General features: G+C 36.8%; 2 protein-coding genes, 1 long non-coding RNA gene and 1 other non-coding gene across 5 annotated transcripts; 3 read left to right on the top strand and 1 right to left on the bottom strand.

Annotated features, from left to right (window-relative positions):
• Nucleotides 1-24,771: 24,771 nt before the first annotated feature.
• On the bottom strand, nucleotides 24,772-27,528 carry LOC136224677 (uncharacterized). Its single transcript, XR_010686556.1, has 4 exons — nucleotides 27,073-27,528; nucleotides 26,239-26,575; nucleotides 25,161-25,260; nucleotides 24,772-24,985 (listed from the first exon to the last, which is right to left on the bottom strand). It is a non-coding gene; the product is annotated as an uncharacterized lncRNA (long non-coding RNA).
• A 2,577-nt stretch (nucleotides 27,529-30,105) lies between these two features.
• Nucleotides 30,106-30,212, top strand: LOC136225160 (small nucleolar RNA R71). Its single transcript, XR_010686891.1, has one exon. It is a non-coding gene; the product is annotated as a small nucleolar RNA R71 (small nucleolar RNA).
• Nucleotides 30,213-37,182: 6,970 nt separating this feature from the next.
• On the top strand, nucleotides 37,183-43,701 carry LOC136223421 (signal recognition particle subunit SRP54 2-like). Its single transcript, XM_066011387.1, has 13 exons — nucleotides 37,183-37,608; nucleotides 37,691-37,790; nucleotides 38,972-39,125; nucleotides 39,236-39,407; nucleotides 39,482-39,630; nucleotides 39,728-39,828; nucleotides 39,958-40,070; nucleotides 41,144-41,252; nucleotides 41,361-41,565; nucleotides 42,116-42,152; nucleotides 42,230-42,283; nucleotides 42,353-42,424; nucleotides 43,348-43,701. The coding sequence occupies exons 1-13, from the start codon at nucleotides 37,357-37,359 to the stop codon at nucleotides 43,390-43,392; spliced, it is 1,563 nt and encodes a 520-aa protein (XP_065867459.1). The 5' UTR covers nucleotides 37,183-37,356; the 3' UTR covers nucleotides 43,393-43,701.
• A 5,385-nt stretch (nucleotides 43,702-49,086) lies between these two features.
• Nucleotides 49,087-55,892, top strand: LOC136224175 (ubiquitin carboxyl-terminal hydrolase 24). 2 transcript variants are annotated; one of them, XM_066012439.1, is made up of 7 exons: nucleotides 49,087-49,468; nucleotides 49,733-50,563; nucleotides 50,733-50,917; nucleotides 52,738-52,985; nucleotides 54,355-54,500; nucleotides 54,606-54,782; nucleotides 55,463-55,892. In XM_066012439.1, the coding sequence occupies exons 1-7, from the start codon at nucleotides 49,457-49,459 to the stop codon at nucleotides 55,649-55,651; spliced, it is 1,788 nt and encodes a 595-aa protein (XP_065868511.1). In that variant the 5' UTR covers nucleotides 49,087-49,456; the 3' UTR covers nucleotides 55,652-55,892. The 2 variants fall into 2 exon arrangements, with proteins under 2 accessions (XP_065868511.1, XP_065868510.1); XM_066012438.1 differs by having other exon boundaries at nucleotides 49,088-49,468; nucleotides 54,606-54,797.
• Nucleotides 55,893-72,089: the final 16,197 nt, after the last annotated feature.

Below are 72,089 nucleotides of genomic sequence, written 5' to 3'. Positions count from 1 at the left end.
TAGTTTGTCTATGAACTAATTCCCATCCAATCTGGGATGGGGGTGAGATTGATTGTATGAATATGTATGCTTAGGGACCTAGGGTTTATATAATTGCTATTGATTGATCAAGTTATGTATGTTTAATGCCTTGAGACCGACAGGAGATAGGATTTTAGATAGATATGAGACTGACAGGAGATTATCTAGTCTGAACCTGCATAAATTGACCTCGATAGGACACTAGGAATGCGGCTTTGTGTCTGGGCTATGGCTTTAGGCTTAATCACCAAAGAACCTAATGCTTTGCATGACCTAGGTTATATTGCATAACTAAGCTATTAGTCGAATGCATGTAAATAGGTTATATGGATCTTGATCACATTCATATTTCTTATTAGGGTGATTATCGTTAATAGATAGCATGAATATAAGCCTGAACTCCCTAAATCATACATAAGAATTAATCAAGGGATCCCACATCCTAGATTGTGTCTACCATTATTTCACGTTCTACCTTGTTAATTGTTCATTTTGCAATTTCAATTCAATTAGTTAATTACTCAAAACCCAATTTTATTTAACCCTCTAAATAATTAGTTCAACTTAATTAGATTTATCAATTTGTAAGGAATAGTCCTTGTGTTCGATCTCGTGCTTAGCACATTATTACTTGTTGCGATAGGATACAGTTGTCCTGTTAAATGCTATATATTTTACGAGCATCAATTACATACTAAGTTAATTATAATTTCCAACTTATTCTCTCGACATAAATCAGAGTCCTTGATAATTCATATGAAGAATTAATTCCTAGTTTTCACTTAGAGAATTAATTTCATTGTCATATAAAATTACAAGTATACAAGTTAACATACGACAATCATTTAATAACCTCGATCTCTCTAGCAAATGTCGAATGATCAATTCCTTATAATCTTAGTTAGGATCAATCTCTCAACCTGTTTCCTAACTTAAGAATATCAATACATGAAAAATTGAAAACATTCATATAAGGAAACTCTGTAATGGAATTTACTTAGTAAATGAAGAACATGTTGATTTGATTGAAAAGTTGTAATTCATAAACATCAACATAACATTAAACATAAATGTATGTAGAGATTCAAGTAAGAAAGAATGAAGTGAAAGGGAAGGATGATTTTTTTACCCTTTACATGTAGTCTTCTTCTTCTTCATTGATCTCTGTTTTCCAAAATTCACTTGTAAGATGATGAGTTGCTCTCTAATTCTTCTGCATTAATTCTAAGATGTTTTTCTGTGTTTCTAATTTTGTATTTGGCTTCTTTAATTAAAGAAATAAAAGCACCCCTCCATTGGGACATGTCATTTCAAGACACCTTTCTAAAAGGACATGACTTTTGGGATGATAAGATGCAATTTTTAGGAGAAGACAAGTCTTCTGGAATGTTATGACCTTTAGGACCCGGGAAGGAAAAACATCTGTGACTTATGCAAAATCTGGAAATTGCACGCTCGCGCAATTTAGAATTTCAAGTTTCTTCATAAGGTTGGTTCTTTTGCACTTGTAGTTGCAAGTTCATCCTAAATCTTCTTAATTACTCAAAGTAAAATAAAACACATATTGAAGATATGATATTTGAATTTATTAATGAATATTTGGATTATTTAATAAAACAAGTATGGTACTAAAAGTATGAACTTTTTAGGTTCATATCAAATCTTATGAATCATCTTGAAAAATTATCGTCTGATTAATTGACAATGAGATGAAATTTCTTTACTTTGAACATGAACAATATAAAGTATTAAAGATAAAAAAAAATTAAAAATGAATCAGTCCCATAACAATACAGAAATCTTGACTTTGATACCAACCTTTAAGCGAAATAAGAAGTTTATCCAAGCATGACCATGAACAAAAATAATAAAAAAAAAAAACTATAAAAACTAAACTACAGTAATAAAGGATGATCAATAATTGTTGGATGCTCTCCTATTTAGGAGATAAATCCTAGGTATTTTGGAAAAATAAATATTCTATCTTTCTAATACTAATTGATTTATTGCTTCTTGATTTGTAGGTTCAAAACTCCTTAATAGATAACTGGAAACGTGATAGAATGAAATAGATTCACACTTTTTTTTGAACCAAAGCAGAAACTCATATTACTCATTAGAAATATTATCCTTCATTATTACATCGCTAAGCCAAATTGGCAAAAAATCAGAACCTAGTTCGTTAGCATTGGAAAGAGCCCGCCTTGCAATACAATGGGCGGCCTCATTCGCTAAACGAGGAATGAATACGACTGAAAAGCCGGAATTTTCTAACAAAATTTGCTGACAATCTTGAATGACTGACCCGAATTCAGACAAGTCTACCTTTCTTGAGTTGACACCATCCGCCACTATTTTGGCATCAGTTTCAAATTCCACCCTGCTGAAGTTGCAATTTTGCATATACAATAGGCTATCACGTAAACCCAACGCCTCAACCATTTTTGGCTCCCTTATGATTGGGTCAAATTTGCTGCTCCGGAACTTAATTTCACCCAATTCGTTCCTCACAATCAGCCCGTATCCAGATGCCCTTTCGATTGCAAAAATCGCCCCATCCACATTACACTTCAGATAACTAGACTTGGGCTTTTTCCACCCGCACGTTGCTGCTCTTCCGTTTCCGACCGGTCTTCGGGCGTTCAGCCTCGCTTTTTGCCATGCCAAAAATACTTCCCGTCCGCTCTTCCAACAGAACTCCGCCGGCCGAACCACATTATTCCAAAGGTAATGGTTTCTCTGTTGCCAAATTGCAAACAATACACATGCAATTTTTCCAAATTCAATATCAGAAACCACTTTACCTTTTGATGACAGCCATTCGTCAATCCCCCCATCCGACTCGTCAGGACCAGCAACGCCCGCCGCCCTCCAGCAGTTCTTCGCGAAACAACACTGACCAAAAAGGTGCTCCCGATTTTCAGTCACCAAATTACAGATTACACACCGCTCCGGAACCTGCAAATGACGTCTAATTAATTCAGCCCTTGTGGGTAAACAGTTAGAACATAGCCTCCATATGAATATTTTCAGTTTTGGTGGCCAATTCATTTTCCAAATTAAATCCCAATCTACAATACTCCCCCCTCCATTCATTGCTTCGTCAATGGCCCGGTAACCGGATTTCGTTGAATATATCCCATCTCTCGTGTGCTCCCAAATTAGCTCATCATTCGCTTGGCGCCTAGGAATCACCATTTTACAAACCTGATCAGCCTCCTCCTCATTTAGGCAACCGTATACTTTATCCCTCTCCCAATTATACCCATCCTGGTTAATAAGATCAGCAACAACCATATCCTCTAAACCCGGAACAATAAAAGACCGAATATTGAACCCCTCAATTCCCGCCACCCACGGGTCTTTCCAAACACGAATGCTAGCGCCATCCCCTATCCTCCATCTGACACCCAGTTTAAGAAGATCCAATGATCCCCACACACTCCTCCAGACAAAACTAGGATTACTACCTAATCTGGAGGACAAAAAACTTCCGTTAGAAAAATATTTAGCTTTAAGTAACCGACTAACCAAAGTATGCGGAGAGTGAATCAGCTTCCATCCCTGTTTTCCCAATAGAGAGAGATTATATAGTCGCAGATCACGGAACCCCAAACCCCCTTGTTCCTTAACTTTGCATAATTTTTGCCACCCGAACCAATGAATACGCCTTTTGCCACCCTCCTTCGAACCCCACCAAAATGAGTTCATCATTTTCTGGAGTTCCACACAAATTGACTTAGGTAAAAGAAAGGTGCTCATACAGTATGTTGGGAGAGCCTGAGCCACCGACTTCAACAACACCATTTTCCCAGCACTAGAAAGAAATCGAAACCCCCAACTTCCAAATCTTTTCCGAAGTCTGTCAAGGAGGAATGTGAATAAACTCCGCTTTGAACGGCCAATCAGCGAGGGAAGCCCCAAATACCGCCCTGTATCTAATGGTTGACTGACACGAAGAATTCCCCCCAACTCCGCTCTCCTCTCCACCCCCACGTTCTTGCTGTAAAAAATGCCTGATTTGTTAAGGTTAATAGCTTGTCCAGAAGCCCGTTCATACTCTGACAAAATATTGACAATAGTATCAGCTTCAGCCTATGTCGCCCCAAAAAATAAGAAACTATCATCAGCGAAAAATAAGTGTGAAATAGATGGGGCTCCAGAACATATTTTACAACCCGTTATCCTGTTTTCACACTCCGCCTTTTGGATCATCTTTGATAAAACTTCTGCACACAAAATAAACAGGTAAGGTGATAAAGGATCTCCCTGTCTCAGCCCTCTCCCCGGCTTAATTGGGCCAATTAACTCACCATTAACTGCAACCAAATATTGCACTGAGGATACACATAGCAAAATCCAATTGACCCATTGTGGGTGAAACCCCATTCTGACCATAACACCTCTCAAAAAACCCCAGTCCACTCTGTCATACGCCTTACTTATATCAATCTTGAGAGCCACCTCTCCCTGAATACCCCTGTTATTCCTATTCATATTGTGAATTACCTCAAAAGCAATCTGGACACTATCGATGATCGATCTACCTGGAACAAATGCCGACTGACTCTCACTAATAATGTCCGGTAGGAAAGCTTTCAGTCTATTAGCCAACACTTTGGCAATGATTTTGTACAAGACGTTACAAAGAGAAATAGGTCGCAGATCTTTCATAGATTGAGGATGTTCACACTTGGGAATTAAAACTATTATAGTATCGTTCAAATGATTAGGCATCTCGCCTCTCTCTAACCACCCGACACAAGCATTGAACACATCATAGCCAATTCTATCCCAGAATTTTTGATAAAACCCCGGGTTTAATCCGTCAGGACCCGGGGATTTGTCGGGATGCATTGACATAATAGCATTGGTAAACTCATCAAAACTGAAAGGCGCCATAAGGCCTTCATTCATATAAGGAGAGACAATAGGGTTAAGTACCTCAATAGTTTCAGAGTCAGCAAAAGTGGAAGGTGCAAAAAGCTCACTGAAGTAATTACGAACATGATTTCCCATATCAACCGGATCCTCAATCACAACGCCACTATCATCAGTCAGGCTTGATAATCTGTTTTGGAATCTCCTGGCCTTCACACTATAGTGGAAAAATTTCGTGTTTAAATCCCCTTCCTTCAGCCAAAAGACTTTTGATCTTTGCTTCCAAAAAACCTCCTCCTGATCCAAAACCAATTCAAGCTGTTTTTGTGCCACTAGGAATCTAGCAATTGAACCACTATCCTCCTTATCCCTTAGCAAACTAAGTCATTTTTTCAGATTATCAATTTTGCTACGGAAGCGCCACTGGAATTCCTTCCCCCATTGTTCCATAACATTCGCACAAACTCGTAATTTTTCCATCAGGCTTAGCTCAGAACAAGCATTCCACTTGGATAGAATCAAATCAGAAAACCTGGTTCACGCAGCCATGCTAGCTCAAATTAGAACCGTTGCTTACCTGTCCGATTAGCATTAAGGTTGAGATCTAAGATTAACGGGACGTGATCAGAATAGCACGAATTCCCCGACCTCAATTTGTGATTGCCAAACATCTGTAGCCAACTATCACTAGCGAATGCTCTATCAAGCTTTTCCCTGATCCAGCCCGGGGTACCGCGGCCCCTCTCCCACGTAAAAGGGCTTCCAACCAGAATTAACTCAATCAGTTCACAATCCAAAATCGCTTGCTGAAAATCCCTTATCAAGTGTTCAGGATAGACAGCTCCTCCCCTTTTCTCTCTTTGCGATAACAAACAATTAAAATCCCCAGCTATAACCCAAGGCAAATCAGAATTTCTGAATATTTTCCTGATCAATTCCCAAGACTCTCTGTGTTTACTCCTATCAGCAAAGCCATAAAATCCGACGAATCTCCATTTCCCCTTCTGAGCATTTTCCACAACAACTTCAATATGGTGCACTGAAAAACTCAATACAGACACATCAGTACCCTGTTTCCACATAACAGCGAGCCCACCACTGTGCCCAGAGCTGCTGACCCCAAAACAACCACCAAACTTCAATTTTCTTCTCACAAACTCAATCTTCGAATCATCCACTAGTGTCTCAATTAGGAAAATAATATCGGATTTACTAGCCCGGGCTAGTTCACCCAACGCCTGAACTGCACGAGTATTTCCCAGCCCTCGGCAGTTCCAAATAAGGCAACTCATTTGGTTCGGCGGGTCTGATTCTCAGACCTCGCCGCTTCATTAATTAAACAGGAATCCTCATCCAATTTGGAAAAAGAATCACCTATGTTGACCATCACAACTGTTTCATTGCCCTCTTTTAATTTGTTATGTAAGTTCAGCTCACTCTGTTCTCCTACCTCCCCATCCTTTTCGCCTCTCCTGCGTTTCCTTAGGTCAGGAAACTCCATTCCTTCCTCCTCCCCACTTACCATCTGTGTATCCTCTTCGTACCTTTCTTGCTCAGGTTGGGTATTTTCTTTATTCCTAACATCTGTTCCCCTATCTACATTATGAAAAATTGAGACACCCTGAGGAACACCATCCTTGTAGACCACTCTACTTCCCTGCCCTATCCTTTCCCCTAATCCAGTTGTGATACCTGGCGTAACTAGCTGAGCTCCCACCATAGAGTAACGATTTTCATTCGGGGAATATCCTCCCTTTTCGCCTCCTGACCCTGTCCTTATTTCACGAAGCCAACGAGATCCTCCCTGATCTCCTCCTCTTCTCAATGGGGCTTTTAACCACTCCCCCCATTCCTTCGACAGGTCAGCTTCTCCCTCATCAAATAATCTCCCACAGTAGCGATCATCATGTCCTATCCTACCACAGAGATAACAAAAAACTCCTAGCCTCTCGTATTTGAAGTGAACATATGACCATTCATCCCTTGCCCTCTGTATCTTCTTGAACCTCTTAATGGGTTTCCTAACATCCAGAGCCACCCTAATACGCATATATTGGCGATAAGACCCTGTGTTATTGTTAGGGTCATATTCTTTAAACACTCCTAAAAAACTGTCCAATTGCCTTCCCACTTTCTCAGACATGGCTCCAAAAGGCAAATCAAAGATTTGCACCCATATTTCCATAAAGTTCAGATCAATCAGTTCAGGATTAGTACCTTCCTTCCAAAAATTGAGAACCAAATTGTGATTATCGAAGGACCAAGGTCCTCCCGAAAGAACTCTATCACAATCAACCCGATGAAAGAATTCATATGAGTACAAGTTTGGTGCGATTTCCTGTATCAAGACTCCCCTTCCCGGCCGCCAGATATTAGCTAGTCGAATCTTCATTGCGGGGAAATTCACCAACTTATCCATAAGGAATCGCCCGACCAATCGCATGCCTTCCCCTATTCCCGTCAAAACCTGCGCTTCGACACCCAGATCAACCCCTGCTTGCTCGTCATCAGCGATACTAAGATCTTCCAGACCAGCCTCCATTGGAGAACCAATCCACCAGAACCAACCAGAGAAGACAATAGAACCAACGTCGATCCACCCCCGAAGGTCCTCACAGATCAAGAACAAACGAAATCAGAAAACCCAGAAAACCCTAACACGAGGCGTAGGGACGAAAGACTCTCACAGTACGGAGAGAGAAAAAACTTACAAATATAAAACTTGATATCTTTGAAAACTAAATAGATTCACACTTGATATATTGAGGAAGATTTTTGTACATTTACTTCTTAGCCCTAACAAATACTAACTCCCAATTTTGACTTCAGATTCTTAAATCAACTATAGATTTTCTATTTAATCCAAATAGTTCCAAATTGCACCAAAATTCTTTATTTTCTCAATTTAGCTCATATAAAGACAAAATTTGACAAAACAAGTAAAATTCTCCTAAAATAGTTGAGTTAACCATGTTTTTTAGCAAGAAATAAGCATTTTTTAATGGCATTTTAAGCACCTATCAAAGGCCTTAGCAGAAAACTAGACATGTAAGAAGATTAAGCGTCTCCGCATTGATAATGGTTTAGATTTCTGCAATCATGAATTCAACACACTTTGTAAAGAAATGCGTATCTCCAGAAATCTCACAGTTCCATGAAACACCACAATAAAATGGTGTAACTGAGTGGATAAACATGACTCTGCTAGAAAAGGTTCATTGTATGATATCAGTTATGGCTTATCTTAAGACTTTTGGGTTGAAGCAACTTTAATAGCTCGTCATTTGATGAATCATTCTCAATTTGCTCCAGTTAATTGTACAAATCCCAAAGAGTTATGGACTAGAAAACTTGTTGATTATTCTGATCTCGGGATTTGAGATGTCATGTTTATGTCTATCTCAATAATGGGATTAGAGCTTAGATCTAAAAAAGGAATTTTCTTGGCTATCCTCCCTGGCACACCCGACCCTAGATGACCTCAATCGGCATCGGGCGTGAAATAGAATGATCATAATCAAAACTAGGAGTCTTCAATTTATCCAAATATCATAATATCATATTTATTTTAGCCTTCCTCTCCAATATATATTCTAAAATGATTCATATTCCTACTACATTAGTCATTCGAGGGCCTCAACATATATTTACCAACTCCATTATATTCCAATTGAAATACCAAAGTTCTAACCATAATTCTAACAACAAGCAGCCAACTTCCAAACCTTGCCTAATCGGTTGGTAACCTTCTCTCTATCATGTACTTTCTCACCTAAAAACATTAAAACATTTAAAAAGGTGAGACAAAAATCTCAGTAAGAAACTATCAGCTATAAAAACCAACTTTATTTAACATAACTGCATATATACATTTATTAAGGGATTTAATCAAAACCTTATAAAATATACTCAAAACTTAAGTTCATAATATAGTCAAAGTACTAAACCAAAAACCAAAAATATATAATCTTGTATCCATTCTTGAGTTCAAAACCTTATATCAAAATCATTCATAACCGAAAATATAATCCAAATGAACTTAAAACATTGTATCCATCCTCGAGTTTCTCCCCTTAAGTATCAATCCATAACCACATATATAGTCGAGACGTCTCTTAACATTGCCTATCCCATATGGTCTTACCCAACACTTCGCTGCCATACCCAATAGGTCTTCAGACTGTGTACACATGCCATGTCCCTCACTGAACATGGTCTTCAAATATAAAACCACCGATCCGGATAACGCTCGATGGATATAAAATCATAAAATCATAACGTGCTCAAATTTCCTTTCACAATCAAATTCCAAACTATTTCATAATCATAAATCATTTGGCTTCAATTAGCCCTTTTGTATCATAAAAATCATATTTGAATTTCAATCCAAAATAATAACAACAATAACCGCAACAGATTTCTCAATCCAAAAACAATTCGGAAGAAATCATCAAATTCATTTTGTTCAATATAGATATATATTGAAATCAAAAACATATATGTATATATGTAAATCAACCAAATTAAGCCTTAAATCAACATAATCAAGTAAAATCTGAAATTCACATAGAAGCATAGTCAATAGCTTCATTTGAACCATAATTTCACAATAAAAAGCAAAATCGTGGAAAACCTCAATTTTACAAAATTCATGCATAACCTTAAAATATCAATGTTTAAAAATTCTTTGATTATATATATATCTGCATACATAAAACTCAAAATATAGTTGATAGTTACTTACCTTGGCTATTAATTGAAGAAAATACATCCGATCGATTCTCCTCTAAATTCTGTCTAAGACATTTCCCTCCAAACACTCCCGAAACTCAAAAACTCTTCGGTTAGGACTTAGATCTATATATAAGGATGCTATGTTTCCAATTTCGAGTGATTTGGACGGTCGAATCTCCGTAAATCAAAGAAACGGTGGAGAAACGGTTCAGGAATGATGAATGAGATGAAGAGGCAGAGAAAGAAAAGAAAAAGGGAAAATGAAAACAAAGGTGATGATGATCATCACGAATTCTCTGGAAATATATATCCAAATCTGGACAAAATCCAGTTTGATCCTCCATCTTTATATAATCTTTTTAAAATTACCCTAAACTTTTAATTTACACATAAAACCCTCAAATTAACTCCAAACTTTTTCTATAGCACCAAATAAAAATCACACACCTAATAATTATCATATATACTAATATCAAAATATAAATTCTAGAAATTTAGTCACGGACGTGACACTCCCGGTGTAAAGGGATATAAAGTTTGGCTTATTGATTTTAAGTCAGCAAAATCTATTATCACTAGAAATGTTGTATTATGCCTCATCCAATGGAATCTTCAGTTGCATCTATAACCAAGATACATAATTCTGATAAGCAAGTGGAGGTTCAAGTTGAGGTGGAGAATTCATTCTCTACATTGCGTAACGAATTATCTGAGTCTACTGAAGTAGAAGAATATATAGCTCATGAATAAGAGCATTTAGTTGCTAGAAGCATGTCAAAAAGAGAAAGAAAACATCCTCTAAGGTTAACATATGTCATTTGTACATGTGTTGCTACACAAAAGAGTGAAGGAGTTGGTGATCCTTAGACATATTCAGAAGCCATTTTCGGTGTTGATTCATGAACATGGTTGATAACCATGCAAGAGGAGGTGGAATTTCTTAAAAAAAACCAAAACATGGAACTGGTGAATCTGCCAAGACAATAAGATTATTGGATGTAAATGGGCCTTCAAATAGAAATATAGCATTCCAAGCGTTAAGGATGTTAGATACAAAGAACAATTGGTAGTTAAGGGCTATATTTATGTACAAAATTCGATTTAAATGATGTTTTTTCTTTTGTTGTTAAACATAGCTCTATTCATGTTTTTCTTGTATTAGTTGCCATGAATGACTTGGAGTTAGAGCAAATCGATATCAAGACCGCCTTCTTACATGGTGAACTGGAGGATAACCTCTATATGCAACAACCTTAGGGTTTTGATATCGAATGCAAAGAAGACCATGTTTTCTTGTTGCAAAAGTCATTGAATGGGTCAAAATATTCTCCTCGATAGTGGTATAAGCGGTTTGATTCCTTTATGGTTGGGCATGGTTATTTTAGGAGCCAATATGATAGTTTTGTTTATTCCATAAAACTTGTAAATGACTCATTTGTTTATTTGTTACTCTATATTGATGATATGCTTATAGAAGGATATGTCTGATGTTAACAAATTGAAAGTAGAGCTAAGTAGTGAATTCGATATGAAAGATTTGGGAGCTCTTGGTATGGATATCCATAGAGATAGAGCCGTATGAAGACTTTATTTAATTCAGAACAAGTTTTTTTAAATAATTGTTGAAGCGATTTGGCATGAAAAATGCTAAACTTGTAAGTACTCCACTGGATGCTCATTTCAGAATTTTTGTTGATCTGTGTCCCTAGTGTTAAAATGATATTGAATATATATCATATGTACCTTACTTTAGTGTTGTTGGTAGTATCATGTACGCAATGGTTTTTACTCATCCTAACATTTCACATGCAGTCAGTGTAGTCATTAGATATATGTTAAATTCTAGTAAAGATCATTGGAATGATGTGAAATGGATTATAAGGTATTTAGGGGATACTACTAATGATTGTTTAAAATTTGGAAGGAGTAAAAATGGTGGCCGGTGATGTTGATTCAAACTCTACAAGTTGTTGAAACACCTTTCCACATGATTTTGATTTGACAAAATTATTTAAGTAATTGATAAAAAAATATTCTAACACATTAAATTTAAATGCTTTGATTTATTCACACTAATGTGTTTGTTCAATGTTGAGTTTATTTATAAAGTCTAAAAGCCCATGAGTGGAAGTCAAGCCCAAGTCAACATAATCAAGACCTCACGACCCAAGAAGACGAAACGAAGTCATATCAAGCAAAACGACGACTCAGCATGAAGAAGGATCGAGAAGCCTTCTAGCAAAAGCTTCAAGAGGAAGCTGCTGAGTTAAGCGACAAGCATTCAGGACAGCGGCAGACAAGAACCAACTTTTAGACAAAGTATTTCTACTTTGGGTAAAGTTCAGAAGGCGCAGGAAGCTGTCTGGAAGACTTTGCCAAAAATGTCGAAACATTCTGTTTACCGGATGAAAAGCTGCCGAGCACTGCCATGGACAGAAGATGCAAGAATCTCATTGGCCAACGACACTGAGCACGTACTAAGTGACAACGACAGGAAGACGTTTCCCTCCAATGGTTATTTCGAAATTCGAAATGACCGGTGCCTCAAGTGTCACTATATAAAGGCCTCTCATTTGCTTCATTCGATGCAGATCTTCAACCAGTCAAAACGCTGACCAAATTTCTACACGAAGTTCTGTGAAAAAAGCAAAGCAAAAACCTTACACCAATTTCCATATTATTGTGTAAAAGTCTAGAGTGATTTCAATCATCTAAAGTGTCTTAGCAATTGTTGTTTAGGACAAACACTTTATCATTTCTAGAAGAATAGAAAGGAGAGGCTGAGTACTCGGTTATAGTACTCAGCGGTAGTTATAGGAGTGAGTAGAGGTATAGAGGAAGGTACTCTTGTATACTCAGCTTCTATTGTAAAAGGTTTCGTGCTCTACCTTTAAAGAGCTCAGTAGAGGATTCGAAAAGCTCGGAACGAGTTCCGGGGACTGGACGTAGGCGGAGAGGCCGAACCAGGATAAGTCTGCTGAGTAACTTATTTCTAACCTTAAACTCCTTTACATATATTGCTTGCTATAAAACTGACTAAATAACGAACTCATGCTGAGTTGAGTGCACTAAGGAGCTGAGTTCAAGAATAGACTCTAAGTGCTATCTCCTGACTCAAGTAAAGAAATAGACTTAGTCACAAGTTGACTAAGCTTGCGTCTTAGAATTACTTAGCGCCGCTGTGTAAACCTTTTCTTAAGAAAAGAAGTCAGCCTTAATGGACAAAATTTTAAATAGTTCCTATCCCCCCCCCCCCCTTGGAACTAACCTTGTCACGTTATAAGGGACCAACACAAGTGATCTTGATAGAAGAAGATATGTTACAAGTTGTTTACCCTTTGTAGTAGTATTATCAGTTGGAAAAACTACCTTACAGATAATACAACCAACATGATGACGAACCCTCGACCGTTTGGTCCTAGAGGCTCTGATACCATATCATGGAACCAATTGAACTAAAGACTCAAGCTGATAGTTAAGGCCCAATCATAGATCTTATATTAATCTCTGACACTTCTAGAGGTTCCTTATATTTCAATGGCTAGTCTCATTCGACAGGAGCTCAAACCTGGCATCGTTCTATATAAACATGTTTTGATTCCTTTCTATTTAATTGTTCTAATTTCTTTTATGTTGTCGTAGATTACGAATCGATGGATTACGAACCAAATTGAACTTGCCATCAATATTTTTTAATTTCAATTTGATGTCGCTACTTTCGAATTTAGAGATGAAAAGGTTCGATTTATTAGAGAGAAAGGAAATGGGAGAGAGAAAAACATTGAATTTTCATTTTTTTAGAGAAAAAAGGAAGAGAGAGAAACAAAGGAAAGTAAGAAAAAGGAAGAAGAACTATTCCTCAAGTTATGTGAGAATTGAAGAGAGAGTGAAAATGGAAGAGAGAGAAAGAAACTAAGAGAGAGCAAAATTAGTTAAAATTTTAATTAAAAATGGTCAAAACTCAAGTTGACCGATTAGTGACTGTCTAAACGTACTTAATTATTCGGTTACTATTACTTGAGATATATTTTTAGAATAAAATATAATTTAAGTACTAAAATATGAACTAGAGTATAGTTCAGATATCATTGGTGTAATTTACTCGTTATTGATTAACTATATTGGTTAGGTAGTAGATGGTTTACAAGTGCATATATGTCTGGTTTCCGAGATTTATTTTTGAAATTTAAGTTTAATTACAAGCGTAGAGTATGCATCATTTTGCTACTGATTATTAGGGATAATTCCAAAAATAATCTTTGCAGTTTCATTGATTTACCAATGAGTGCTTATGTTTTTTTTGTTGCCAAAAGCGGATTGAGATTCTCGCGACAATAACAAATTGTGACTGATCCATGAACCTCAAAATGTTACAATTAACTCCCTCAACTTGCTTGTTTGGAACAAATAACTCCTCAAGTTATTTATTTGGAACAAATAACCCCAAAACTAAAAAAGACATTCAACATAATAGTACATGAGAAACCAAAAGTGTCCAACATATCGATTGCTACATCTAACTAATCTATTGACACATTAACAAAATGGCAAAAAAAAACTCCACAAATCACAAATATTAACCTATTTGAGAGGTTATTTGTTCTAAATAAACATATTAATATTAAGGGAGTTAGTTGTAAACCTTTTGAAATTCAAGAGTCAATTGCAGTTTTTAAACAACTTGAGGGGCTGGCGTAGTTTTTGAACATCATGTGCATTTGTACTCATGTTTGGAGCGTAAAATGTTGCTAAGAACTCGACATTTAAATCATTAATTAAATTCACTACTAAATAAATGTGACAATTATGTGCTTAATTGTTTGTTATTGCTTTAATAATACAATCTGCGTACCCGAGTAATTTGGAAATATTCACATAAATCTTGAATTTGATAACCACACGCACAAAGGTTATAACATAACCGTTCCCATTAGGTTACAAATTAGACATATAATGATGATTTGAAATTTATCGGAAACATAATTTCATTTCCTCTCGTATCCAAATTTATAATTGTGCATACATTATAACATATAACCGTAAGTGGAGAGTTCAATTCAGAATTTTTAGGAAATAATTATTACATTCAAAGATATATATTATTAATGTTGAGCGATTTCCGCAAGTGCACGGTATACGCTTGTAGTAATAAAAGATATCGAACCCACAGGGAACGCTTTTTAACTAAAACCTTATTTGATTCAGTTTTATTCACGTCTTTAGGTTTAACAAAAGAAATTCGTTTAATTGATTGAATTGGTTCGGGTAAATTAGGATTAGATAAGAATATTATATTGAGTTTAGAGAATAATTCCGTCTTGAGATTTTGATTACAAGACAGATACTTCCGTAATTGGAATAAATAGAAGGTATAAAACTTATTTTCATAAAGCAAAGAAAACAACTTTAACTTTGGTAAGATTATGGACATGTAATAATATAGGAATTTATTTAATTAAATGGCTTTGAACCGTAGAAATCTCTCTGGTTCGGAGTAGATTTCTACCTTAATCAAATTAGTATTTTATATCTGATAAGCTGCGATCAGCGATCATATCATCCATAAAAACTAAATCTGTCAAGTGTTCAACAAAGTTCTTATATGAATAAGATGGAATAGAACGTTTTAATAAAAACACCAATTTATCATTTTGAAAATCATTTTGTCAGAACAATATCAAAATAACAACAGAAAGAATGTATTGAATAAAATAAATATATCATTAATGAAATGTGAATCTTCACAAGTTAATAGAGAAGTAGAAACATGGAGAGCATTGCGACGAAAACTTTGAGATCCGGGTTGTCAATCTTTCCCTCAAACTCCGTAGGTTTGTCAGACCCTATACGCTTCAGCCGTTAATTCTTCTCGCTGAATCTTCGGAATAGAGACTGGTCAGTCCATTACCAGAATGAAAACTTGTCTCTGATCTACCTTAGAAACTAAACTAATACTGTGTTTATAACTAATCTAATAACAACTTGTGTACATCAAGTTTGTTTACAGAAATGAAATCTAACTTTCTGATTCTTTTCTGAATAAGAAACTCAACATAATAACTCTCTTCTCTAACTTTTCTAACTTAACCAACTACTTAAATTTCTGAAATGGATCACTTATTTATAGTTGTTGAAGGGTTGTAAATGATGGGTCGTTTCCGTTGGTGAAGGGTCGCTTTTATCCAAACGAACAGGCGCGTTTCTCCGATTAAAACATGTGAAATATGTGCAGAATGCTTCGCTGTCGCGACTGAGATTCTGAAAATCTCAGTCGCGACAAGGGGTGCAGGGGCGAGTTGAAATTGCATTTTTCCCGTGACGCCTTTCGTAAGTCGCGACTGAGATTATGAAAATCTCAGTCGCGACAGGGACTTGTCTCCCCGTCTCTCGAGTGCTTCTTGTCCTCCTTGAGCGTTCTTCTGACTGATACGTATTCTTGGTACGTTTTTTAGGTTTTTCCTCCATTTTAGCTCCGTTTTAGCTCCTATTTGGATTTAACCAAATAATTAAGTACCTTGCATCAAAGAAGTAAATAAAGACGTAAAAGTATTCCAAATGAATATAATTAGCACGATTTCAATGTAAATTTAACGTATTTATATATGATATTTTAGGTATATTTTGGGCTTAACAAACTCCCACACTTAAGCTTTTGCTAGTCCCGAGCAAAATTTCACTGAATTTATTCTTTAATCAATCTCTTTATAAATAGAACATATATCCATATTTTCCTCTTTAAATTAGTTAAACCGAAAGATAAACTCTTCATGGTAAATTTATACGCAAAGTATCAAACTAGCTAGTGTAAAAGAGATATATCATTCGTCTTGTATCTCAATTTTTATATTGAAGTATTCGGGACGGTGTAAGCACGCATGTTTTTTCGAATCTTTCGTCTCAAGGCATTTCTAAGCACAAAATTTCCTTTCCCAAACCTAAACTATTACAAATATAGATTTATTAAGGACTTAGGTTTAATATATTTGCTCAGTCACGCCCGTGATAAGGGTGGTCTCGTCCGTGACTTTATATGAATTAATTTGCTTTCGTGTTCGTTTAAGAGGTACCGACCATGCCATGGGTGGACGCAATCGTTACTTAAAACTTTAAACACGTTTAATTTTGCTTTAATTTCGAACGTTCCTTTCATACCTCGATTGTGGTAAGGGTGGTCGCAATCGTGGCCAAAAGTAAACGGTACTTAATGTTCTTCCCTTTCATACCTCGATTGTGATAAGGTTGGTCTCAATCGTGGCCAAAAGTTAAGAATACGACTACTTGATTTAATTAACACGAGTTATAAAAATATAAATTGGGAAAAGAAAAATAGCACATTCATCCTATATTGACTTGAAATTCAACATGTATTATGGCTAAAGTTTCCTTAAAAACTTCAATTGGTTTTTAATGTAAGACGAAAAATAATATCGAGCTAAAAAGCTAAAGTTGTTAGTTCGATTTATGCCTATAAACCTAATTGAAAATTGAAAATAAGATTTATATTTATCATGAATTCATGATATAAAGTTGAGATTTGAAACTAAAGAAATTTTACTTATATACATTTACTCGAGACGTTTTTGATAAAATCGTATCGGAGATTTGTAAAAATATTTGTAAAAATATTGCCCGTATAGAAATATTATTTCTATCAATAATGATAACCTTAAAATATGCTTAACATTATTTTGAAAGTTGACTTGTTTGAAACATATGAAATATATATACTTTAACAAAAATATATGTTTATGAAAAATAGCTATTATTTTTGAAAAGTGTTGAAAAGTGTTGCATTTTATACTTTACTTAAACATGCATTTATATGTAAATACATAACATTCATTCTCATTCGTTGCATTCATTCGTACTTAAAATTAAAACGAATATGAAATATCTCCTCCCACACTTAATTTGGACCATGTCCTCATTGGTGCAAAAAGCGATAAAACACGAAAAATAGTACGAAATAAACCATACGAATTAGAATTGAAAAATATAGTACCATAACATTCAAACATAATAATAAAGATAATTGTACCAAACATAATTAAAAATATTGTACCAAACCGAATAAAACATAATAACGAAAATGAGGTAAAAGATAGAAAGGATAAAACCTATCAAGGTGAAGGTGGCGGGGAAGGCGTAGTCTCAACATTGTTCATCAACATCGTTCATTTGTTGCAAAACACGTTGCCATCCAACTTGTTCATCAACATTCGGTTCTACAGGGGCTTGCTCGTTGGTATGAACATCAACATGCTCCTCCTCCTCCTCTTCTTCATCAAATTCCTCTTCATCTTCCTCATCATCATCTTGGGCACCCAAACCTTGAGAACTCGAAGCTTCACTACCCATGGTAGCAAAAACACGTCTTGTATGAGCTTCATAAGAGATAAAGGCGGGCGGTCCCATTTTCTTCAATAAATTGGCCCTTTGAAGTGTCGTGAGATCCAATGAAGGTAAACCAACATGAGGCATATTTTGATAATCTACTAATTCACCCCGAGCACCCAAAACAATGCCGGTAATTAAATTACCCATAGGTACTTGCTTATTGCGGGACTTGGAGGCTCGAACTAAATTAGTAAATATCATCTCAATACTATCAATGGTTAAACCCTTAAAAATACTATCCAACACAAACAAATCACGAACTTGCACTTTTGAACTTTCAACCCGACCAAATAAGGAAAATGATAAAAACTTGTGAAAGAAGAAGATACAATCATCCTTAAGTAGTTTACTAGATGTATTCTTTGGGTTAAAAACATCTAAACCGGTTAAAGATTGCCAAACCGTGTGTGAATTAAAAGTCTTTGGTTTGGAATAAAAATTCCGAGTAGGAAGTCCAAACCAACAGTTCATGGCCGCATACCCAACGTCAAAACGAACTCCATTATTCCGAAAAGAGATAACTCTTTTCTTCTTGTCATAGGTTAAAGTAACCAAAAACTCAATAATATGCGATTTAATACTAGGAAAACGCATACTAGAAAATCTTTTCCAACCAAGCACGGATAGATATTCATCAATACGTTCGGTAAAAGAAAGTGTGTTTACCGTATCGGTGTCAAGGAAAAGCGTGTCGACGAGCTCTATTTGGCTATTAGAAAATCGGCGATATTTGCGTCCTTCGGCTTCCGTCGCAATATCGAACAGTGCTCCATATTGAACCTGTAATCGATTGACTTCGGTGGCCTTAGTTTTGTTAGCAACGGTCTTTTGTCTAGGCATTTTGTTTGTGAAATTTGGTGAAAGAGGTGAAGAAAATATGAAAGGATGAAAGGAAGAGTAAAAGATAATGGTGGTGATTTAGGGAAAAAGAAGTTGAATAGGGTAAAGATTTATGGGGAAGATGAGTGAATCTTGGTATTGGGAAGAGAAAAGATGATTGATTGGTGTAAAAATAGGTGATTGAAATAGGTGTAAGTAATAGGTATTGATTAGGATAGATGAATAGGTAAGTAATTAGAGTAGGAATAGGAAAAGATGCAAAATTCGTCCCTAATCCCGTGACTGGAAGTCGCATGTCGCGACTGAGATTTTCAAAATCTCAGTTGCGACAGCAAGTATGTAAGGGGGTCGAAATTTTACTGAAAGTTGTCCTCTTTCTGTCTCAACTGAGAATTCAGAATCTCAACTGAGATTCTGGAATTTCTGGGTAAAATTGGGACTGTTGTTGACAATTTTAACATGTCTAAACCAATTCCTCTTATAATTAAGTGACATTAATGTGAATATTAATCCCTGAAACTGAGATAAACAAAACTGAAACATTAAATTGAAGGAAAACCAAGGGTTGTTCCTTAAATAAAAGAAATAAACTAAGGAATTAATGCACTTTTATTTATTATAATCAAAATATAAACAATACCTTAATATATATTACATAAAAACATCTTACTCATAAAAACACAAAATATAAACACTCATATATATAATAAAACAAAACAGAAACTCAAATTATATCCCTAAGTAGTTGACAAACGACGTGCATTGGCCCTGTTAATCTTCGTTTGAATGAAGATTTGCCTCTCTGGAGCAGAAAGGAATGTTGGACCAGAATGAAAAACTCGTTTGACAAGCCCCTCATTCTCCAAGAACTCGTAGTCTAGAATAGGGAATGGTTCCGTATCAGTCCAAGGGACAGAAATGGTTCCCTTGGCTCCTAAAATGATTCCACAAATGATGTTGGCGAACCCAATCTTCTGGTTCTTCGAACGGGAAGCGGCAACTAACCCCTCCATTAGAATCTTCGAGGAGTTCACTGAGTTGCCTTGGAAAATGTCGCCCAACACATAGAGATCAGTATCTTTCACAACATTGCTACTGACTCGACCAAAAAGACTATGACAGAGGAATTTGTGCAAATACAGCATGGAATTAGAATTGATGGATTTGTTGAAGGCAAGACGTGGATTGAATCGCCAAAATCCTGTTAACATCCTCCATATATCTGTAGAAGTCATATCCCGTCCAGGATGGTGCTGAGTTGTGTCTCGGGGTGGAAATCCAAACCAATTATGAAGTTCTGGATATCCAAAAGTGAATATCTGCCCCTCACAACGAAAACTGAGACGAACATGTCTCTTATTGATGAATCGAACAGTGGATAAAAACTCTAAAACCCAATTCCATATTATAGGAAATTTCATAGCAGCAAATTTGGTCCATCCCAAATTAGTCAGATAGCGATCTATGTCTTCGCTTATTCCGAGTTCCTCGTTCAGAAACTCATCCATATACATCATGCCAAAGAATTGAGCATATCTGAACTGCAGAAAACGTTTCCCTTCGTCATGATTATAGATTGGAAACCATGGACCATAACGATCAGAGATATCAATTTTTCCGCTTTGAGCAGAAGTGTGTTTTCGAACATTTTTCAAAGACTTAGTCATGTCTGTGAGAGAGAAGAAAATGAAGTCTGTAGGATTGAGAATTTGAGAAAGAAATTCAGAAAGATAAAATGAAATGGAAGAAGTCTGATCCTACAGGAATTTATAAGACCTATAAGTGAAAGGTTGTGTATGTTAAAAAGAAAAAGGTGCCAAAGTGATACCTCTTTGATTCAACTGACAGAAATTTTAAAGAAAGAAGATTGTAATCCCTTACAGTTATTTCAATTGCAAAAGACAGAAAATCTCAACTAAGATTTTCGGAATCTCAACTGAGATTTCCAAATCCTGAAACATGGAAAATCTCAACTGAGAGTTTTGCATTTTTGTTTTTAATTTCTCAATAACACTTAACACTTAATGAAATCATTTTCAAAACATGACTAGATTAAAATTTTAATGTTGACAAAACTTATTTGTACACAACATAAAAAAAATAAAAATTAAAGTAAATAAAATTAAAAATAAAAATAAAATAAAAATAAATTAATTAAAAAAAAAGAGTAAAAAAAATTATGAACATAAAATAATAAAAAAAAACTATAAATTAAAAATATGAAAACTAAATAAATTAATTTTCATAGAATTTATCCACGGATTCAATTGCTTGAATTGGAGCTCCGTCGAAATAAATCTTGCAACGATTACCATTAACCTTAAATCGATCGCCATTGGACTTTTCTAGCTCCAAAGTTCCGTAATCAAATGTTTTAACAACCAAAAATGGTCCAGTCCATCTAGATTTTAGCTTACCTGAAAATAATTTTAATCTCGAATTAAAAAGTAAGACTTTATCCCCAACATTAAAGTTTTTAATTTTGATTTTGGCATCATGGCACTTTTTAACTTTTTCCTTATAAATTCTTGCATTTTCGTAGGACAAATGGTGTAATTCATCCAACTCGTTTAAGTCGAACAAACGCTTTTTCCCTGCGCTTTGTAAATCATAATTAAGGGTTTTTATAGCCCAATATGCTTTATGTTCTAACTCAATTGGCAAATGACAAGCTTTACCATAGACTAATCTATAAGGTGTCATTCCGATAGGTGTTTTAAATTCAGTACGGTATGCCCATAATGCATCGTTAAGTTTATGTGCCCAGTCTCTTCTAGAAGACGAAACTGTTTTCTCAAGTATCCATTTGAGTTCTCTATTTGAAATTTCCGCTTGACCATTCGTTTGAGGATGGTACGGCGTAGAGATACGGTGGTGTACTCCGTATTTTTTCATAAGTGACTCAAAACTTCTATTTACGAAATGAGTACCACCGTCGCTTACCATAACTCTAGGAACTCCAAATCGACAGAATATTGCATTTATAAACTTAACAACTACTTTAGAATCATTTGTCGGGGTTGCAATTGCTTCAACCCACTTTGAAACATAATCTACGGCTACTAATATATAATTTTTGCCAAAAGAAGTAGGAAAAGGACCCATGAAATCGATCCCCCATACGTCGAAGATTTCAACTTCCAATATGTTCGTAAGAGGCATCTCATCTCTTCTTCCTAAATTCCCGGTTCTCTGACATTTATCACAGCGGACAATAAATGAACGGACATCTTTAAACAAAGTAGGCCAAAAGAATCCGCATTCAAGTATTCTAGCTACTGTTTTGCTTACGCTATTATGACCTCCGTAAGCGCTAGCATGACATTCCGACATTATAGAGTCATATTCAAACTCACTAACACATCTCCTAAGTATTCCATCGCCGCATGTTTTGAACAGAAATGGATCTTCCCAAAAATATCTCTTAACCTCTGAAAAGAATTTCTTCTTTTGCTGAGAATTCAGTCCATCTGGCACAACATGTGCAACTAAGTAATTTGCTATATCCGCATACCATGGAGCTATGACACTTTGTACTTGCATGAGATGTTCATCGGGAAAATCATCTTGAATGCCTAATGTTTCACCGATGGGACCGTTTTCATCCTCAAGTCTTGATAGATGATCGACGATAAGGTTTTCAACTCCCTTTTTATCTTTAATCTCTATGTCAAATTCTTGCAATAATAAAACCCATCTAATAAGACGCGGTTTTGCATCTTTTTTAGCAAATAAATATCGTAAAGCTGCATGATCTGTATAAATGATGACTTTAGATCCTAACAAGTAAGATTGAAACTTATCACATGCAAAAACTCCTGCTAACATTTCTTTTTCAGTTGTGGTGTAATTTAACTGTGCACCGGACAATATGTGACTCGCATAATATATAACATGAAGTTTCTTATCCTTCCTTTGACCTAATACACATCCTACAGCTAAGTCACTCGCATCACACATAATTTTGAAAGGTAGATTCCAATTGGGTTTCGATATTATAGGTGTACTGACTAAAGTCGTTTTCAAAGTATTGAAAGCTTGTAAACAATCCTCATTAAAATCAAAAGTTGAATCTTTCATAAGCAAATTAGTAAGTGGTTTGGAGATTACAGAAAAGTTCTTTATAAACCTTCTGTAAAAACCTGCATGACCTAAAAATGATCTTACTCCCTTAACAGTGGTTGGTGGGGGTAATTTTTCTATAACTGAAGTCTTTGCTCTGTCCACTTCTAAACCTTTTTCAGATATCTTATGACCTAAAACAATTCATTCGTCTACCATGAAATGACATTTTTCCCAATTTAATACTAAATTCGTTTCCTCACATCTAGACAACACTTTATCTAAGTTCTGTAAACATGCATTGAAAGAATCTCCATAAACTGAAAAATCATCCATGAAAACTTCCATTATATCTTCAATGAAGTCATTAAATATTGCTGTCATACATCGTTGAAATGTTGCTGGTGCATTACATAGACCAAAAGGCATTCTCCTATATGCAAATGTTCCGTAAGGACACGTGAATGTTGTTTTGTCTTGGTCATCCGGATAAATGTAAATTTGAAAGCATCCGGAATAACCGTCTAGGAAACAATAAAATGCATGACCGGTTATCCTTTCGATCATTTGATCAATGAAAGGTAGAGGAAAATGATCTTTCCTAGTTGCTTTGTTTAGGTTCCTATAGTCTATACAAACCCTCCAGTCGGTGGTGGTTCGTGTAGGTATCAATTCACCTTCATCATTTTCTTACAACAGTTATGCCTCCTTTTTTAGGTACACAATGGATTGGACTAACTCATTCACTATCCGAGATCGAATAAATGATTCCATTGTCGAGAAGTTTAGTAATCTCATTTTTTACTACTTCTTTCATGTTTGGATTTAAGCGTCTTTGCCTATCCGCTTTAGGTGGCTTATCCTCTTCTAAGTAAATTCTATGCATTACGATACTAGGATTAATTCCTTTTAAGTCCGAAATTTGCCATCCCATACTTCCTATCCTATTTTTAACAATTTCTTTCAACTTTTCTTCTTGATCATTTGTTAATTTGTTAGAAATAATTATAGGTAGAGAATCGCCTTCGCCTAAGAAAGCGTACCTCAAATGACTGGGTAACTCTTTAAGTTCTAATTTAGGGGGTGTTACAATCGAAGGCGGAACAGGTCCATCTTCTCGAATCAAAGGCTCTGGGTCCTTATCATCTAATTCTTCACCTATTATAGGTTCAATTATTTCTTCACTTTGAATAACGTCATTGCCACATTCCTCGACTAAATCAAGTTTCATACAAGTGAATTCCTCCATAGGGTATTTCATCGCTTTGTTCATATTAAACTCGATCTTATCTTCTCCTATCCTTAAAACTACCTTCCCTTCCGACACATCTACTAGAGCGCGTCCCGTGTTCATAAACGGTCTACCACTATAAGAAAAACGGTAATTAGCAACCAAAAATCTGGTTGCTAAATCGGTCTCTAATACTGTTTAGCAACCAGAATTGCAAATTTAGCAACCAAACTGAATCGGTTGGTAATTGCAAGGTTGCTAAAACTTTGATACCATATAAGGCTTCTTGGTTGCAACGTTTGCAACCACCATTTTGGTAGCTAATATGGTGGCAAAGTTAGAAACCGATTATTTGCAACCATATGTCGGTTGTAAATCAATGAACAATTTTGTAGATCTATGATGGTTACAAATTAACAATTGGTCACAAATAATCCAGTTGCTAAATTTTGTGACGGATCAATTGCCTAGCAAAAAATATACCATGATCAGACTTTTTATCGCCAGCAAAAATTTATGGGCAACTTTGTATATTCATATTTCTACAATTTTACTAAACTAACATTATATAACCATTTAAGAAATTCAATAATAAAACAGAAATATAAATTAAATAAAACTTATTAATAAGTAATAATTGAAGTTATACATTGGTTCAAAAAAAACAGTTATACATAAACTAAACTAAATATAAATAATTGTTGCTTGTATCCATACAAGGTATTGAGAAATCAGTCTCCTGGGTAAGGCACATGATCTGCCTGAGGATGCATATTCATCATGCATGATTTGGGAAGCATAACGGTTGAATTTTCTCACCTGAACGAAAACCAAATGAACAAAAAAAAGACAAAATTAGAGGGTCCAGAGTTATAGGATTTGTAATTAGATACAATTTTCCGAACTACAAAATTTTTAAAACTCCTCATAAGTGCACTCTGGTTTTTATGCAGTGAATTTAAGTGTTATATGAATTTTTTCTCTTAATACGTACATCATAAAGTGTATCAACAATCTTCATTGGACCGGTAAAATTAGAGGATCGGAGTAGCTGTATTCAACATCAAGAGGGTCACAAGAGCAGTGCCATCTACCTGAACTCAACCCAAGGAAGAATGCAAAACAGTAGAATAAGTAACATTAGGAACATTTTTTTGGGTTAGCAATCGAAATATCAGTCACTAAGTAGGTGATTGGTAAAGATTGACAAGTGGTTTTTAATGCACGAATCATAAAGTTCAGCAAACATCTAATTGTTTTGACCAAAAAAATTAACATGGTCAATATTATAGTAAAAACATCTAGGCCTGTAGATGCATTTTTCTAAAATGGATGTGAATTCCTGTGACATCATATATCCTGGACATACATCAAGTTCAAAGTATGAAATTTAATAACATATTTGTTCACACATTGAGTAACAAGTCATTAAATCTAATGATTGATCAACATCAAATATTCTCAAATTCGGGAAAACATTTCAAGCAATATAAATGATGAAATTATGATCATCGATCAATAGCAAATATTCTCAGATGAGACATCATTATAGTTCAAAAGGCCAGTCAGTTTTAACTTGCCTTAATGATAACTAAATAAGCTTCCAGTGGTTGTGTTCCATTAATCCTAACAATATTGCTATAATGCTAGGCTAGAAATATCAATAAATAATAATACATAAATGGAAATCTCTGCTAAATAGCTAGTCAAAATCCTTTTTGGTCATTAAGTAAAATAGAAACATAGCCCTGTTTGTGAATTTAAAAACTATAAAATGCCCCCTGCAACTTGTTTAGTGTTCAATTAACTCATGTTTAGTCATTCATATGAATTTAAATATCATCACTTGCTCCACTTTTAAATAGGAGAAGGTGTTGTTAAGAATATCATTCCAAACATAACTAATTTGCAACTGTCTGCTAGATTGAAAAACGAGAAAAAGAAACTCTATAAACAAGGCAAGGCAAAAGCAGCTGTCTGCCAGATTGAAAAACAAGAAAAAGAAACTCTCGCTATCAACCAAATAGTAAATAGCTAAAGCGAATATAGTAGTGTATCAACTGAAAATGTACCTTTCCCGAACCAGTAATGGCACTTCCACAAATATCACAACCAGTGAGTGCCAATGGTATACAAGCCGCCTTCAGAAATAAATCCTTATCAGCCAGTAAGCAAAGAAGAAATGCAGCATGTTTCATAAGAAAATAGAATTGGAGGCAATATTGAAACTTGTATAGGAGTAGGCTTAGCATAACCTAAAGCCTCACAGGCCCGAAGCAAAGGGCGAGACAAATTGAGCTCCATAAAGGAATTCGCATGGAAAGAAGTCCCTTCTGACGGTGCGAAAAACGGTTTGCTTTCATTAACATTACTCGCCTCATAATCATCCTCTTCTGGTTTGTAATCTTCCTGCAAAATTAAGAAAAAAAATAATAATAACAAAAACTCTGATTATGAAATCTTCGCAACCTAGGAACGCAGATTATGAACCCAAAATCAGAAACAATTATCTATTAACCCCACAATCAAAAACAATTATCTATTAACCCAAAAAACATAACTAATTTGCAGGTAACAGCAAAAGCACAATGAAAACAACTTACCATAGACGAAACTAAAAACACTTCAAACAAAATGAATGCTTCAATGCCAACATCAAACACTTCAAGTGCTAATACAGCTTATTTAAAATACCAAAAACCCTATAAATAAGCAATTAAGAGTCAATGAAAGGGACAAAATAAGAGCTAGACTGATACTGACATCCCTCATAGCTTCCATTAAAGAGAATGAGAAGCTCTAGAACTCGGAAAAACGATTGACTATCCAAATCAGCTAATTTACGGTAAGAAACAGAATCAAGCCGAGAGACTCACCAATTTCAATAAAAAAAAATAAAAACTTACCAATTTTCAGCTGTTGTGTCCAACCACGATCGACTAATAGGTTCTTCTAGTTAAGGAGCACTGGTTGCACATATCCTTCTAATTTCCATAGACATTGCAATTAAATGAAGCTAGGTTCCCATGAGGAGCACAACCCTTATAACAGGTTGGGGTTTGAGATACCCAAAAAGGGCTCGTCGGAGGATGACCAGATGGTCGGTTAAAAAGTTACCCGTGTTTCAAAAGGGGATAAATGGGAGAGATCTGGATAGTTCGAAACTCATCAAAGGGAGAAAAGCTTCAGAAGCGGAAGCCATCGTCGACGATTTGAAGAATCACCATTGTTGAAGGGATCAAATCGCAACTGCAAGTGGGAAGAATAAGAGGCAGCAACTCAAAGTTAGGTTTTTAGATTTGAGAGGGGGAAGAAGTCGATCTCGAGGAAAAAGAGAGAGCGGCGGAAACAAGTGGGAGAGAGAAGTTAGGTTTCTATATTAGATGATTTAGGTTTCAATCTCAAACCGTCCGATCAGACCAATGGTCAAGATTTAATCATGTTAGTGAAAATATCATTTTGCCCCTTTTTCTATTATATAAATTACAATTTTTTACACTTGAACTTTGATATGTTTACACTTTGATATCTCAAATTTAGGGATAAGGTGTAAAAATACATGTAACGTCTAAAATGGTTCGAGACCCCTAACCTTGGCAACCGAGAGAAATTTTACCCCTAATATTTGTAAGTTATGTCAATTTTAGGACATTATTATAAATTACATACATTTTCTTCATTATTCTACAACAATTGTATATCAATTGGTTCTAAAAAAAGATTTCATATTTTTTGTGATTTAATAATAGAATTGGAGTTTAATATTTATAAATTCGACGAAATATTTTTTTGTCCATCTCTTAGAAAAGACAGTATATTTTTTTAATTTTTTTTATGTCTAATCATATGTTTATGAATTGTTACTAATAAATGATAAAATGACGTACACTTGAAGTGTAAATAATAAGATTCATCACCGACAAGACAATTTGATGAATTATTTATCAAATTGACCCAACTTGTCAACTTTATAGGTAAATTTGATCTTCATTACCAATGTTAGGGGTAAAATTGAACCATTTTGGACGATATGGTAAAATTGCTCATGGATGTCAGCGTTAAGCGTATTTTTGCATCTTATCCCCTCAAATTTAATTTTTCACTTAAAAACTATTACTTTAAATATTAAAATACCATTTTATATTTTTCTTTTGCTTAAAAATATATCGCCGACATCTCTTTCTCTCTCCTTTCTTTCTTATTTAATTTTAGTCAAAATGTAATTCAAATATCCAACTATATATTATATATAAAAGTCCCTAAAAATTTGCAACCACAAAATATATTTTGAGACCATTCGGTTGCAAAGTTTGCAACCACAAGAGCTTTGAAATCGTGTTCAAGTCTCAAAGGTATTTCACAAATGAGATTCTCAACTTTGCAACCGCAGCATGTGCTTTGCAACCACCTCGGTTGCAACATTGCAACCGATTTCCCTTTGGTTGCAAATATCGGTCTCTAATTACAGTTTTTCTTGTAGTGTACCGAAAATTAAAGGGCAATTTACATCATATGCAAAGTCTAATATAACAAAATCGGTAGGAAAAATAAATTTATCGACTTTGACTAAAACATCTTCAATTATACCATATGGTCTCTTAGTGGTTTGATTCGCTAATTGCAAAACCATATTGGTACGTTTGATATCTTCTTCTAAACCTAACTTGTTAAAAATAGACAACGGCATTAAGTTTATACTTGCTCCTAAATCACAAAGACAACTTGGGAATTCAATGTCTCCCAACTTACACGGAATAGTAAAACATCCGGGATCTTTGAGTTTAGTGGGTAAATTACTTGACACGATTGAACTACAATCTTCAGTTAACGAAATGGATGAAATTCCTTCCCAACTGATTTTCTTTGAAATTAAATCCTTTAAAAACTTACCATAGTTAGGAATTTGCGTGATTGCATCCATAAACGTTAAATTGATGTGCAAATTTTTAAGTTTATCCAAAAACGTTAGAAGTTGTTTGTCATAGTCCTTATTTCGGACTTTGTGCGGAAAAGGTGGTTTGGGTACAAAAGTTTTGGTACTTGTGTCATATGGTGAACTATTTGTGTTTAAGATATCTTCTTTGGATTTTGATAAATCAGTTCCTAGTAATGTTGCATCTTTGGGCATTTCCGGCCCTTGATAATTTTTCCCTGAACGAAGAGTGATAGCCTTCACCTGCTCTTTCAGATTTTCTTCCGTATGGCTGGGAAGACTTCCCTCTTTTCGAGATGGAATTGATTTAGCAAGTTGACCAATTTGAACCTCCAAATTATGGATGCTAGATGAGTGGTTTTTAATAAGCTGATCGAATTTATTTTCGATCCATTTAAAATCATCGTCGTGATTACTTATTTTTCCACTGATAGCATCTATAAACTTGTCGATTTTAGAAGATAAAGTGCTAATCGTATCTCTTGACTGATTTTGATAACTAGTGGTACGATTTTGATTAGCACTTGCATTATTGTTATTGTTATCTTTCCAGTTAAAGTTAGGATGATTTCTCCATCCAGAATTATAAGTAGCAGAATAAGGATTGTTAGTTTGGTTTTGCCCTAGGACAAAATTTACCTGTTCTATCTCACTCATGTTTTCGTAATCCACGTCCGTTTGGATTGGATTACCATTGGTATCGTGTGGTGCCATAAACTTATCAATTTTGTGCGATAAAGCAGAAAATTGGGCTTGTAACATCGCGACTGGATCAAGTTCCACTATACCTTTAACTGATGGTGTGGTTGAGGATGATGGTTTTGTCACCGGTATATGTCCACGTTCCGCGGGCCACATACTGCTGTTGATTGCCATTTCCTCCAAAAGTTCTCTCGCTTGGGCTGATGTTTTCTTCATAAATAGCCCTCCCGACATAGCATCTAATGAACCCCTAGTTGTAGGATTTAGTCCATTGTAAAATGTTTGCATTAAAAGTTCAGCGGGTAATTGGTGGTGTGGGCATAAATGTTGAAGTTCTTTAAAACGTTCCCAAGTCTCATAAAGAGTATCATTATCATTTTGAGAAAAAGATGTTAACTCTTTTATGACTCTTGAGGTTTTTGCTAAAGGAAAATATTTTGATAAAAATGCTTGGGCTAATTGTTCCCAAGTGGCAAAAGTTGCGGCTGGCATAGAAGTTAACCATTCTTTGGCTATATCCTTCAAAGTGAAAGGAAAGAGGCGAAGTTTGATTGCTTCTACAGTCACATCTGGGATTTTAAAAGTGTCACAAATTTCAAGGAAATTTGTTAAGTGGGTGTTAGGATTTTCGTTAGGTAACCCATAAATGTTACATTATTTTGCAACATATTAAGCAAAGCTGGCTTAATTTCAAATTGGTTTGCGGTGATTCTGGGTCTAACGATACTATTGGTCACACCGGCCACACCTGGCCTAGCGTAATCCATAAGTGTTGGTGGGTCTGCCATTTTTTCTGGCTCGGTATTTGTCTTTACTGGGGTTTTGTTTTTGTTTTTCTTGTTTTTCTTGTTCTTCCTAATGGTTTTCTCAATTTCTGGGTCTATAGGGTCTGGTACAATGCCTGAACTTCGAGAACTGCGCATGAACCTGAAATCTTGCACGAACCGAAACTACCTACAAAACAGAATTTGAAAAATAAATAAATCAGTAAATTAGAATTAATAAAAGTTAAAATAAGTATGTTTAAACCTAAATTCGAAATAAAACACGAAAAATCTAAAATTTTGTCAAAAATTTTGGCGTTCCCCGGCAACGGCGCCAAAAACTTGTTGAGCGATTTCCGCAAGTGCACGGTATACGCTTGTAGTAATAAAAGATATCGAACCCACAGGGAACGCTTTTTAACTAAAACCTTATTTGATTCAGTTTTATTCACGTCTTTAGGTTTAACAAAAGAAATTCGTTTAATTGATTGAATTGGTTCGGATAAATTAGGATTAGATAAGAATATTATATTGAGTTTAGAGAACAATTCCGTCTTGAGATTTTGATTACAAGACAGATACTTCCGTAATTGGAATAAATAGAAGGTATAAAACTTATTTTCATAAAGCAAAGAAAACAACTTTAACTTTGGTAAGATTATGGACATGTAATAATATAGGAATTTATTTAATTAAATGGCTTTGAACCGTAGAAATCTCTCTGGTTCGGAGTAGATTTCTACCTTAATCAAATTAGTATTTTATATCTGATAAGCCGCGATCAGCGATCATATCATCCATAAAAATTAAATCTGTCAAGTGTTCAACAAAGTTCTTATATGAATAAGATGGAATAGAACGTTTTAATAAAAACACTAATTTATCATTTTAAAAATCATTTTGTCAGAACAATATCAAAATAACAACAGAAAGAATGTATTGAATAAAATAAATATATCATTAATGAAATGTGAATCTTCACAAGTTAACAGAGAAGTAGAAACATGGAGAGCATTGCGACGAAAACTTTGAGATCCGGTTTGTCAATCTTTCCCTCAAACTCCGTAGGTTTGTCAGACCCTATACGCTTCAGCCGTTAATTCTTCTCGCTGAATCTTCGGAATAGAGACTGGTCAGTCCATTACCAGAATGAAAACTTGTCTCTGATCTACCTTAGAAACTAAACTAATACTGTGTTTATAACTAATCTAATAACAACTTGTGTACATCAAGTTTGTTTACAGAAATGAAATCTAACTTTCTGATTCTTTTCTGAATAAGAAACTCAACATAATAACTCTCTTCTCTAACTTTTCTAACTTAACCAACTACTTAAATTTCTGAAATGGATCACTTATTTATAGTTGTTGAAGGGTTGTAAATGATGGTCGTGTCCGTTGGTGAAGGGTCGCTTTTATCCAAACGAACAGACGCGTTTCTCGGATTAAAACATGTGAAATATGTGCAGAATGCTTCGCTGTCGCGACTGAGATTCTGAAAATCTCAGTCGCGACAAGGGGTGCAGGGGCGAGTTGAAATTGCATTTTTTTCCGTGACGCCTTTCGTAAGTCGCGACTGAGATTATGAAAATCTCAGTCGCGACAGGGACTTGTCTCCCCGTCTCTCGACTGCTTCTTGTCCTCCTTGAGTGTTCTTCTGACTGATACGTATTTTTGGTACGTTTTTTAGGTTTTTCCTCCATTTTAGCTCCGTTTTAGCTCCGTTTTGGATTTAACCAAATAATTAAGTACCTTGCATCAAAGAAGTAAATAAATACGTAAAAGTATTCAAATGAATATAATTAGCACGATTTCAATGTAAATTTAACGTATTTATATATGATATTTTAGGTATATTTTGGGCTTAACAATTAACAATGTTATCAAGCTTTATAACCATGCGTGGCTGATGTGTTAGATTTAAAAACTAGATAAATTATTGTTATTGATTATTCGTGTTACACGTTTAACGATTGGAAATATTCAAAATAACATCTTGAATCAGTTCATATTTAAATTTTATTGTAATTTATAGAGAGATTGATTAGATTTATATTTATTCATAGCATGTACACAATATTATTATTTTATTGAAATCATATTTCACGTATATATAGAAAAATGAATTTTAATAAAAAATAACTTAAACATTCCGACTTGGAGCTGTGATTAGGAAGGAGTACGATTATTTCTATGCGTTATTTAGTGCACAAAATCCATTCCGAGTTGAGCCAAGGATAGCAGAAGCTATTGCTTTACGAGAAAGCATGATTTGGGTGAGAGGACAAGGGTTGCGGAATGTTAGCTTTGAGGTCGACCCGAAAGTCGTGGTGGATGATTTACATTCCAAGGCGAGACATATAACCGAGTATGGAGACTTGATCCAAGAGTGTCGAAGTTTACTAAACAACCGAGTAGATTATAAGGTTGAATTTGTCCTTCGGTTAGCTAACCGGGTTGCTCACGCTATTACACGCAACGCTAGGTCACACGTTAACACATTCGTTTCATTTATTTTGCCACATTGGCTTACCGATTTGTTATGTAAGGATATTGAGGATTAATAAAGTGTTATTTCTGTAAAAAAACATTTTTTTAAATGTACATAATTTAAATATGAAAATATTTCATTTATAGTATATTTATTATTATTATATATATTTTTTTTGAAATAAGATAGCTTCCATTAAATTAAACTAGAGTCAATACAAATGATTGGTACAAAATAACTTAGCAAAGAAAAATCATGGAAAAAACTAATATTGAAACATGCATACCATACAATAGCGTGAGTTGCACTATTCGCTAGTATAGTAACAAAAATCACAGAATAATCCGGACATCAATCAAAATCTTCCTAATATCCTCAATCACATCCCTACCTCAAAATGGTCCATAGATGACGATACAATCATGTCCGTAATTAATTTAGTATCAGACTCAAATTGAATATTAAAGTGGCCTAACGAACAACACTATTGCATTGCCTGTCTGATTGGCAACACTTTAGCTAATGGAGTAGACACCTGTCCTTGACCATAACAGTTGAAACAAGCCAAAAACGACCCAACACTATTCCGTAACACCCTTCCAGCTCCAAATTGCCCCGTCCCATTGAAGATGGAAACATCCACATTACACTTCTCCCTACCCATAGACGGTGCCTGCCAGCGAACCACATTAACAACAACAATACTGCTTTGCTATCTTGAACCTGGTCTAGCTTCTCTCCACCCAAGAACAACATGCTCTGCTTTCCTAACAACGTTGATCACATCATCCCTTACCATATATAGAACCAATTTAATCATAAAATCATTAAAATAAACGTTTTAGGTTTCATATATTTTAAGACCTTAAATTTTTATAATTAAAAACAAAATCAATACATAGATAACTCAAAATAATAATTTACTATATAATAAATATTAATATTAAAAAAACAAATATTAATTTTACCAAGATCTGGAAACTTCGCACCCAGAGGTTTGGAAGACGATCTAGGCCTTAAAAGTGCCCTACCGTATTAGAAGCTTCCTGTGGCTAGGTGTTAAAAACAGGTTGCTTACTAATTCTGATAGGAAAAGGAGGCATTTGGTGGAGTCTGGAGCGTGTGGCATGTGCAGAGGCCATGAAGAAACTTTGTGCCATGCTCTCAGAGACTGTGCAAAGAGTAAAGAGATGTGGAGGAAAGTTCTCCCTACAAATGTGCTGTCTACTTTTTTATCCCACTCTGAGCTTGATTGGTTTATGGATGGGGTTAATGGAAAATTTATGGCTGATTTAGAGCATGGTGTTCTCTTATTTGTGGTTGTCTGCCATCAGATTTGGAAATAGAGGAATGCGGAGATTTTTGGAGGAGATACGGTTGTTATTCCCAATGTTGTTGATTTCTTTTCCAAAAAGATTTGCACCTTGGTTGATAGCTTCATGGAGGATTCCTTGGCTAGGGCTATTCAGAGGAAAGAAGTCCATCTCCTAGGATGGTGTAGGCCTAGTAAAGGTGTGGTTAAGCTAAACACTGATGGCTCTTGTCTAAAGGATGGGAGAATTGCTGCGGGAGGTAGGGCTGGGCGCGAATCATGGAGATACTGGACCGGACCGAATATCCGAGGAAAAAACTCCGGAATTGGACCGGACCGTTGACATTTTTTGGAGAACCGAATTGGATTGGACCGTTGACTTTTCGTCAAAGAACTGGACCGAACTGGACCGAAATTTCTCCAGAACCGGACCGATAACCGGATTGGATTGGATTGGATTGGATTGGACCGAACTGAAATAACCAAAAGTTTAGCAATAATAAATTTATATTTCATACATTAACTTTAAATAGAATCTCGTGCTTCTTTTATCCATTCTCTCTGCTTCGATTTTTTTCTAGGGTTCTATCTCCTCCACTGCACTCCATCGCCGCTACTACCTCGCACACCGCTGCTACCACATCGCACGCGCCACCTCCACCTTGCACACCGCCACCTCCACCTTTTACTGATCTAAACTCTGGTAAGTTTTCTAAACTCTTGACTTTTATATTTCAATTTCTAAACTCTGTGTTGTGTACCATCCACTACCATGTTCTAGAAATTCAATTATTAGCCGGAAAATGGATTTTTCAGGCATCATTACAAATCCTATTAGATTAGGGAGGATAAGTATCTGTTAAATATAATTAAAGTGTTCAAAGCTCAATGAGCTAATAAGATTGTGGGTCTGTTTATGTGTCAATCAGTCGAGCTCTTATCAACATAGACATATAAAAGACTATTGTTTTGTTGTTAATGAATCAAGATTGGTTGAAAACTTCAACTCAAGCTTTCAAGCATGAAGAAGAAGTTGAAGATCTTGAAGCTATTGAAAAAGTAATATTTACTTAGTAATTATATTTCATAGTTTTATTTTAATTAAATGTTTATGAATACTAACTGTATAAATGTTATTTAATTTGTAGAAATTAGTTCTGATCCAGAAATTGCATTATCTCTTTTATCCATATTTCAATTGGATATTTAAGGTTTTTTTTAACCGAATCAAATACACTTCGCTAAACATATTTTTTTCCTTTTACTTTTTACTAGTATGTTGATTAATTTTATTGAAGTGAAAGCTAATTAATTTAACATTTGTTGATTCACTAATATGGTAAATTTTATATGTTTAGGTTGATTTTTGGCTTTTACTGCCTTTGCTTTGGAAAACAAGGAATTTGTTGTGTTAAGAAGATTCAATTACAAATTGGGACGATGATTAGAGAGATTTTGCTAGTGAAGTGTTGTCTTTTTTGAATTAAAGGTTGTTTGTTTTTATGGATTTGTTATTTTGTAACTTTGATTTTGTGGGTTTTTTTAGCCTTGTTGTCTACCGTAACTTTTAATACTTTGATTTTGTGGGTTTTTTTAGCCTTGTTGTGTACTGTAACTTTTAATGAATGTTGTTTACTTCCTAGAAAAATATCATTTATTTCAAGTTATGTAAGATAATAAAATTTTATATTTTATTATCTTGTAAATTAATGAATGTTGTCTACTATTGGTTATTTTTCCGAATCACCGAAAAATTATATTGGATTGGACCGGAACCGAATCCCCGACTCCCCGAACTGGTCTGGACTGAAATTTTGGGGCAATTCAATTCTGGAGATTTATTCTTTCAATCCAATCCTGGAGATTTCCTTTTATTAATCTCCGAATTTCAATCCAATACTGGAGATTCATGAATCCCCGACTTGGACCGAACTGTGCCCAGCCCTAGCGGGAGGGGTTCTGAGAGATGATGGTGGTGGTTGGATTTCTGGTTTCTCTCAGAATTTGGGCATGGGTTCGTCCTATTCTGCAGAGCTTTGGGGGATTTTGTATGGCCTTAGGCTAGCTAAAAATCTGGGGGTGAAGAAACTTCTTGTGGAATCTGATAACCTTGAAGGTGTCAGAATGATATCAGAGAATAATGCTATTAGCTTGAATAGTCAAAATTTAATCAAATGTATTAGAAGGATTTGCTCTTCCTTTGATTTTCTTAGCTTCGGCCACATTTATAGGGAGCAAAATCAGGTAGCGGACCGTCTCGCGGCGGAAGGTCACACTATGATGTTGGGTCTCTCAACCTTTTCTTCTCCTCCGGTGTTCATTTCGTCCCTGCTCTTGGATGACTTGGTGGGGGTCAGCTTTCCCAGGCTGATCCCGGATTAAGCGGTTTTGTTTGTTTGTTTTTTCTTTCCTATCCTATCAAAAAAAACAAATATTAACATTTAATTAAAAAATTTAATTGGTGTATACGCAAAAAATAAAAATTTAATTTATGTAATTATTGTAAATTATTTAACATTTTACTTGTTATAATTTTTACAAGGATAAATAATTTATTAGTCTTCTAGTTTTTACCTAACACACTGTTTAGTCCCCCTATTTTAAAAAACACATTTTAAGGTCCCTATCTTTTACCAATATTAACCTTGTGGTCATTTTATCTATTTTTTTACATTTTTAACCGAACATATCTTAGCTTTTAGGACAACCACAGTAAAATACAAGTTGACCATGTTACTCTGTTATTCTATATATGTCTATTTATGCTAAAATATAATGGTTATAAGTCTAAAAAAACTAGATAAAAGGACCAAAGGGTTAATATTGATAAAAGCTAGGGACTTTATAATGTGTTTTTCAAAATAGGATGACTAAACAGTGTGTTAGGTAAAAACTAGGGGACTAATAAATTATTTACCCTTTTTACAATAAACATAAACAAGCAAAGTAAAAAGGTAAATACACTGCAGCCAAAATCCCTAACTAGAAAATGGAGACCGCAGATGATCGGAAAATGGAGTCGGCGGAATTAGGAAGGAGAATTTCTGTAGCAATTCGGCGGATGATGGAGGCGTCAATAGTCGATGAGAAAGTACTCGATTCGTGCTTGAAGGAGATAGCCCTTGCTCTATTCCAAACCGATGTGCAGTTCAAGCTCGTCCGCGACCTGCAAAACAATGTCAAGAATAGAGTTGAAAATGATTGCTCTGCTGCTGAATACGACAAGCAGAACATTCTTCATGTAATTCTACTCTCTTCGTTCGATATGTTTATTTTTAACAAATCAGTAAATGAATAACGCTAGGGTTTTTGTCGTTTTGCAGGCAATTTTTGATGAGCTCTGTAAAATCTTGGACCCGGGAAAGCCATCGTTTTCTTTGGTGAAAAGGCAAACTCGTATAGTTATGTTTGTTGGTTTACAAGGTATACATGTTTTTTACTTAATTATGATTTTGTTACTGTTTCATGCTCTTTCACACTGTTCAAAACCAAGGCGGCCTCGGCATTGAGAATTTCGTCCGATTTTTTTTTTTACCCAATGAGTCCATCTAGCCATAGTTCTCAAATCCAGATTTGACTAGTGAATCCTATCCTAATCCACATTTTGTGAATCATGACTCTTGAATGGAAATCCACGACTAGTGAATGGAATCATAAGATTCATTTCAAGTTTATAATATTATAAAAAATAACTTGAACTCAATAAGATTCATTTCAAATTTATAATATTATAAAATTAACTTGAACTCAAAATATTATCTAATATTAGTAAAAAAATGCAATTCTAATGTAAAAAAAAATCATATCAATCAAGTACTTACAATTCAAATCTAATGCAAATACAATCCTAATAAAACTAATTCACAAATCGGACTCTGTTTAATAACTCAGTGGAGATGGAGAGTTTGAGCTTGTGATTTTTTTTTTTGCCTTATTGTCACTTGATAACGATGGAATGAAACTAGTTTGAGTTTGGATTTAGTAGTTAGTGTTGTTGAAGTTTTTGATGAACAGTGATGAAGATCTGACTCGAAATAGTGCTGAATTGAATTGAATTTTTGAATCGCGAATCATAAGATTCTGTTACAATTTAGATTCATCCTATAGATTCGACGCGAAATATAGCTGAATTGAATCGATTTATACGATTCGAATCATGAATCGTAAGATTCTAGCCTTTCTTTTTTGTCCCTGGCGATTTTTAGCCGCATGGGCTCCGTCTCGACGCCGCCTAGACTGCTTAGCCTAGACTACGATGAACAAAAACATTTTTTTATTGTGAATTTATTTTTTTTGCATTATTATAATTCACGTATTGTTATTGAAATGTTGATTTGTGCTTATTTTTAAAGATACATGGTACAAATATACGTCTATATTAAATAATTTTATATTATTATTTTTAGATAGTATAATACATATTTTTAATTGAATTTATATAACAATTTGTTGATTAACAAGTAAAACATACAAAATTACAAATCTAATTAATCCCTGATTAATCCTAGAGGGTCCGGTCTGCCCGACTAGCGTCAAACGTCTTTACAACCTTGCTGTTTCATGCTCTTTCATAATTCATACCAATTCGTTGTTATTCACTTCAGGGACTGGGAAAACTAGAGCTTGTACTCAATTTGCAAACTATTACAAGAAGAAAGATTTTGTTACTGCTATAGTCTCAGCAGATACTTTCAGAGCCACTAATTTCGATCAGTTGATGCAGAATACAATGGCCGCAACCGTTCCACTCTATGGGAGGTACTTAGCCATCAACACTTCACTTCATTCAGCTTTTCGTTTGCCACAAAATAAAAGCACAATGGAACATATTATATACAATTCATGCAATTTTATTATCGCCTCTGCAGTTTTATGCAATCAGATCCGGTGGCAAAAAACGCCCTTAGAGGAATCAATTGGTTTTACAAACTTTCTAATGATATTAAACGTCCTTATGATCTTATAATAATCGACACAAGTGAACGTCATACCCAAGTTTCTTCACTTATTGAAGAAATGAATAAAGTTTCCGAGGCAACGGTATTCTATTATTCTCTAGTTGATTTATGATTATTTATAAGCATTATGGTCAGCTAATATTCACTTTCTCCCAGAAACCAGATCTTGTCATATTTGTTGTAGATAGTGATATTGGTCTAGCTGCATTTCATCAAGTTCAATCATTTAACCAAAATGTCAAAGTTGGAGCTGTGATAATGAGTAGAGTGAATCATGATCACAAGGGTGGTGAAGCTCTTAGCGCGTATGTTCTCATCATTGGAAAATGTTCTTAGTACTGCTTTCCAAAGTATTAATGTCTATTGTTTTTCTTCTGTTAACCTTTTGAATTTCATGTGCAGCATAGCTGCAGCAAAAACTCCTGTTATGTTTGTTGGAAGAGGAGAATGTTTAGAGGAGTTTGAAGTCTTTGACATCAAACCTTTTGTCAGTCGCCTCTTAGGTATTTGGCCGAATCTTTTTGCATTTCCCAATTTTTTTTTGTTGATGTTTGTTTGACATAGAAGGTGGTTACTTGATACTAAAGCTTCATTTGCAATATGTATTTGCTTAATGATTGTCCTCAAATTAGGCTTGGGGGAAATCCTTGTATTCAAAGAGGATGTTCATGTGGATCATCGGTCTGGAATTCTTACAAACTATACATTGAGGATTTATCATATGATTATCCACAGCTCTAATGAGGTTATTATCTTGTTGCTAAATTCAACTATAGCTCTAATGTATTAGCATACTTGGTCATGTAGATGTAAGAATAGAAAATTATGAAATATTCGCAATTGGTAATCAACTTAAAGCATTGGCTTTTCAATAATTCGATTCCTGATTTGTTGAGAGATTTATGTTGGATCTTAGGAGAGTAATTTACCATTCATGATTTGCTTTTAAATTATCTTTGTAAGGCGCGCCTTTGGCGCATGCCGCAGGCCTTAGCGCCGTGACACCCCCATGGCGTGGCGCAAACGCCGCTGGCGTGAGCCATTTTGCGCCAAGAGGCAGTTAACAAAAGCGCACCAAGGCGCGCCTTGGTGACATAGGGGCAGTTTTATGTTTTTTTGGACAGTAACGTATCTGGAACAAGTGTTCCGAGGGTCCCAAATGAGAACAAAAAAAAAAAAGAGAGAGAGATTATACGTTTGAATTAATTAGAAGAGGAAGAGACGGTTAGAAGAGGAAGCGACAAAGACTTATTATAAGAGGAATAAGTTTAATAGAACAAAACACAGAAAATGAATTCAAACAGAAACAAAGCAGCTAAGGGGAATTCAAATTCAACAGGAGTGATGAATTTGAAGAGTTTTGATTATGAGTAGAACTTAGGGTTTAGTATTCAACTTTAGCTTTCCAACATGGTGTTTATTTTGCATTTTAAAATTTATCTATGCTTAAGAGTATTATCATGATTCAGTATTCATTGCGTTTTTATGTTAGTTTTATGCATTATGACAGCCTTAATATTGGTAATGTTGTTGCCACTTAGTTAGATTTGAAAAAGGTTGGAATATGTTGCTTCGTGATGATGAAGGCGAACAAATTATGTTAGTCGAGTTCTTTTAGGCCTTCATTAATGTTAGAGAAGTTTTTTTCTTCTTCCAACATAGTGTCCTAATTTATTATTTCCTTTCAATACCTATATATATATACATACATAATTTATATTGCAAGTATGAATTTCCTTAATATCAAATAATTAATAGCATAATATATATTCTGGAAACTGTTTGAGCAACCAACTTTAACTTCTCATCCTTCCGCAGAGAACGTTTGCTTTTGGTAGTCTCCTTTACGGACGTAAGTGCAATTTGGAGTACAAGAGGAAAGATCGCTTGCGTAAATTACACATTCTGAATTCAATGCAAAATGAAGGCAAGTTAATTAATACTTTTATTTTAATCAATTATTCCTATTTTGGTAGAATTGCCTGCCAGTTTTGTTCATAAATTGTCATACTCAGTTGCTGAGTCTGCGTTTCAGATCTGGATGCTCGTGTTGAAAACCTTCTGACTTGTTCCTTTATTTTGAGGATTGCAAAGAGGTCAGGTTACGACGTTAGAGTAGTACTCTTCCTCATGGAAGACCACAAGATGAAGGTTGAGTTGGCTGAACGATTGGATCGTACTCGCTATCCTTTGTCTGGGATTTTTGAAAAAATTATACCAGGGGTAATAGTGGGTAGACGGTACGTACATATATATAATTAGTCACTGCATTCTTGAGTCATTGAATTTATATGGTTGTCTCAAAACGATGACTAAACTTCAATTTGTCTCAATAAAATCATTCAACTTTGAGTTCGGTCTCAATTAGGTTATTCCGGCGATTTCAGTGCATCAGAATGATTAGATGTATGACACGTCAACTCAAATATTTGATAGAAATGACACGTGGAAGCCACATGTTGGTTATTTTTATGGAAAAAAACTCGATTTTTTTTATAAAATAACTGACACGTGACGGCCAGGTGGTGCATACATGGATGCCACATGTTGTTTCAGTTAGAGCTCTGAGTTGACTCATGCTGACGTGTCACTCATGTTACAAATCACCGGAGCGATTTGATTGAGACAAAACTCAAAGTTGAGTGATTTTATTAATACGAATTGAAGTTGAGTGATCATTTTGACACAACTATGTAAGTTCAGTGGCCGATGGTGCATTTAACCCCTGCATTCTTTATATTGGAAGAATTTTCTGGATTTTTGTATTTACTAGTTGTTGTTCTTCACCAGGGAAATCTCCAAGGATGCTTATCGAGATCCGAGAAGGGTAAATGCTGTCCCATTATGTTGGGACTGGTTAGTGTTTTCTTTTTTTTGTAGTTTTAACTGGTGGTGTTGAATCAGGTTAAATATGAACAGTTTATTGATTTGAGAAAGTGGAAGTGTAGCATTGAAGAGGTGAGTTGTTGATTATGAAACTAATTTGATTGGATGTTTCGTTAGTTAATTTGGTGGAATTGGTTTCAGGAGGAGAAGATGGAACAGGAGATTGTCAAGCTCAGGGCCTTGTATGGCAAACCCTTGGAAGCAAATAGAGAGGTTTAATTAGATTCTGCTGCTGAATTAAGTTATTTTAGAATTGAAGTTTAATCTATGTTGCACGGAAATGGAATTGGAAACGGAAACTAGGAAACGTAATTTCTAAAAAACATAGGAAACAGAAACGTGGGGGAAACGTGCAAATAGTAAAAATAGGGGCATGTTTATAAATGTTAAAAATATAATAATATATTAAAAAAAACAATAACCAAGAACAAGATGAAGAAAGTCTAAGCTCACTCGAAATTTAATAGACGAGTATAGGAGAAAGAAGAGTTAAATGCACCATTGGTCACTGAACTTACATGGTTGTCTCAAAATGGTTACTCAACTTCAATTTTGTCTCAATTAGGTCACTTTGGCGATTTCAGTAATTAAAAAGCATCGAAATGATGACATACGTGACACGTCTGCATGAGTCAACTCAAATCTCTGATTGAATCGGTCAGAGATCTGAGTTGACTCATGTTGATATGTCACTTACGTCATCATTTCGATGCTTTTTAATCATTGAAATCGTCACAGTGACCTAATTGAGACAAAACTCAAAGTTGAGTGATTTTATTGAGACAAATTGAAGTTGAGTGACCATTTTGAGACAACCATGTAAGTTCAGTGACCAATTGTGCATTTAACCCGAGAAAGAAATATAGTTAGGTTTTTTAAATTGAAGGATACAAGAAAGGAATTATTAGTCAAATAGGAACTTTCAATTTTACTAATATTAGATTGAATAGGAATTGCAAAATAGAAAGTTTGAATTTTCGAGAGTTCTAATCGAACTAGGCATAGGAAACTGTTTAAAAAATGAGACTGGTTTCATATTTTGGGTAATTACGGAAACGTGTTTCGTATCATTTTCCGAGAGTTTTCGTTTCCTATATGTATCGTAGAGTTTAATTAAGAATATCTTGCTTGTTTAGGATGGAGAAGGTTCCAAGATGAAAGCGTCTGCTGAGCAACACTAGCCGCAAACTACAATTGAACTTTGACTACATACGGATTTTCAAAAGAGATGTGTCCCATTGTGGTGGGACACCTCCCCGGAAGCTCGTTTAGCAGGGACCCGTAGTGCAACGGGCCGCCCCTTTTATGTGCCCCATTGTCTTGATCTTGTTCACCATTTCAAGTTGGGTAAGGAAATAAGTTGAAATAAGCTCTTGTTAAGCGTCTCATTATTTAGTTTTAGTTTTAGAATAGATGTCAATGTAGTGTTTTCATTTGGGTTTAAATGTTACAATAGAGTTCAACTAATGGGATATTATTATTTATCTACCTATGAAAATGAACCCTCTTTTAAATGTACAAGGGACTAGGACTGTAGCTGAGCCGAGCTTTGGCCTCGTCAGAAAATTGACGAGTTCGTGAGCTGCCTCACGAGTAGGGCTGTCAATTAGTTGGGGATTCCCAATCCCCATTGGAGACCTGCCCTGTTGGGGATGGGGAATCCCCGTTAGGGATCCCCATGGGGCGGGGATGATTTGTATATTGTCCGCGACAGTCAGGGGCGGGGCGGGGATGGTTATAAGTGTCCCATCCCCGTACCCGTTCTCGTCCCCGAATGTCCCCAATAGGGATCCCTGACTAAATACCCTAATATAGAAAAAAAAAAAACTAATATATATATATATATATTATTTTATTTTGGACTTGTTTTTATTTTATGCTTTGAATCTTTGTTTGTAATTGTTTAGTTAATTTTCTATGTCTAGTAGTTTATGATTTTATAGGTCCTGGAATAGTAGTTTATGACTAAAAAAAATTATATACTACAAATTGATGTTTTACAAGAGAAAAGTGAAAAAAAATTTAAAACTAAACGGGGATGGGGATTCCCCGAGGGGATGGTAGCCAAATTTTCCCCATCTGTAATTCGGAGACGGGGATAGGAAATCCCCGATAGATCAATGGTCGGGGATGGTTAATGCAATCCCCGTCCCGTCCCGTTTACAGCCCTACTCACGAGCTGTTTAACGAGCTTTGCTCAAGACCAGCTTGTTAATTCATGAACATTGAACCAAGTTTGTTCATGAATGTGTTCATGAACATTGTAATCGAGTTTGCTCATGAGCTTGTTCATGAACCAATAATAGAACCTGTTCACATACTTTCATCATGGTCAAGCTCGACTCATTTATAAATCAAGTTTTTATCGAGCCGCACACCGAGCTTTTCGGCTCATTTACATCCCTAAGACTACCCATATAATTAACATATATTGTGTTGTGTTTTTCCACTCTTGTTCCACATGCGTCTTATTTTAAGATGCGTATAAGAATCTCCCACATGCAACTTACATTTTTGCAATTGATTACATTTTAAGCAAGTTGAGAAGGCTATCGGAACACCCTGAAAGTTCAGGGGCGGATGATTGTATTAAGCCTTTCAATTTTGTTTCTGCACTATTTAATCCAGATTCTTCAAATCTGTACTGGTGAAATCTGAAATGAAGAAGTTATATTTAGAATAGTTGAAGGTATGTATATTATAACCAAGTTCGTTGGATTCATCTTAGGTAGATACTTCTTAATAAAGCATTCTAGAAGAGTAATATTTTCTCTTAAATATACTATTTGTATTTTGGTGGCTTCAAGTTTTAATGAAATTATATATATATATATTTTTTTATGTAAACATAGCGGTCAAGAAACTCTCTTCTCTTTAATCCAGGTTTAAGGGGGGTTTTCGGCTTTTAGATTAAATAAGTTGGATCTAATGGTGAATGATTAAATTCATTTGGTAATTCAGGGTCTACGTGAATGTGTCTATCATTACATAGATCTTACTAATTGAAAGATCATGAGGTCATTTTAGAAAAAAAAGAAAAAACTCATGAAGTCAATTTTTGGTGGAGTCTGTTTTTCATCGTGGTGTGAAAAACAGGTTCAAACATTATCTACTGTTGCTCTATCACGAATTATGTCATTCAAGTTTCTCTGACTCATTTCTGAATTGTAAACTTTTAATTACTTATGTTCAGTTATATTATTTTTTTTTCTATGAATGAAACAATTATCCGTCTTCTGAAGAAAAAAAATGCTTTAATGAAAACAACTAAATTTGTTGGTTTCTAATGCTGGTTGTTCTAAATTTTTCCAACATTGAGGTATCAGTGAGAGGTAAGTAAAATAATTGGCGATCGATTAGTTTGGTTTGTTATTTAAACATTCTGGTTTTGTTCGATTTTAATTTGGGTTTAATTTAGTAGTCGGTTATTGATTCAGTTAGTGAAATAAATATTGGTGTAATTGATAACCAAATCCAGCTTAATATATAAATATAAAAAATATAAATCTTTACATATATCAACAACTTATAAAAAATAAAGTATAATTTTTTTTAAAAATATAATTTTATCTTTACATATATAAATTTTGAGTTAATGGTTTTTAGTTTCTTCAATTGTAATTTTTGTACGAGTAGATTATTTGAAAATTAACGAAACAAACATATAAAAAAATTGACTTGTATTACTGAATGCTCCCACGTGCTTGCTCTTAGTAATCTCAGAGTGTGCAGTTCAATTAAGGAAATTTTTGTTAGTTGGCACCCTTCGGAGGTAGATTGGGTGAAATTGAATTGTGATGGGCCTGCAAAGGTAACTTGGGTCATGTTTCATCGGGTGGTTAGCTACGAGACTACACATGGAACTGGTTATGTGGCTTTGCAAAGGTAACTCTCTACTTGGAGATAATTGTTAGACTCGTACTATTCTTTGTATTGATGACCAAGCGCCAAATTCCTGAAAAATAAAAATAATTAGAGAAATATTTATATTAATAATGTAATATTTATTTATTAATAAAATTATGTTTTTAAATACTCACTTGTTATTAATTCGCTTATTTTTCAATTTTTGAAATTCGTTTATTTTTCAAATTTTGAATTAATTTGACATAATTTATTATTTAAAAATCAAATATAATATAAATCCTATTTTTTAAACTTTAATATGCAATATTACATTATAATTCACAATTTAGATTATAAGTATTTTGAAATATAATTTACGATAAATTAATAAAATTTGAGATATTAACCTAACTAGTCGACATTTGAATTTTAATTAATAAATCATAATTCAAATTCAAGTAAAATCAATTTTATTCAAAATACGAGAAACATATCTCGAATAAAATTCATAATAGGTTAAAATTGTATATTAATTCTATTAAATCACATTTTGAATATAATTCGTTATTTTTATCGGTTTATATCAAAATATAACAAATTAGTTTTAGTATCACAAATTTCTCCTTAATAAATTGTATTTGAGATAATAACGCATATTCTGAATAATTTATGAATTGTTTAAATTTATTAAAAATTGGTTCGGAAAAATTTCACTTATTTTTTTTTTTTAATATCAACATATTATATAGATGGGCCGGACCAGGTTTGGAAATTACTTTTTTATAGTCCAGTCTGGTCCGAGCTCGGTATAAATATAGGTAGGTTTGATTAGGCTTGGACAAAATAATTATATATGAAGTCCGATTAAATCTGGTACGATACAATCCATGAAGAGATCTAGTTCCAATGATGGACATTCATGATTGGAAACTAAATGAACCTAAATTTTTGTTTGTATATATTATTATCTGTTAGTAGAATGTTTTATGAACTCAAAATAGGGTAAATTATAAAAATGGGTCAAACGGAAGGTCCATTTACTTAACCTATTACATATTTAGACTGATTTTGTGTGACTTTTCCATAATACCCCTAACCTTCCCACTCCCCCCTTACGCGAACGTTCTCTCCCCTCTTCTCTTTGGGTGCGCGAAACAGCTGTTGGCTCCTCCATTAATGATTCCAAGACTTTTGATATTCCTATCTTCCTTTAAATTGCACGAAATCTGCACCATTTCTCAAAATCAAAATGTATTTCTCTTTTTCCTCTCTTCATCTCTTGATTCTGCAACTTCCTAATCCTAGAAAACGAAGTCATGGTTCTTCATCTTCCTGTTCCTGCTCGTTACTTGGTTTCTTTCTTCTTGTTACCATCAAAGAAATGGTTATTCTACATTATTTCCATCGTTTTTCCCAGTTTATCATATTGTTATTGTCGCTTTTAAGGGTGAAAGGCGCGAAAAATATAAGTATCTGCTGTTTCTTTTACGTTTTTCCATGAAATCACTTCGCGTAGTCGATGATTTCACGAAGATCTGCGAAGAGAAAGAGCCTGAAACGTGTGGATCTACTTCGCGAATCGATTAGTTCGCGAAGTCTGCGAGCGAAAAAGTTCATGATTTCACTCACAGACTTCGTGAAAGCATCGATATGCGACGTAGATCGTCACGTTTCAGACCTCGCAAACTTCATGAAAACATCGATTCGCGAAGTAAAATCATCATTTTCCCTGCACATTTATATTCGCATGCTTCGATAATCCTCATTTCGCGAAGCCAAAATCGTCTTTTTCCTTGCCTAACACAATTAATTTTTCTTGAAGGTGGTTGATTACATAACATCCTTTTCTGGAAGGCAGCGTATTGGGCTGCAGGGGAGATGGCTTTCCTTCCTGTGTAGGGAGAAATTTCCCTCAAGATTGGCACATTCACTTTGAAATGATTGGTTAGGAGAGATTGTGCCAATTTTGGTGCGCACCATGGGACACGTCCATCCCAAAACATCTGGACTTCCTGTAGAGCGAGAAATTTCCGTCCAGATTCGTCACGTTGACTTTGAAATGATTTGTTAGGAGTTTATTGTGTCATTCTTGTTATAAATTTTGATAATGTTATGATTTTAATGTTGTTATTGTAATAATATTGTTGTAAATTTTGATAATGTTATGATTTTAATGTTAGAATCCGTTGTTGTTTGACATTTTTTATTATATACCACTTCACGAATTAGCTTCAAAACACAACCAGGCTTTGCATATGCTAATTAAATTCATCAAGTAAACCAAACATTAGCTTCGCAGGCTTCACATATGGTCGAATCTGCGAAGTCAGACGGGATGGAGACAGACGCGCGTAAATATTGAGGGTATTATGGGAAAGTCACACAAAAACAGTCTAGATATGTAGTAGGTTGAGTAAATGAGTTAAATATGTAAATGGGCCTCCCATCTGACCTAGTTTTGTAATTTATTCCTCAAAATGAGTTGGAGACTACATAATTATGATTAAGTATAACTCTCATTTTGACCAGTAAACTAAAACTTTAAAATCAATTAGAATCTTCAATTATCAAAATCATCAGTTAAGTTTTTAAATTAAGAAAAAATCATCAATTGAATTCTTATTTTATCCTAAAATCAGAAACCGTGGCTATTTGACAGGAATTATAACAATTTCTGTATTTGCTCAAAATGAGCTTGGGAAAGAAAGTTTGAAACTGTTCAACCGAATAATTTTTGATGAAGACTTAATTGATTATTTTTGCTTAGGATGATGACTTAATTGATGATTTTTATTTAATTTAAGGACCTGATTGATGATTTTGATAGTTTAAGGTTCTAATTGATTTAGGATCCCAATCGGTATTATGCTAAGATGAAAGATGAGGGTGTGGCAAGTTTTTTTTTTTGGTGGGAAATAAAATAAAATGCAAGGGAGAGAATCCAACGACGTCGTAATATCCAAAACGACAGCACTTGTTACCTCCCCTAACCTAAAGAAACAAATAAAATCCAAACCCTAAAACTCAAACCGTCTCCATACCATAAGAAAGGAGTTAGGTTCCTTCTCCTTCTCCCTCATCTCTCTCTTCCTCTCCAGGCTATCTACCATATGCAAACTAGCTCCGATCTTCTTCTTTTCAATCTCCGGGCAGAGGGTTTCTTCGCTAAATGCTCTCTGTCTTCAAACCCATCAAAGTCTGCTCCTATTTCATGTCTTCAATCGACGCTTCTCTTTCCTCTGCTCCCTGTTCAGAGTGGAAGTGTTCTCAAACCCTAAGTTTTCTTCAATTTTGTTTTATACCCTGTATCATCTTCTCTTCCCATCTCTACATCGATTGTGTAACTCCTGGTTCTGTTATTTTACGATTTCCAAGCTCTCGCTCCCTGTTCTGCACAACATGAGTAAGAAGGTAAGATTTAATTTGGTTTTTTTTTTGTGTTTTTTCTGTTCAATTAGATATAAAATTTGGGACGTTTTTTTTTTGTTTTTTAGGTTAGAAAGATCAGTTTTGAATACTTCCTGCTATGCCGATTTAATTTTTGTCTTTACAGATAATCTATTCCTAGATAATCTAACCCTTTACTTTGTCCAGAAATTGTCCAGAGATTACAACTAACTCCTAAACATCAAAATGTTTCTGACCTCTTTTGTCTTTCTCTCCTCGTCCTAACAGGTAGTGGTGTTTGGTTCGTTCACTGAAGATGAAACCAAGTCATTGCTGAAAAAGCATTCATCTGAGAAGGGTGAAAAGCCATTGGAAAAGAAGGGATTGCAATTTGGTTCGTTAGATAATGCCAGCGGATTCACTTTTGGTGATTTTAACGTGAAATCAAGCAGGCAACCAAGTTTGGCAAATGGAAAAGTCAGTTTTGAGACTGCAAATTCACTTAAGAAAGAAAAAGATGTGAATTGTGCAAAACCAGCTGATCATATGCCAGCAGAGTTGAGAAGTGCAAAGCAAAATGGAACCATTACCAACATTGCTCATGGCATTTCGCACTCCAATGGCCTACAAGACTTCAAAGCAAATTCACCTAAGAAGGAAAAAGATGTGAATTGTGCAAAAAAAGCTGATCATATGCCTGCAGAGTTGAGAAGTGCAAAGCAAAATGGAACCATTGACAACATTGCTCATGGCAGTTCACACTCCAACGGCATAAAAGACTTCAAAGCAGAGAGTGTAGACTTGACTTCTTTGCACTTAACCCAAAATGGAGACAATTCCAGTAATCAATCAAGAAGCTCAAAATTTCATGTCCTTGACTTTGCAGTTACAAAGGATAGTAATTCCGAGGAGACTAACAATGTTTGGCTGGTACCTTTGAAAAAAGAAGATACTCGGAAGCCAGCAGATGGTGGTGCTGCTGCTGTTAGAAGCATACTACCTCGTGGATTAATCAATTCAGGGAATTTATGCTTTCTCAATGCAACTTTGCAGGCTCTCCTATCCTGCTCGCCTTTTGTTCAACTCTTGCAGGATCTTAAAACTCGCAACATCCCTAGGGTATTTATCTTCATTTCGAATATTATTTCCTTTTTTTTTTTTGTTCTTAGTGGGTTTATTTGTCCTTCGAATCAAGATTTAGCTATTTACAACCAGGCATAGTCACTAGGATAAGCAATATTATATCTCCAGGTTACTGAATTTCTGGCTATGTTACAATGATTTACAGGTCGGTTTTCCAACATTGACTGCATTCTCTCAGTTTATTTCTGACCTGGACATGCCAAGCAGTTCCAGCTTGAAAAAAGACATGGCTGTTCTTGAGACCGGTAGGCCTTTCAGCCCTGCCATGTTTGAGGGCGTCCTTAAATTTTTTACCCCAGATGTGCCAAGTAGCATGTCAGGTCGGCCAAGGTTAGTGCTTGTACTTAAGCAGTATTTTTTCCCTCATATGCTTACCATGTTTGTCAAGGAACCAACTAAACAGAAAGCTTAGCTAAGATTGAAAGTTAATGTCCAAGAATATCTTTTATTATTATCTCTAACTCCTTTCATGCTAATGCTCACAGGGCTTGAATCATGTACAACACATAGCCATCTTACCATGTGTTGAAATTTAATCAACAAATGAGGTTGCGTGATTCAAACCCTCGACCACTTGGTCTAAGAGACTCTGATACCATGTCAAGGAACCAACTGAACCAAAAGCTTTCTTATTATCTCTAACAAGGTTCAAACAAAACATTAAGCGCTGAAAATACAGTAACTTTGGATTGTGGATTTTTGTACGGATGTTGTAGGATAAGGACTAACAATAAATTGTTTTATGTATGTGATTTACACTGTATGTCCTATGATTTATATATGCTTTTTTATACATGATCTGTTTTTATATGAAATAACAGGATTTTGTTTTTCCCTCGGTCAGGGATGTTCAATTCTTTTTCTATTACTCTGTTTAGATTCCTTTGGGATTCTTTCTATAACCAATTCTTTGAGGAATTGTGATATTAGTGATTGCTTTTGAAGCGATGGAATATGCTTCATAACTTTTCAGTGATGAAACTTGTTCTAAGCTATGTTGCACGGTAACGGGTACTGGGGAACCTAATTTCTAAAAAACATAGGAAATGGAAACGTGGGAAAAACGATTAAAAACTGAGAGGCAATGTTTCATATTTTGGGTAATTATGGAAACGTGCCCACAAACGTTTCTTATCAGTTTCTGACATAATTGTTAAAAGGGCACTAAGGCGCTAAGGGGTCCTGGAGCCTAGGCTCAAGGTGCGCGATTGAGGAACAGGAGGCGCAGAAAAAAAAACTCTTTTACTGAGATCTTAACCTAAGTATCTAACTAATGCAACTGAACTAATAACCATTCATTGTGCCTTTTTATTCTTCTGTGTGTCTGTTGCAGTTTCTGTTTGAATGGAGTGGAGTGGAGGAGACTCTTCTTAACATGACTGCTCTTGGTCTTTGTCTTTCTATATTTAATTGTGTATTGATATTCTTATTTAGATCAAGGGTTAAGATTAGTCTTATTTAAATTAGATTAATGGTTGAGATTAGTCAAACATTTGTTTACATGAAATATTAAAAAGAAGAAAAGAAAAACCTTAGTGAAAACACAGTGGCACGCCTTGATTGAGGCTCCGAGGCCCAAGGGAGGCGCACAAGGCGAGAGCCTTTTAAACAGGGCCTTGTTTTCTGCAATCAAGGCTCACTACCTTGAGCCTTGAGTGAGACGCGCCTTTAACAACTATGGTTTCCGAGAGTTTCCATTTCCCACATCAACCGGAAATGGTGAAACGCATGTCATGATGAGTTCCGTGTATCATAGGTTCTAAGGTATGTTGGTGGCCCTACAGGCTATGTTAGTTCACAAATCAATCTGTGTTAATTTTGTTTTTGAAATGGCAATAAAATGGTGGCCTCAACATTAACTGGCATGCGGTGTTATTACATCATCAACTTGTGAAATAAAATGCAGCATGGCTAGATTTTATCTAGTAGTGCAATTACTTAATTGATTGCTATTTAACTGTCCTTGCCACGTCCAAAGATTTGTATCACTGTGTATTTTAGCCGAAAGGATTACTTTAAACAAAATGGCTATCCGTTACCTTGCATGAGAATCTAGACCTCAATTCCACAAGCAATAGAAGATTATTTTGATTTAACCGAGTATTCGCTTGTTATGAATATGATCGAGTTTCTGATATATTTGTTATCAGACAGGAGGATGCTCAGGAGTTTTTGAGTTTCATCATGGACCAAATGCATCATGAATTACTCAAACTTGAAGGACAGTCTGGTTTTGTAAATGGTATAAAATCTTCTCTAGTTTCTTCAACAGAGGATGATGAATGGGAGACAGTTGGCCCGAAAAACAAATCTGCAGTCACTAGAACACAAAGTTTCATACCTTCGGAGCTAAGCGATATTTTTGGAGGACAGTTAAGAAGTGTTGTGAGAGCAAGAGGTATCTTTGTTGTTATATATCAACAATTGCTATCAGATGAATGTATATTTTGGCTTTTTTTTATTCTCAATTGTTGTGCATGCTGTTGGCAATCTGCAGGTTGGATTTTCTTATAAGACTATATAAAACAAAATAATGTGGCAACCTTATCTTCAGATCCTACTAGTAGATTTGCTGCCCAATCCTCAATGTCATTTTTAAACTTTACTGATTTAGAATATTTTAAGAGTTCGCTAACAATTTTAGATGGCTCCCGTAGAAGCGTGAATCATTTCAAAAATTGAGTAGCCATCTAACTGAACTGAGTGCAGTACATGATAGCAATTTGAAGCCTTTCAAGAGGTTTTCTCTATCAAAATCATCATTAGTTGATTATACTTATGATTCCCTCCCTCCCCCGCGTGCCTAAACCCGGTCCCTTCCTTTTTTCCTTTGAAATATGCTTTAGCTCAATGCTTTTGAAATAATTAGAGTTCCGCATTGACTTCCTTTACCTTCATTTAAAAATAAGAATGAAATTTTTCGCAATAAGATCCTTTTTTCGCGGTCTCTTGTATGGTTTTAGGTAAAATTGGAAGATTGAAAATTGAATTCTAAGCATTGAATAGTACAGTTACTGAAACTCTTTGTAGAGATGTTCCATATATGTGAAAATTAAATGTTGATCTTACAAAGTCGTTCGGTATTGCAATTATGAAGAGGTGTAGCACTATAAATTGGACAATTTGTTCCCATAATTGTAGTCTATTATATCAATACGAATTTGAGATAGTTTAAAGAATTTCTTTACATATGATTTTTCGAAGTTTTTAAAACATAGACTCCTAGCCATGTATTTTCACTTTGTCATTGCGACAAAATTGTTGAGTTAATCAACATCTAAAAGTGTTAAGAGACACAATATAAACTCTTTGGAGCTGATAATATAAGGATTATTAAGATTTTAAGATTTTTGTAGTAGAAAACTGTATAAGCTAGATAAATAGAATTTGTGGATAGAGATATAGTAAGGGTAGGTGAATTTGGTCAGTCACCATTAGATGGAGGCTTATTAAATTTAATCCTTACAATGATTTTAATCTTAATAAGCCTAGATCTAAAGGTGACTGACTAATTTTACTTGGTCAGTTACTTATCAAGTGAAAATTACTGTAGTATGGGTACCAAAGTTGCTTTAATACAAAATGAGGATAATTTGGCGTGTAGAACGCTTAATTTTTAGTTTAACATTGTGACTTAACATCTTAATAAAATTCTGACTTATTCAGACTAACTTAACAAAGTAATTGTAAGAATTAAATGCTATAAATTTAAATTTTCGAGTGCTGAATCTGGTTGTTTAACATGACTTTCTTTTTGTGTTCTGCAGGAAATACAGATTCTGCAACTATTCAACCATATCTATTGCTTCACCTTGATATTTATCCAGAAGCTGTTTCTACTATTGAGGATGCACTCCATTTGTTTGCTGCACCCGAAAATCTTGAAGGTTATAGGGCAGCAAAAACTGGAAAGGTAATTTTCTTAAGTTTGATGTCATAGTTGTGAAAGGCGTGACGCAAGGAGTAATTCTTTATGTTAACTAATACTGAAATGTTCAAATTTGTTGAATCCCATCAGGCTGGAGTAGTGGCTGCTAGAAAATCGCTGAAGATACAGACTCTTTCGAAGATAATGATATTGCATTTGATGCGCTTTAGTTATGGAAGCCAAGGAAGCACCAAGTTGCACAAGCCTGTGCACTTTCCTCTTGAATTGGTGCTGGGCCGGGAATTACTCTACTCCCCGTCCACTGCGGTACGACAGAGACAGGTTTTTATTCCTGCCATTCTGTTCTAATCTATTGTCTGGTATGGGTGACTAGTTTCTAGGCATTTATGGTTTTGTGGCCTGGGTATATATTCTGAGTTGGTTATGTTTTTGGCTTAATGCATATATACACACACCTAAACTTGGCAAGTTTTGCCTAATGCCACCCTAAACTTTTTAAAATAACCTATTACACACCTATAGTTGGCTTTAAAAACCTATGGCACGCCTATAGTTGGCTTTAAAAACCTATGGTACACCTATAGTTGGCTCATTCGGACCTCTGTTCGTGTTTAGGAGGTCCGAATGAGCCAACTATAGGCGTGTGTTAGGTTTTTAAAGCCAACTATAGGTGTGTGATAGGTTATTTTAAAAGTTCAGGGTGCCAATAGGCAAAATGTGCCAAGTTTAAGGGTGTAAATATGCATTAAGCCTATGTTTTTCGTGTTGAATCAATGTTTCATAATTATGACTTGTGTCGTCTATTTCAAAACATGGCATCGGCTATCAGTTCGGGGCTTATTTTTTTCATTTTCCTGTCATTGCTTCAATATATGAGGAAATATTTGATTGTTTCATGATTATGACATGTGTGTCGTCTATAACAAAACATGGTATTGGCTACAGTTTTCTCACGGGGCATTGTTTTCCTTTTTCTCTTATTGTAGAGCCGGAAATATGAACTTGTTGCGACAATAACTCATCACGGGAGGGAGCCCTCGAAGGGTCATTATACTGCTGATGCTCGATACTCTAACCGCCAATGGCTACGATTCGACGATGCATCTGTTACTAAAATCGGGACAAACAAGGTGTTGCACGACCAAGCCTACGTTCTCTTCTACAAACAAGTATAGAAGAAATGATAGAATGATAGAATTTTTCTGCCATGTAAATTTGAGTAACCTATCACCGTCACGTATTTAACAACAAAATTACTTGTTGGATGAGAAAGCTTACCGTAAGAAAATTTTAATGGTGTTTGGAGATTCCCATCATCTAGCTTACTGTATTTTTCTGATCAAGCTTTTTTACATTGAGAAATGGTCTAATGTGTAATATTATGAGAATCAATGAAATGTTTTATTTTTCTTTTAATCATACGAGGCATTTGATATTGTAATGACCTGACTTGGTGTTAATTCGTGTGAATGGATCTTGTTAACTACATGTATATTTAACATTGTTTTACATGATTTAAAAGATATGTTAAATGCGTCAATGATTAAAACTAACGTTTCACGATTTGAACCTACGTTTCACGATTCGAATTTAGGAGAGGTAGAAGGTAAAAATAAAACCTTTTTAAATTGATACTTGTTAAATTAATAAACATTTCAAGATAATAAATTTTCGGGTAAAATTATAAATCTAGTCCAATTAAAAGGGTTCATTTACATATCTAACCTACTTCCATCTCACCAAATTACACTTTCATCCATTTTGGATAAAATTATCCTAAAGAGGGTATTCTATTGAGATGGAGACAAGGATAAATGTTGGGATAGGTATAGGATAAATGATTTGGATAATGATAAAAATATGATAGTTGTAGACACCGAGTCGGAGGACCTGTGACGAAAACCTGGAAACAAGACGGTTGAAGCGATTGATTCTGAAAGTTTCAAAAAAAAAAAAAAAATAAATAAATAAATAAAATAAATAAGTTACGGTCGGTCGCTGTTGTCGATCGGATAGCCCGCGAATGCTTAACGGCACGGTGCGAGTGCTTAGCGGCGGCCGGCGCGCGTTCGACGACAGTCGGACGCCCGCTCGACGACGCAAAGCGCGCGCTCGACGTCTGTCGGACGCACGCATCCAACCATGAATGGTACGCGCTCGGTGTCCGAGCAAGACACGATCTTGGCGGCACGGGATGTGCGCTCGTCAACCACGAGGCGGGTGCGCCCGGCAGCGCGGAACACGCGTTCGGCGGTCACGACGCGTGAACGCCCGACGAGGCGGAGCGCGAGCTCGGCGGCCGCGGGGCGTGCACGCCCGACGACGTGGGACGCGCCCCGGCGGCCGTTGAGCGAGTGCCCGACCGCGTCTGGCGGAAGCCCAACGGTAGGCGGGCGCGAGCGCCCAACCGCGTCGGGCGGACGCCCAACGGCAGTTGGGCGATCGCGCCCAACCTCGCGTTGGGCGCTCGCCCAACGCTGTTGGGCGACCGCCCAACAATCGTTGGGCGGTAGCCCAACGTAGTGTTGGGCGGCCGCCCAACAAGCCTTGGGCGGCCGCCCAATAGCTTTGGGCGACGCCCGATTTTGCTCGGGCGTCGCCCAAAGCTTCCGGGACCCGTTTCCCTATAAAAGGGGCACGAATCCCATTGAAAAGTGGAGGATTTTCTTTGGAGCCTTTCTCACTCTAAACATTTTTAGAGAGAGAAAGTGAAATTTTTTTGAGAAAAATATTTTTTTTCCTCAAAAATTCCAAAGTTCCTAAAGTTAAATTTTTACTAAAAAATATAAAAAACGGGAGATCGCAACTCGTGGAATCAATCGGCTTCGACTATCAGATACCGAATTTAAGGTATTATCCGAGGACTAGACTCTTTTATTTTATTTTATTTATCTTCTCTTTCTATTTATTTTTATGCTATAATTTTTATTTATTTAGTTATTCATTTATTTTGTCACGTTTTATTTAATTAGCGTATTTATTTAATTTTCGTTTCGTGTTGAATAAAATTCGGTTTTGTTTTAAAATAAAAAACCTCGTTTTGATGTTCCAATACGAACCATGATCCGATAAAAAGGTAGTTCGGGTATCGAAAAACGTTGAGATTATAAGTTTTTTTTTAATCTAAAAGAAATTTCCAAATAATGTTTAAAAATAAAAAAAACATCGTTTTAGGAACTTCCGTTATTGACTATGATCCATTTTTGGTAGTTCGGAAATCCAAAGCGGTTGAATTAGATTTAATTTAAAGCTTTTGAATAAATCTGAAAATAATTGGAGTGCTGTTGTAATTTTCCATTTCTGTCACTAATTGCTGTTTACCGACGGATTTTCCGTCTTTAAATCTGCCAAAACGTAAAAAATGCCATTTCAGTCCCTTTTTCTTAACTTTTAAGCTTTTAACCCTTATATATATAGATATAATTATGTAATATATGTTTTTCAAACTATTTTAGATATTTAGTCTATATAATTATTTAGGATGTTTGCGTATCATTTTGTATTCAATTTTAAATATAAGTATATGTATATTGATAACATTAGGATATAATCATAAGGACCAAAAGGAGTAATTACCTTAAGATATGCCACGTAGCAAAGGAAGCCGTCTGGCGGATCATCCTAGATCAGCTCTAAGAGATCCGTCGGCGGATCTCTTAGGCGAATCTCTCCATTTATAACGGCTGGCCGTCGTCTCGGCCATAAGTGATTATTAAATGAATCATTAAATAGTCTCAAACCGCCAAATTAAGAGTAACTTGTAACCGCCATTAAATGAGCATTAATGGAGGCTTTCTAGTTACCTAGGGGTTACGAATTTCTCAACTATATATAGCCTACCTTTCCATGCTATCAAGGTACACTTACTTTTATATTCTCTAAGCTTCGTCAATATAGTTTATTCTCCCTATATTCTACTGACTTTGGCATCGGAGTGTCCCCGGCCGATCCCAACGGCGCCTCACAGGGACGTGATCCGATCAGAAGTTTCTCTTGTGTCATCAATTGGTGCGGTGATCGTGGAATCCTTGATCAAATAAAGGATTTTTTCGTTCACAGTGAAACATCATGACCGATGAAGGACCAAATCCCTCCTCTGGGATTGAATCACCGATAATTACACCATCTAGTGCTGGACGCATAAGCACAACTGCTCCTACAATAAATATTGATGGAAATATGCCCACTGCCTCTTTCATCGATATGTGTGTTCAGGATATTGAGGCACGATATGGACTTGAGATAGGGAACCGCCTACGGGCATCCATGACTATCCCTCCGCGTTGGAGTACAATATCTACGACATCTGTCTCATCCTTACCTCCTTTAAACTTTGGTCTGGGACCGGGTGCCCATGGCTCTTCATTCCTTCAAGCTCATAATATTGATTCTATAATAACCACTACGGCACCAGGTGACGGACGACAGGTTAACAGGGAGTTATTTCCTGGCGAGGGAAGTCGAAGGAATGATACGGTCCCTCCTGGCGGATCGGGGGTTCCAAGGTTTAGTCTCGATGGACCAAATGTACCCAGGCGTCCGCGGACAAATTCGTCTCTTGGCGGATTCAAGGAGCCCATGCGTAAAAAGCATAAAAAGAATAAAAATAAGCGAGCAGGATCCCCACGCCGTGGCAGATCTCCTCCATCTACTGGTCGTAGAAGAAGTAAAAGGCCAGAAATAACATCTCATATAGGTGGACCACCGCCGCATCCATCTTCGGGAACTGTCGGACACACCTCGTCAGGAGGCCAGCAAGGAGGAAATGGTCCAACTCCACCAGGCAGAGGAGGTAGTGGAGGAGATGGGGGAGGAAGGGGAGGGAACGGACGTGGTAATGCAGGAAGACATTCGCCATCAGATCCATCGTCTGAGTCAAGTTCTTCTTCTTCTTCTTCTCCAAGTAGATCGCCACGAAGGGGTCGCCCCAGGGCGGATCCGAAGAATTTTGATGATAGGGTGAGGGCCCTAGTACTCCAAATGAACGAAGAAAATGCTAGGCATAATCCATTCGCCAATAGGGATTCGCCTTTTGCAGCCTGGATCGAGGCAGAGGAAACCGACAGAGCTTTCAAGATTCCCAACCTTGCGATATACACAGGCAAAGATAATCCGGAGGCTCATATTCGAAAATATCGAATCTTAGCCAGACTCAATAGAGCTACTGAACCCGTGCTTTGCAAAATGTTTGTCACCACACTAGGAGGTCCAGCTTATTTGTGGTTTCAATCTTTACCTCCAGGCTCAATAAACAGCTTTGATCAATTGAGCAGGGAATTTTGTGCAAAATTTGCTGGATGCATCCCTGCAGTGGTGAAATCCGGAAAGCTTTTCGAATTAAAGCAAAAGGCGAATGAGCCCCTCCGAGATTATGTGGACACTTTCAACCAGTTATGTATACAAATAGTTGATGTCGATATCTCCGTAGCTGTGGAATGTTTCGTGAGAAACACTACATGTAAAAGTTTACAAGAGGACCTCATCCGCAAAAAGCCTACCAGCATGGCAGAGTTGATGGAGCATTGCAAAGACTTTATAGAGGTTGACGATATTCGCCGAGGTTCTCCATCATCGCCAAAAAAAGACAAAGGCGAATCTCGTCCCCGAGATCGGGACAGAGACAAACGTCAAGATTCTTCTTCTCGGAGCAAACGAAGGGATTCTAGGAACAAATCGACGTTTGTCACTTCCTTCACACCTCTCAATGCTTCTAAGAGCGAGGTTCTTATGTGGATCGAGAATAGTCAACACAAACGGAGCATTTCATACCCCGAGCCAAAAGGAGGGGAGTACACCAATAAAGGAAAGAATCCTAAAAATTATTGCAAGTATCACAGGAAAAATGGCCATGATACAGACGCTTGCTGGGAGTTAGCTCGAGAAATTGAGTGACTCATTGAAAGAGGAAAGTTGGATCGGTTCATCCAAACAGAAGGAAAGGAAGATGATAGATCCAAGGAGGACCCAAAGAAGAAAGGAAAGGGTACCATCAATGTCATAGCAGGCGGACCTGGCTATCAGCCAGCATTGAAAAAGGCGAAGACAACCACCCTTGATAGGACATCGCTAAACCGCCCCTTCTCGGATGCGGGTCCTGAGATTTTACCCCATGCGGACGCACTGGTCGTCACTATGACGGTCGAAGGTTGGGAGATGAAGAGGGTAATGATCGATACGGGAAGTTCATGTAATGTCATTACCCGAGGAGCATTCGCCAGACTCCGGATTGATCCCGTCCAGGTGGAGCCAACGGTGGTTGACATTTTGGGAGTGACAGGTCATACCATTCAGACGAAAGGCCAAGTAACTTTGGATTGTGAGCTTGCTGATAATGATCAAGTTTGGAGAGGAGATTTGAAGTTCTCGATCTTGGATGGACAATTAGCTTATAACATTATCCTTGGACGACCTTTTATCTCCGAAGTTGCAGCTCTTATCTCTATTCGCCATTTGACACTTTACATTCCCACGGTCAAGGGAGGTGTGATGGTCAAAGGTTGTCAAAAGGTAGCCCAAGAAACATATATAGCATCCTTAACGATTCGCCCTCAATCTAAAGAAGAAGATGAGGAAGAGCGTGTCACAATGGCCCTAGGTGAAACCGAAATGTACTTTGTGGCAGAAGAGAAGCAGGTGCGAATAGCTAAGGGGCTACAGGGCAAGATCCGGGATGCGATCACCAAAGTACTTTGTGAAGCTGAAGATGTCTTTGCATGGAAGGACGAAGTTCTCTCGGGAATCAGCCCAGATGTGATCACCCACAAGCTTAACATCGATAAAGATGCAGTTCCTGTGGCTCAGAAGCGGAGAAATCATGGTCCAGAAAGGCAAAAAGCGATAGAAGAAGAAATCGCCAAGCTCCAAAAGGCGGATGCCATTGAGGAAGTACTTTACACTCAGTGGTTGGCGAACGTAGTGCTGGTCAAGAAAGCTGGCGGATCTTACCGCATGTGCATTGACTTTACGGATCTCAATAAAGCTTGCCCTAAGGATAATTATCCTTTGCCATGCATAGACATGCTTGTAGATGGAACGGCTGATCACGCAATGTATTCATTTACTGACGTAAAGTCAAGTTATCATCAAATCCCGATGGAGCCCTCAGATAGGATCAAGACCTCGTTCGTAACTCATCAAGCGACTTATTGTTTTAAAGTCATGCCCTTCGGGCTCAAAAACGCAGGAGCTACCTATCAGAGGATGATGAACAAGATATTTGCAGACAGTAAGACTGATAATTATTCTGTCTATGTAGATGACATGATCATTAAAAGTACAACTGTGGAGAAGCATGCAGAGGATATAAGGGGGGTACTGGACGTACTTCGCCACCACAACATCAAGTTGAATCCAGAGAAATGCACTTTCGGGGCAACATATGGCAAATTTCTAGGGTTCATGATTAGCGAAAGAGGAATTAGCCCAAATCCTGACAAAGTCAAAGCAGTCCTAGAAATGCAACCTCCTAGGAATATCAGAGAAGTACAACGCCTCAATGGGCGTATCATAGCCTTGGGCAGGTTTATCTCTTGCTCAGCTCGTAGATGTCAGCCTTTTTTCGAAGTTATCAAGGGACAAAAGGCGTTTGAGTGGAATGAAGATTGCCAAAATGCATTCGAAGGAATCAAGCGTTTCCTTACAGAGCCACCCATGATGAGTCGACCTTTGAAGGGGGAGGATCTATACATGTACGTGTCAGTTACGGATAAAGCCGTATGCACAGTCATGGTGCGAGAAGAAGATGGCCAACAATTCCCCATTTATTACGTGAGTAAGATTTTGAAAGATGCTGAAACCAAATATTCGAAGTTGGACAAAATGGCATTGGCTATCGTAACCACGACAATTCTCCTTAGGCCATACTTTCAGGCGCACACCATGATAGTTCGAACCCATATACCGATGAGAAAGGTATTACAGAAGCCGGAAACTTCGGGAAGGTTGATGGAATGGGCGATTCGTCTGGGCGAATTCGATGTAAGGTATGAAAGCAGGTCATCTTTGAAAAGTCAGGTCCTGGCGGACTTCGTGAATGAATTCACTGACGAGGGGATATCTCATCCCAAGCTTCCATTAGAAGAGTGGTCGATGTATACCGATGGAGCTTCCTCTGCAGATGGAGCTAGTGTAGGAGTTGTGATCAAAGGTCCCCACTATATAAGATTGCGATACGCAGTAAAGTTAAATTTCCATGCTACTAATAACGCTGCTGAGTATGAGGCTCTAATATTGGGCTTACGCCTACTTCAAGAAATCACCCCGGAACAGATCGTGATATACAGCGATTCTAAACTGATGGTCAACCAGGTGATCAAGAATTACGAGGTGAAGGATGAGGTTCTAGCCAAGTATGTGGCAGAAGTCAAAAAGATTCTAGATAACCTTGAAGCTAAAGAAACTAAGTGGGAATTGGTTCACATACCAAGGGAATCCAATACAGAGGCTGATCAATTGGCCAAAATGGCTTCTTGTGAGGTAAACTGGGCGGATCCAGATTGTCCCTTCGAGGTAAAAATGGCTCCAGCATTCGCTACTAAAGAAGTGTCCGTACTCACAACGGTGGAAGATGATTGGAGGACAGTCATCCGCCAATATCTACTAAATTTAACATTACCTGAAGACAAGGAAGAGGCGAAGAGGATTGTCAGGAGATCAGCTTACTTCTCCTTGATCAATGATGGTCTTTACAGAAAATCCTTTAGTCATCCTTGGCTAAAATGCATTCTACCAGAAGAAGGGCAGCGGATCCTCAAGGAGCTGCATGAAGGATCTTGTGGGTCGCATGAGGCATCCGCCACGATCTTGAGGAAATCCAGGATAGCAGGTTTCTACTGGACCACAGCTGAGTTAGATGCCCAAAGTTTGGTGGAATCTTGTCACAGTTGTCAGATTCATGCGAATGAGTCACACACTATCAAGCACATTCAGAGACCAATTATTGAAGGCCGTCTGTTCGCCCTTTGGGGAATAGACATCGTTGGCCCGTTTCCTCCAACTCGTCGGCAAAAGAGGTATGTAATAGTAGCAGTGGACCATTTCACCAAATGGGTAGAAGCCGAGGCCGTTTCCTCCATTACAGCAGAACAGATAGTGGAGTTTGTCAAGGATAACATCGTAGGAAGATATGGCATTCCACATACCATCATCACTGACAACGGGACACAGTTTAACTGTGGCAAATTCAAAGCTTTTTGTGAGGGATTGGACATCCTGAACAGATTCGCCTCCGTTTATTATCCCCAGTCCAATGGAATGACCGAAGTGACCAATCGAACGATTGTAAAAGGGATAAAAAAGAGGTTGGGTGAACACGACAAAAAATGGGCGGACCAGCTTACAAGTGTTTTGTGGGCCTATCGCACCACCCCAAGAACTGCTACGGGAGAAACGCCATTCGCCCTTTCTCATGGAGTGGAAGCCGTAATCCCCGTTGAAATACAAGTCCCCAGTGATCGAGTGGCCTTTTACTGTGAGAAAGACAACGATAAGCGATTAAGGGAGCGTTTGGATCAGGTTGAGGATCGCATGAATCAATCCTATGTACGCATGGCAGCATATAAACAGCGGATCGCATCCTATCATGATAAAAATGCCAAGCTTGTGGATCTAAAGATAGGAGATCTTGTGCTTCGCAAGGCTGATAAAGTCCAATCTCGAGAAGGCAAGGGCAAGTTGGGGATCAATTGGATAGGTCCATACCAGATAGTGGAGAAGGTGGGACCAGCCACATTCAAAATACAAGATACGGAGGGCAACACCTTGCCACGCACCTGGAACCTCCAAAATCTCCGTAAATACTTTGTTAGAAAATAAAGTGTGGTCTTGAGTACTCTTTTTCCTTTAACAAGCTTTTTCCCATGGGGTTTTTCTTGTTAAAGGTTTTGACGAGGCTCATCTATAAAAGACCTGTCCGCTATAATAAGGTGTTCATCCCATTAATAAATATCATTGGTTTTATTATTCATGTTCTTTTTATAATTTACTGCTGCAATATCAATATTCCAGTCTTAAAAAGAAAGGGGAGGCACCCAACGTTCTCCACATTCGCAATATATCGCTATCTTAAAGCACATAAGAGGATCAATCTTATGGGCGGATCCGTCTCTGGGCGGATCCCAATCTTCAATAAGAGTTAAAACGATCCTTGGACGCAAGGTCTTTACACTCTCTTATCCTTTTCAAAAAGGAATTCATAAGTCCTATGGGCGGCTCACTTCACCTCGAAGATAGGTAGCAAGTTGAACCCCTGGGGAGCTTTACTTCCTCAAAAGAAGGAATAGAACAGCTCCAAACCTTCACAAAGGTTCATATAATGAAGTATGGCTGGCCACCTACTTCAAACAAAAATCCTAAACATACTCACATTAAAAAACACTGTCCTGCGCAAGGATAGAAGTAGCATAATGTTTATACATAGCAATGTTTGGAATTATGCTTGAAAAGTTTTTACAAAAACTTGTTAACTAAATGATAATAGGGGCATCTTCTTTTGTGCTTCCTTCGCCCCCAACGCTCACTTGAGGGTCTTTCTTCTCCACAGTCAGGGATCCGCCTTCCTTATCCCCTTTTTGTTCAGAATCAGCTTTGGACGGCATCTCCTGGAGGTCATCCAGCGCAACTGTGGTAGAAGGTTTGACGTCCGGCAGGGTTCCCTTCATCCATTTTCGCACATAGTTGCGAAGGTGCTCCTTGGCATTGGGCATCTTCTTGAACCTTGCCACATCTTCCGGTTCGGGGACAGCGAACTCAGGATCTGTGAAATCAACTTCAGGATGGGATAAAGAGAAGTACGCCATAAGCATCTCTCCATAAAAGAAGGCTTGTTCGCCCGCTGTGTATTCCGCTTCCCCAAGAGCATCTTCATGGCTTTTAGCATCAGAAGCTATTTTTGCCTTCAGGTTTTGTATCTCCTCGTCTCGGAGGACTAAAGCAGTGGTAGCGGAGGCTAGGTTCGCGTTGGCAGTGGCAATAGTGGAATTGGCATTTGCTATCTCTTTCTCTAGCTTTTCAATAGTTGCCCTATTCGCCACATTCTGAAGAACTCCATTCTCCAGAGTGCGCAAACGAGCATACAGCTGAGAAAAAACAAAAGGATTTAGCCTAAGAACGAAACAAATCATCACATTCTTTTAAGAACTCACCGAAAGAAGCTCAGACTTTCCCTTATGGACGTGGATCGATTCAGGAATTTGGTCATAATCCTTTTGTACTTCTCCCACCTGTCCTAAAGCTTCGTCCAGGTCATTTAAGAGAGATTCATTCTCAAAAGTTCCTTGAACCCCAAACTTGGCGGACCAATATCCGCCGATATCAGGCTTCGCCATCTGCTTAAACAGGAAAAATCATACGCCGCTTTAAAATCAGATGAGCAGGAAACAAAATCAAGAGACTAATTACCTGAGCCACTTTCTCAGTAGGTTTGGCGGATTTAATCGCGTCTGCCATTATCTTGGTACTCCCAACATTATTGGGCCGCCTCTTCTTCAGCGGCGGATCGATAGCCATCTCCATAGGGCGTTTGCCCGTATCAGGTTGAGGGTTAGCCACCTGATTTTTCTTGCGGGCTTCCTCTTCTTGAAACATCCTGCGCGTCTCTGCAAGAGCACGATTTGCCTTAGACATACCCCTGTCAAAGAAGATATCAGAATAATTAAAGCTCCTGAATTATACAAAGTACCTTGATCAAACTGAGTAATTTTTGAATAAATGAATTGATCCTCCACTCGGCGGATCAGAGGAATGTCACTCATCATGAAGGCTAAGGCATCCGCATACGTCCATGCATCCGCCTTAATTTGCTTCATGAGATCCGCCACCTTTTCATCACTGTGTGTTAAGATTCGCATATCGCCCGCCATGTGTAGCGGACGAGAATTCCAGACAGAAGGAAAACCTAACGGGACATCCTCCTTTATCTTCACGTAGAAAAAACTCTCGTCCCAACTATGAACGTTGGACATTTTGTCGTAAAAGGGCGAATAAACACCAAATTTAGCAAATGTAAGATAAGACTCCGACTTCCTCCTGGAGGGTTTGTGAAAAGCTCTAAAGATTCGGCCATTATATACTACACCTAAATTTGACGCAAGATAACAATCTAACGCCATGTCAAGCCAGCCGTTGGGGTGTAGCTGGCTGACGGCGATGTCAAAATACGAGAGGATATCCGCCAACATCTGAGGAAGAGGAAGGCGAAACCCTCTCTCAATATGACTACAAAATACAGTAAAAAAGCCCACCGGCGGATTGGAGGGGCGTTGATGAGAAGCTGGGAGTTGGGTTTCGTAATTTTTGATCCACGGAAAGCGATCCGATAGACTCGCCAAATCCGTGTTACTCATACGAGACGAAGTAGACTCCGCTCAAGGATTCTTTTTTCTAACTGGAACAGAAGAAGAGGCCATTAAACCCAGAAACCGGTTACGGGCACCGACCGGGGTAAAACCGGAAAAGAAAGATGGGTTTCCGGTGGAACGAGTTTGGTAAGGGTTACGCACCGAGTTCTTGAACTCAGTTGAACCAGAATTAATCTCGCCGACAGAAGATTGGGAGTTTTCCAACGAGGATGTGGTCCAACTAAAATCTAGTTCAATCTTGGGAGAAGGCGTCGAATTAAAGAGCTCGGAAGTTGACCTAGAGGATGAAGATGAACTTCTAAACATTCAGAGTAAAAGAAAAAGCACTTACATGGAAATGTAGAAGCTTGAGTAGGATCTTTGAAGTTTCTGAGGAAAAGCTTCGAAAACGGGAGGAGATGGAAAATGAGAAAGGAAGAGAAACTCCGGAAGATGAAAGATGGTTTTTGAAACGTTCCTAGGGCCGTGTGCTATTACACGTGTCGATCATCAAAGGACGTTGAACATAGTGCACATTAAATGCGGAAGCATAAGACGGCGCGCAGAAGTCCAAAAGCCCTAAAGGACTTTAAAGGCATTTTTGGGGGGGCTTCTGATAACATTAGGATATAATCATAAGGACCAAAAGGAGTAATTACCTTAAGATATGCCACGTAGCAAAGGAAGCCGTCTGGCGGATCATCCTAGATCAGCTCTAAGAGATCCATCGGCGGATCTCTTAGGCGAATCTCTCCATTTATAACGGCTGGCCGTCGTCTCGGCCATAAGTGATTATTAAATGAATCATTAAATAGTCTCAAACCGCCAAATTAAGAGTAACTTGTAACCGCCATTAAATGAAGCATTAATGGAGGCTTTCTAGTTACCTAGGGGTTACGAATTTCTCAACTATATATAGCCTACCTTTCCATGCTATCAAGGTACACTTACTTTTATATTCTCTAAGCTTCGTCGATATAGTTTATTCTCCCTATATTCTACTGACTTTGACATCGGAGTGTCCCCGGCCGATCCCAACGGCGCCTCACAGGGACGTGATCCGATCAGAAGTTTCTCTTGTGTCATCATATATATATATTCTTTTTATTCATTTGAGTTATATTAGATTTTATTTTGAAGGTTATTTACTTGGGTATTTTGGGAGAATTAATAGATATTAGTATATGTTATTTTTGATATTTAAAACTATAATAGTTATGTATATATGTAGTTTTGGGACATTTGGGTTATTTTATTAAATGAAATTATTTTGGATAAATGTTATTTTCTTATTTATGAAGTTTATTTACTATTTTCACCTCTTTTAAAGTATAAATATATTGTACCTAGTATTTTCATATATGTATAGTTTCTTTTTTATTAACTCTTATTTTCATATTCTCTTTTGATTTGGATGTATATATATATGCTTAAAATACTTTCTTTATTCTTTTGGACCATTTATGGGTTCATGTTTCAAATGGGCTTTATTTGAGTGTGAATCTTGGTTTAAGTGGGTTTATTATTGTAATTATAATAGGTGAAAAGTCCATTAAATAAAAGGGGAAAATAAATCACAAAAAGAGAGTTTTTCAACTTAATCATTTAAACTAATGAATTTTTAGAGGCTCCTAATGTAAATAAATGGAGTTATTTTTGTTAATATTTCAAAATTGGTTCCAAAACATCACGTTTTAAAACCTTAATCCGTTCCAAAGGCGGATTAAGCGAACATTGTAATTAAAATTGTTTTCTTTGTGAATAATAGAGTTTTTGAATCATTTTCTTAAAGGGTTTATACAAAATAAAATTGACTTGTATGTTTAATCATGTTTTCCTATTAAAAGGTTTTTATCCTAACGTTTTCAAACACTCGAGTCGTTCCAACGGCGATTCGGGTGAACTTCATCAAACGGGGTTTTAAAACGCACCTAAATCGTTCCAACGGCGATTAAGGTGCGAACCATGTAAATAAACTCGTTTTGGGGAAATAAGTTGGTATAGAGTAAACACACAACATGACATTTAAATAAAGTCGTAAACCACTTCTTTCTTCCCCCTTCTCTGTGTATGTATAATATAAATGGGTGATTCTTTACTAATATGGCTTTCCAATAATATATGCTCAAAACGGTTTCTGAAAAAAAGAAAGAAAAGGTTTCAAATGAATTTTAAACTTAAAGAAGTATACGATTAGTCCGTTATCGCCTAACATGCTGAGTAGGAGGCCGGTGGTTCATAACCGGGCGATGTCGGGGTGCCTAGTAGCCTTTCTCCGAAAAGGAGCTAGCCTTCTCGGCTCGTACCTAAGTTTCCCGAACCCACACCGGTCTCCCGCAAGGGATCGGTGTTCATTTTCCCATTCGTGGGTGGCGACTCTTCCATATCTCCGAGCTCCGGTCCTACCGAGCAGCTTGATTCCACGATTGGTTGCTTTCGGTGCCAATCACCGCTTACGTCGCCATGAGGTTGTCCACCCCCCGGTCCGCCCGGGAGATTAGGCCGCGGCACCTCGTCTAACAAGTGGCGACTCTGCTGGGGAAGCGAGAAATTTGATTTCGGAAGGCGTGTATTAAGCCCTTAACGGGGACGGATCGTTTTACTTCTTTTCGTATGCATTCATGTGCATTATTGCAAACCCTTTGGGTAATTTCCGCGAAACCTCTAGTGAGAGTCCATTCGTCGCTCGAAAGAGGCTAGTGTAAGTTCCCCCTTACAGTAAGGCGCCAAAGGGTCCTCATCCATTTGTTAGGGGCGAATTTGTGCGGTCCTGTGAGGTCCCGCGGTCAGCCGTGTCAGCATATAGTAGCCTTAGAAGTTTCCATAGGATTACCCGTTACTATTTTTGATGTGATAAATGAATCAATTCGTGTTTTCAAACCGCCACGATACGTGTCTAATCCTAAAGTAGGTAAAGAAAATGAGACGATGTGTTAATATATACTCGTGAATCGACATACTAATTACCCTAAAACATCGAAACAATTTGAACTAAAGACGACTTAGTCATCTCATATGAATGAACATGTGCGACCCGCCTTGTCCCTTTCGGTGTCCCGACGAAGGCACATGTTCAGGAAATGTGTTATGACGTAAGCACGTATTAGTATGAATCGGTTCGGTATTAAGGATAGTTACATCTCGATACAAAAGACTATATTAACAGTAGCCGTTATTCACATTCTTTAAATAAGTTGGGATAAAACGAGATCATGGCGAAACGAAAACGAAGAACATTTCTGTTTCGAACGACCCTGTCGTAACATGAAAAGTTTCACACCAGTAGCCCGTCCCTTCCGAATAAAAGACGAGCTTTTTTACGTTATGCCTCGTGTCGTTCTTAAGAGAAATGGATGTGTCCGCAAAGGTGATTAAGAAAATAAAAGAAAAGAAAAAACTAAACGACCAAAATCATTCCGAGTCTACGATATATTTCAATCCCAAGAGTAGTTAAAGAAAATAAACCAATGCCGTTGAATACGTGTCTCGAACAAGTATATACCCCGTTTAAAACTTTGAAGCCGAATTAAGCCAAACCATATAATTGCGCCATATGGACGAGACTTTGGGTTTTGACTAACGACTCGATCATTTCAACCGTTACCAAAACTGCAAGAAATATGGCCCGATATACGTGGTTGCTTAATTCGCGCCTAAAGGAAAGAGAACGGTGATATCCTCGCCTCGAATAAACATGCGATTCAACGAAACGTTGATTTTCTATAACCACACTAAGGTGATATATCCCGTAGATCGGAAAGAATAAGAGATTGTTGTTAGCCGAAAGATTACCGTGCGCTCAAATAAGACTCGCCGTCTTTTCGTGTAGCAAAATGAGCAAACGAATCCTCGACGCTAAGAACAAACACGTTACGCGATGAGTCCGTTCCTTAAAATAAAATCCAAAAGTGATTCCATCACTAAATAAACGCATGGTTACGTCTCTCGATAGATCCAAAAAGATCCCGTTGTAATCCAAAAATCGAGACACGAATCCACGTGAATAAAAAAGGGAACGAGTCATTTGCAATAACAAACGATTGGAATAGAAGAATAACTCGTACCACGTTTAAAAACTGAGATGCGCTCAAAGGGAGTCAAAACCCGAATTAATGCGTCTCGCGAAAGGACAAAAGACGAGTTATTCTGAAAGGACAATCCGACTTGGTCGATTTCTTAGTCACTGAACGTGGATACGTCAAAAACGAACTGTATTGTCTGATGGGTGATTTACTTTTTCCGCAATAATCGACGGCATCACGCGTCCCCTGGACCGCAATGTGAGCCAAAAAACCAAAATCCTAGGAAAGAGACCTGGACCGACGAGTGTGTGGAGGAATAAGGGTGGAAGAGAGATGTTGTGATACGTGTAATTAGACTAACGTTTGTTCTTCTTATCTTATAATCGTAAATAAATAAACGCACACACCACGAATCATGCATATAAAATCATGCATACATACTAATGGATACCGTTCGCGCAGACGTCATCATTAAGCGGTTGTGGTTCCGAGAGAGCAGTCGGCTAGTTAGGCAGTTTGACCAGTTACAAATTGACAGTTCTGAATCGGCAGTTGTGGCTTCGGAATCATCTTCGTCCGAGTATACTCAGTCTTCAGCCAGTATGTCTGCGACCGACGAAAAAGTGGCCGGATTGGAAAACTCTATGAACAACATTAATGAGCAGTTAGCGGTGATAGCGGCCCAGTTAGCTAAGCTGGCCATGAGAGATGATAAAAATGGCAGTAAACACGCTGAGAATGAGGTGAACGATGGCCCTCGTTTTGGGAATGAGGAGGATTATCAGGATTATATCCAAAAACAGTTAGAGAAAGAGAAAGCTAAGGAAGAGGAGTGGAAGCAACACATCACACAGGAAGTGCAGGACTTGCGCGGAGGAAGCTCCGGAAGTCAGGATTTCTATAACTTGAAGAATTGTTTGTCGGCAACAGCTTTGCCTTTGAAATTTTGGCTCCCTGACATGAAAAAGTTCGATGGAACGGGAGATCCCACCGCTCACATGAATCAGTATGTTGCGGAAATGAAGCACACGATCCTGACGGAGGATCAGGTCCTAGGGCTGTTTAACACCTACTTAGAGGGGGCTGCCCTCACATGGTTTCATGCATTGCCGATGGTAACAAAGAGGGATTGGAAGGAATTAGCGAAGTCATTCATTGCTCAGTATAGCTTTAACACCATGCTGGAGGTCACTTTGAAAGAGTTAGAGAGCACTAAGCAACAGGCTGGGGAATCATTTTCCGATTTTGTGAAAAGA

Source organism: Euphorbia lathyris, chromosome 3, assembly GCF_963576675.1.
Source record: "Euphorbia lathyris chromosome 3, ddEupLath1.1, whole genome shotgun sequence".
In the NCBI taxonomy this organism is placed as follows: Eukaryota; Viridiplantae; Streptophyta; class Magnoliopsida; order Malpighiales; family Euphorbiaceae; genus Euphorbia; species Euphorbia lathyris.
This window is presented reverse-complemented; position numbering and strand designations above follow the sequence as displayed.

Excerpts from the sequence above, each read along its gene's own strand:
- LOC136224175 (XM_066012438.1), top strand. Across the intron at positions 50,564-50,732 it reads AAACTCGCAACATCCCTAGG|GTCGGTTTTCCAACATTGAC; the intron begins GTATTTATCTTC and ends AATGATTTACAG. Across the intron at positions 54,501-54,605 it reads GGGCAGCAAAAACTGGAAAG|GCTGGAGTAGTGGCTGCTAG; the intron begins GTAATTTTCTTA and ends GAATCCCATCAG.
- LOC136223421 (XM_066011387.1), top strand. The coding sequence starts at position 37,357 with ATGGAGACCGCAGATGATCGGAAAATGGAGTCGGCGGAATTAGGAAGG. Across the intron at positions 41,253-41,360 it reads GAATTCAATGCAAAATGAAG|ATCTGGATGCTCGTGTTGAA; the intron begins GCAAGTTAATTA and ends TCTGCGTTTCAG. Across the intron at positions 42,284-42,352 it reads GGAAGTGTAGCATTGAAGAG|GAGGAGAAGATGGAACAGGA; the intron begins GTGAGTTGTTGA and ends AATTGGTTTCAG.